Genomic DNA, 72,089 nt, shown 5'->3' on the forward strand with positions numbered 1-72,089 from the left:
TGGCTTCAAAGAGGCCTCTGGTTCTGAGTTGACCAACTCTACAGAGTCGAATGAGGATCCTTCCTCCGATTTTGGATAACAGGAAGCCCCTCTCTCGGATGTGCCTGCCTATCATGCCTCATTTGATGAGGCCCAGAGTTCGGAGTCTTCTTCGGCATCCCAGCATCAGGTCCCTACATCAGCCGCTGATAAGCCCAATCGGTGGTGCGTAGATTGTCAGTACCAGGTTTATAGGAAATCCAAGATGCTGAACGAAAAAGGGGAAATGACTCTATTACTCATAGTTAAGCGACGAGTTCTTACAGAGAGCCACCACACATTCCCTGCGGTACAGGATTTGTTTACCAGTCACCGACTTGAGTGGACAGCTAGGAGTATGGGGCCTTACAGTGAGGAGATGGTGCAAGATTTCTACGCCTCTTATGTGGAGGCTCTCTAAGGTCCTTTGTACAAGCGGTCTAACCCCGCCAAATAGGCACCCCGCTCACAGATATCCATGTTCGAGGCTGTCGGGTGGATATATCTTTTCCTGCAATCCGTTGTATCCTATATGGTAGGGAAACTAACGTCGCGAGGGTCCCCCTCACCCCTGTGTTCGACTACTGGTGGGATATGGTGAAGGGTTGTCATTTTCAGCGGAGTAGAGATTTGAAAGAGTCCACCAGGAGGTGGATTTCACAGCGGCTCTTCATTGACGGTGAGGGAGCAGATTGGGTTTTGGACACCAAAGGCCTTATCAAGAATACCAACCTCACATTCGCGGCCATGTTTTTCTGTCTTTTAGTCCATCACCGCCTATCCCCCACGGCTGCAGATAATATTCTCACTTGGGATAGGACGGTATTGGTAGCAGCTTTGGTAGACAGATTAGAGGTTGATTTCTCCAGGTTGCTGATCTCTATCATCCATGAGAGCTTTTAAGGCCTCTAACACTTACATGTTTCCGTGTATGATCTTCCAGTTGTGTAGGGATGCAAGAGTGCCCAATTGGCACACAGATGTCCTCCATACTCCTTCCAGGACAGTTGATATTATTCTCATTCAGGATGAGGCCAATGTGGCGGCATGACAATGTGGGCCTAGGATTGAGGTGCACCCGCTAGGTGAGAACTTGGCGGATATGGTTGAGCAGGCACAAGTTGCTGATCATGCCACTTTGGAGCCTACTGTTGCTACCCCAACCGAGTCTGCCCCTGGCACGAGTGTGGCGCCTAGTTCCTCCCGGTCTACCCCACCTTTAACAACATTGGTCCCGCTTGCTAGGGTACAGAATTTAGAGGCCCAAATGTCCACCTTGTTGCATCATATCCACCCTTGGATGTAGAAGTCCATTGTCGATGCTGAGGATAATATTGAGAAAAAGGTAGCCAAGCATATAGAGAGAAAGATTCAGGCGGTCCACCAGCGCCTCGATGCTTTTGAGTTGAGAGTCCTAGAACACCCAGCCCCCACCATTGATTTAACGACTCTTCAGGAGGCTGTGGAGAGTCTGCGGGTCAATTTTGATTCTATACTAGAGGTGAGAGTGCCCGAACTTAGTCGCACCTACGGAGCTTATGAAGGATACAGTGCTGGCTGCACTGTTAACACCACTACTGCACCGCCGCCCCCTCCACGTGCGCGTGCCAAGAGGAAACAGTCTATCCACACCAATGAGAGTGAGGAGGCTCGGGCAAGGAAGAAGGAGCGCACAAATTTGGAGGCTGCGGAAGAGCGTCGTTGCTGGATGAGAAGGCAGGTCAGATGAGGGCTAGAGAGTTAGCTATTGGGGTGTCTAGCTCCAAATTGGAGGATTTCGAGAGGAGCACCACAAAGGGTACAGATATTGTTGTTGGCACCACTGATGGTGGCCCTACTATAGAGGGAGAAGGTTCTGAGAAACCGGACCCTCCAACTTGTTTATCTTCGGTGCTATGCGCCTCAGGTTTGCTTCACCTACCACCTTTTCTTTATTTTCTTATGCAATGGGGACAATTGCATTTTTTTTTTGTTGGGAGTGGGGTAAACGAAAAGTTAGTGCTAGGGTGAAGTCTGAGTAATCTAATTTATGATTCTCTCTTGGTAGTTTTCTTGCCTATGTTCTTTTGCCCCAAGAGACTGACTATTTTTCTATTGAACCGGCATGTGTAGTATCTTGTACAAAGTATGAATGTGAAATAAGAAGCATAATGGCTAAATATGCATGATATCCCATTCTAAAGAGAATGCTTGCATGATTAGGTATAATGAATGTTGAATGTGTTGTCTGAGCATGACATAGAGATGCACCACTACATGAACCTCAATCTAACACTCGAACTAGGTATCCAACAATCTGATAGGGTAATGAGGTGTCAAGAGAGTGTGAGAAAAATTGATTGTTCTACTATTGGTACCTAGATAGAACTTGCCTGGTTAATCCTACAAAAAGAAATTTGTGTTAGACATTTAGGAAAGGATCATAGGCCCTTGTTCAAATTAGCCAATCTTTAGCCTAAATAAAAGAAAACCAAATTAAATTGATCCTTTTTTATCCAAATATTTTTGGCTTAAAATGTACCTTTCTTTTCTACCCCAACTCATCTTCCCTGGGTATAATGTATTGGCCCTGACCTAATCTTGGAAAATCGACACATGGAAAAGCCATAAGTTGTGGGTGGATATTTTGAATAATGTCCCTAAAAGTGGGGATGAAAGGATTAATGTGGAAAAAAACAGAAAGAGTGAGTGAGAGAAGTGGCTCAGTCAAAGCCATTATTAAAGGAAAAAAGAGAGAATATAAAAGAAGTAATTAAGAAAAAGAAGTAAGAGCCATTTCCATAAAATGAGAAATAAAGGAGAAAACAAGGCAAAAAGAAAAAGAAAAGGAAAAGTGGGGCATAATAGACAATGAAAGAGGTAGGGAGATTAGCCGTAATATCAACGAGGGCCACAAGTCACTAAAATGTACCCATATATATCAACCCTGACCTAGAGCCTACGTTACAAGCCAAGAAAGTCCTATCGTGATCCTGAGAGTCTAATATGGTGAACTTAAGCAGTGAAAATAAGGGCAATCATATGGCAACAAATATCAACTAGGTGTGACGTTGTTCTGAGCGTAAGTGTTGAATAATGATCCTTATACTCAAATTTAAATCACTGTGTAAAAAAAGGAGGATATCTTTTGAAGTGAGGGCACTAGTTGAAATATTGGAAATTTGGTACCTTGGTGAGAGATAAAAGAGTAGAGGTGTTGGTGTGTGGTGATTCTATGTCATGTCTGATCCACATGAATGAGCTTAGTGAGCGTAAGAGTAAAAGCATGCACTAAAGTAGTAAAAAAATCGTATTGATAGCCATATGATTGTTAATTCTTAAAAGAGGATACTTTTGTACAAGTTGTTGTGTTGAGTCATAATGCGTCGGTTGAAGACAAACAACGAATTTAAGTTGAGGGTGCTGATGTACCCTGGTTTCACGGTACTTCCAATGCTTTTTCCTTAAGTTTACTGTGTGTCTAGGTCCTTCTTGTAGTAATTTCAATGTATTTTTATCAGTATTTTCCTACAAATTTGTCCAAAGTGGAAATCCATAAATCAATAGAGAAATGACCTACGAAGCCATCGACAGCTCGTCGTCCCATCGACAGACCGTAGGTGGTGATCGTCGATTGGAGGTTCAAGCATCGCAACTCAGGAAATTCTGACTAAGTATGGGGCAACAGAAGGATTGACGGTTTGTCGACTGATAGATGGATTGTCCTGGAAAATCATTGATGAGATCAGATACTGATCAAGTACCCGATGTTGAAGAAAGGTTTAAGTATGGAAGAACAGAGGCATCGACAGATCGTAAGTGAATCGACGGACCTTGCTGCTCGTCCATCGATTGGATCAGAGAAGATGAATCTTGCAGGCTTTGAAAATATGCTAAGTATGGACTAAAGGATGCAGACGACAGTCCATCGTTTAATCGATGGACCATCAGTTGGGTCGTCGATTGAAGCCACGTTTTTTTGACAAACTTTCCTCACTTGCTTTCCCTTTATTTTAGGACAATGTTTTTATAAATAGGGTGTAAAACCTCGTTTTTGGTATTGGATGTTTTATTATTTTCATACTTTTCTTTTTGGATATTTGACTTTGCAACTTGGGCAATTAATTCAAGTTTCCGGAATCGATTCTCAAGTAAATTTTGTTGTTTCAATTATAATTTCTGGATTTTCTTTAAACTTGTCGAAGTATGTTCATGATTTATTATTTAACAAATATGAATTCTGTTCTTCTAAACATGGGTAACTAAATCCACAACTAGGGTTCTAAGAACCATGGGTGATTAACAAAATTTCCTAGCGAATTAACAATTCTCAACTAGGTTATTGCATGCATCGATAATTCTTTCAGCTAGAAGTCTTTCTGACAAGTGAACGCATTAGAACTCGCCATATTGCTATTTGCCTGACCAAGGGGATAGTTAATAGGAAAAGAATTATCGACATAGTTTAAGTACATACTATCTAATAGGCTAGTTTCGATCGGTGCGAGGTGATAACTAAGCCAAACATCGAATATGATGCTTAATATGAAGTAAAAAATAAGGGTTAGTACTTTAAACACACGTAGCTGGACCAAGGTAAGGAATGAAATTCTCTAAATGATAGACCAAGTATTAAGAGATACCTAACTTATCACTTTGCTTGCAAAACCTAAGGAAAGAATTGTTATGATCTAGGGTTATGGCGTTATGACCTATGGGGAACACTTACACCCTAGTTTCTCTCATAACTTGATAAACATCAACAATTTACTCTTGTTACTTGTTAGATTCCATAACATCACAACAAATATTTGTTTCACAAAAAAAACCTTTAATTATCAATTTTTGGAAAGGACTTGACTAAATCGAGGTAATGGTACATTAAAGTTAATTCTAAATCATTTTCCTCGTGCGATCGACCCCAACCTGATAGTTGGATTCTTTACTTGATGCAACCGCTTATACTTCTTTACAGGAGTATAATTTGATCATATCAATTATTGATAGACCTCGCTTTCAAGATTAGTGATCGTCATTAAAATCAAGGGTGAGTCAGTTTTTTGGGGCTTCTATGAGTTCTCTTTCGTTTATGTCCACATTTTGGACTTATTCTAGTGCATTGGGATTTCTTATGTTTAGTACAGGGTTGTACCCTTCTTGTTTAGACTTACTATTGAACTTTAGATGTTTTATACATTAAATTTCATGTTCTAGGTGGTTATTCCGCATTTGTTTTGGTTGTTAGACTTTTGTTTAGAGCTTATGGGAACTTGTTGTTTCTTTCCCTATCAGTTACACTTGCTCTGTAACCTTAAATGCCTTAGTATTTTGGTTAAGTTGGTTAGCTAATTATTACAAATGGTTCTCCCACTGGAGGGATTAGTATGGATGCCAATCATGAAAGGTTGTGTCTTGACAGTACGACTTAGCTACCTTAGACATATATAGCATACATGGCTTGAAGTGTGATCGTTAGTTAGGTGAAAAATTATCTCTTATAAACTTTCACCTATAATTTACCTTTGTAATACACTTGGACGTGTTCATTGGTGTTCTCAAGCTTTATTTTGTTGTTTGGGGTCGAGTCATGGATATGGAGATGGAGTGGGTCCTTGGCGTCTTTAGAGATTGTATTGCATTATGTTATGGACCGGTTGGGAGATAGTGGAAGATTTGGAGTATTTGGAGGTCTTTTATCATGATTGAAGGTTCATGTGCACTATTGTCATCCTAGGTTTGAGGCAATGGTATACCTTCTACTAGTTGGGATTGAGGCCTTAGTGTACTTTCTTGGTCATAGTTCTAGGCTAGGCCTCATCTTTAATTAGCCTTGGTTCGAGTTAGGGAAAACCTTATTAGTTAGGTTCAAATACGTACTTGGTGATTACATTGGGTTCTTCGGTGTCATTTACCGCGGTTTGAGTCTATTCATGATTATGGTTGTTCTGGAAGTATTCATAAACCATGCTAGTAGTTCCTTGGATCTTTTGTGCATCTTTAGGGCTTGTGAGATCCAATTGGGTTATTTTCTACAATTGAGAATTAGTGTACCATATAGGCTTATGGAGTTATATTAAATTTTTGTTAGCTATTAATTTTACTATTTCACCTTGACTTGACTCATGTGTTTCATAGTTAATTTTTCTATTACCATTTCATATTAGGACCTCTAATTATGTTTATTTCTGCTTTTTATTACTATCTTCACTTCCCAAGCTCAATAAACCCATGATTCCTATTAGGTACATGTTGAGATATCCAATTATGACTAATATTACTCATACTACACTCACATCTATTTTATTTATGCAAGTTTGATCACATGTTGCCAATATTGATATTGAGGCTGCAGCAAGGATACCTCTAGAGATAGGAAGAGGATTTATTGTTAAAATCTTGTAGAAATTAGAGGATTTATGTTGTAAACTTTTGGAGAGTACTTACCAAGATTTATTAGGGTTAAAGAGAAACTTTGGGGGTTGTGGGGATCGAACAAAGGGTGAAAAGTGTGAAAACAAACTCAATATATTCAATGAAATCTGGAATATTTGATATACAACTGAAACACATAATATACATGGTCTACGGGCACACTAAGAGTCTGTAAAATGATCCATGACTCATGGATTGGTTCCTGGAACTATAGGAAGATTAGAAGAAACGGTGAAGGCCAATGTGGAAAATTTTATGAGAGAATTTTATTGAACAAGAAGCAAATATTTATCCAAATAAAAAATGCAAAAAATTAAAATAATCTAAGAGGCTAACAAACTTTGCACACCTATATAATTTCTAGAAGAAGAATCTAAGAGAATAATATTATGATATGTACAAAAGATGATGAAATGTAATGGACCATGATTGTGTGGGCTTTCTTGATTGAGAACAATGATATGAATGATGGGTTTTGAACATTGGATCGAATTTACTTCAGGAACAGCTCATGCGACCTATTCTTCTTCATCGTATGAGACTAGAATTTAGGGACTGTGACCTGGGCCTGGTTTTCATGACTGACTTAGGCCTGATTTTCATCATCAGTCTAATATCCCCACCCCTCAAGTGGGTGGGAAGAGAAATGAGACCAAATTTGCCCTGAATTTTATTATATCAGGGACCAAACAAAGGTTTGGTGAGGAAATTTGCAAGCCGAGATGGAGCGGGTTCTTGGCGAAATGTATGGTGGCCTGGGCCTAATTTGAACAGAAATGGGGAGAGTTGGAGGAACTCCCAAATCATGAAGGAGACGATTCATCTAGGTTACCTCAACCACTATGGCCACATCGAATGATACTCAGCTTTGGCAGATGATAAAGAAATAGAGGTTTATTTCTTTGATTTCCAAGAGATGGGTGAACCACCAAAAATGACATAAAAAGTCAGATTTTTTCAACACTTAACCAAGAGTGATGGAGAGAAGAACAACCTGCAAAATTGAGTCATTGTAACTGCTTCAAATAGAACGACTGAATCGATAAGAAGACAGTTAAAAATGAAGTAATAAGAACTAAAGTAATGGTGCTTGAACTAGTGAAGAGAATATTGAATACCACATCACTTTTTCTCAAGAAGTTGGAATTACTTCATAATTGAGCCCCTACAACACAAGACATTGGAGGCATCCCAAATGCCAATTGATAACATGATTCCTCCAAGTGTAGAAGCACACAATTCTTTAGATACCCATATGGAAGTTGATGGGTGAAAAAGAGGATCAACAACAGTGAGGACCATAAAAATAAAAGAAGCAATGCAGAAATAAAGATAAATAGCCATGAAAAGCACTAAGCCAATGGGACCGATAAGTTCAGACTTCAAAGATCCTTGACGCAAGAGATCCCATTTGAATGAATAAAGAAGCTCTAGAGAGAGGTGGGAGAAGAAGAAGGAGCATTAATGAGGTTGTGAAAGGAAACAAATAGGTGAATATACCGAAGGAGCAACAGGTTGATGAACCAATTCCATTGATGAACTAGGAAAATCCACAACAGCAAGCTGGGGTTGAGGGAACAGAAGGTGAAATGGGTTTTGTTCCCATATCCAAGATACTTAGGTGATATAATATCATCACAAAGAGATTCATATATCTGAAGAGAGGAAAAAGAGGAAAATATAGAAGGACAAAAGAAAATGGATTTAAAGGGAATATAAATTCATGAAGATGATCATCCCTTGACAAAAAAATCATTTTAGAAATCAAAGATAAAAATTTGTACTCCTTTTGTCCAGGGGATACCCCAAGAAAACCAAAGGACAACTCTATGTGAAATATTGGATCTATTTTGAGTCAAAATACATGCATAACAAAGGCACCCCAAGTCCTTAAGAAAACTAGAAAAAAACATGAAGAAAATAGAAAATCAAATACTGAAAAAGCAATAGAAAATCGAGACAAACTCATCTCACTCTCTATTCAAAAAATTCAGATTTTGAGTGTAGATCTGAAGAGAAAAACAAAAATAGTGACAGCACAACCGTCAGCAACTGTACTTCAGATCTCAAGTGCAGATCTGAAGAGAAATACGAAAACGGTAACAGCACAACCGGCGGCAACTGACGAAGAGATAGATCCAGTAGAAGCAAGAACCGGTTGAAGATACGTTGAGAGCTACTGTAGCTCTAATGCGAAAACAAATAACAACAATTGTAGCAAGGACCTATGACGTTGCGTGTGAGACCACCATTTTTGTTGAGAAGTGAAAGTGAAAAGAGATCTGAGGAGAATGAAACATGGAGTTGAAAAAGATTTGGGTTGCTGGAAACAGGGGATTTACAACTTCCATTGGTGAATCAAAACTTGATTTGAGTTGAGAGAGTGATGAGCATGGATCTTCTCCATACTCCATAGCTTTTCCTTCTAATAAAAGAATGATGAAAAAAATAGGGACTGTGAACTTGACTTAGTGATGGAAGAGGTAATCATTGAAGAAATGAAGGATCTCCAATGGTGCTCTAATATTGTGTAGGAAGATTAGAATAAACAGTGAAGGAACATGTGGAAAATTTTCTGAGTGAATTTTATTGAACAACAAGCAGCTATCTATCCTAATAAAAAACGGCAGAAACTTAAAATAATCTAAAAGGCTAACAAACTCATAACAAACTTTGTTGTAATAACTCTAAAAATGGATATGCTAAGTAATGGTTAATGTGTCTAGAATGCCTACGATTAGACCGGGTTCACATGATTTGATGCGCATAGAACCAGTACTCTGAACCCTTGCGAAAGCCAAGCCAACTAACTTGGGGAGTTAGTTGAGCTAGGAAAGGTTGGGTTCAGCCATGTACGGCATCCGAATATGAAGATTTACCCAGATGAGTCTTTACCATACTTAAAAAGGGGATATCTTAAGTTTGGAGGGTTTAGGGGTAAAATGGTATTTTTCCAGGCTAAGGGTACTATCATAATTACCCTAAATATTTAATTAATTATTTAATTAATATGGTGGAGGGGCATTTTGCGTACAGATGGCCCAAGTCATCACCTTACAAGCTCAGGCTATGACAGCCTAGGCAGAGCAACGAGGTGTTCCCAGGAAGAACCCACCTGCCAGCACCATGGCTAGCAGGTTAAGGGATTTCACGAGGGTGAATCCTCCCGTTTACACTGGATCTAAGATTGTTGAGAATCTCGAGGAGGAGTGTAGGGCATCTATGCTGCATGATAGCATGAACCTTTCCAGGCTTATTGTCCATGTCTAACGAGTGGAGGAAGGCAGGAAGAGGAAGCATACTAGGGCAGGGAACAGGTCATAGACCTTTCCAGGCTTATGTTCCTCAGCCGCTTGATCTGTCTGTCTAAAATCTCAATAGGTACCTCCTCATAGGACAAGTCTTCATCGACCCCCAAACCTTCAACAGGTAGAATCGATGTTGGATCACCTAGGCACTTCTTTAACGTAGAAACATGAAAGATTGGATGAATAGAAGCTAGCTCCGCAGGCAACGCCAACTCATAGGCCACCTAGCCAACACGTTGTAGAATCTCATATGTCCCAACATACCTCAAACTCAACTTCCCCTTCCTGCCAAACCCCATCACCCCCTTCATAGGTAATCTCTTCAAATAAACCTGGTCACCAATACCAAACTTTAAGGGTCATTTTCTGTTGTCTGCATAAGACTTTTACCGACTATAAGCAGTAGTCAACCTGTCCTAAATCACCCTGACCTTATCTAAGGCCTCATGAATGATCTCTGGACCCAAAATGGATGAATCTCCAACCTCCAAACACCCAACTGGAGACCTACACCATCTACCATACAGCGCCTCAAACGGTGTCATCCCAATGATGGAAAGATAGCTATTATTATAAAAGAATTCTATAAAAGGCAGATGGCCGTCCCAGCTACCCCTGAAGTCAATCACACACACCCTCAACATATCCTCCAATGCCTGAATACAATTTCTAGAAGAAGCATCAAGAGAATAATCTTATTTTATGTACAAAAGATGATGAAATGTAATGGATCACGAGTGTGTGGGCTTTCTTGATTGAGAACACTGATCTGAATGATGGGTCTTGAACATTGGGTCAAATTTGACTATAGGAACAGCTCCTGCGACCCGTTTCTCTTCATTCTTCAAATGAGACTAGAATTTAGGGACTCTGACCTAGGCCTAGTTTTCATGACTGCAACCTAAGCCTGATTTTCATCATCATTCCAATAGGAACTCTAGAAATAATTTTAAGCCTCTTATCCCATTCCACAAGCATGAGTTATGACCCACAAATTCTTCCACAACCCGTAGTTTCTGGTTATTGTTTTTAAAACAAAATTACAAACTGGAGTATCTTTTGTCAAAAAATTATAACTTTTTTCTCCTAACTCTAACTAATGAAAATTTGGGGGAGTTGTAAATAATATTAATAGAACTTTAATTATTTAGGTCATGCTCCATCTAAATCCTCATATTATATTAGATGCAGTTGTTTGGAGTTGACTCTTGCAAGAGTTTATGGGAAAACTCAACGAGCGAAAAAACATTGAGCTCGGCTTAGTGCTATAGATCCCTAATGACCCTAAATCACTTGTAAGACACTTCCTACACTTTAAAAAATGAACCTTATAACACATGAGAAACTAGGAATCATCTAGTACGATCCCATACATATACAAAGTGTGATTCAGACCTTATATTATAAATTTCTTTTGGGGTGTTACAACAGTTTGGATATTGTTCAATATAAGTATAATAAAATATATAAGGGATTTGGTGTCATGACTCGGATTCTAGGATCTGGATCGCAACCGGCGTCGTTGACCTCTTAGAGATCGCAGACAAGCCTCATCTTGCATTCATTGCATTCATCTAGTTAAATTTGCGGAAAATTGAAAACTTTTTATATGTATGAAGTATACATAGACTTCATATAATTATTAACTAGATACATCATATACTAAGCTCAACATAACAGAACAACCATCCAACACAAAAAAATCAATTCGAAACTGAAGATGAATATATCATAAATAGTTGCCAAACACGGCCTTATTACAAAGCTTCGAAATGAAAGTACGAAAGAAACGCTAGGGACAACATCCACTAGATTTATCTACCACTAAGGCTAGACTAAAACCGTAGCATCCTCGAAATTAAGAGGACCTACCAAATGATCTGGAGAAATGTTGGTGTCCAAACCGTTGCAAGAGTCGTCAATGTGTCCTTTAACCTGCATCTATAAAATAGTAAATAGTAGGGGTTAGTACACCACTTGTACTAAGTATGGGTGTATGCACACATACACATAAGGCTATGCATGATCAAGAAAGCTCTTCTTAAACAACATGTTATTTTTGGAAAGCCTAGTGACTAGACTTTCCTAATCGTTAGATGTGAATTGTGGAATGAATATGATGTAATTTAATGCATTAAAAGAACACAACTCATTTTCTGTATGATTACAAAACATTAGTATCATCCACATAATTTTAGAACAACTCGAGCAAAGATGTGAAAAATTGATAGTCCAAACCCGAGAACCCTATTTTTGACACTTAGATTATTTTTCACTCTGTTTCTCCTTCTTTTTATGTAGTTCAATGATCTCCTTTAATCTTATGTTTCACTTATAAGTGCAATGATTCATTTAGTCCCATACCTACAATGAGTCGAGTAAGCAATTCACATGACGAAGGAGAAGATTTGGCTACTCTACTTTAGATTCTTCATTCTTATTTCCTTTGGGTATTATTATATATATATGCCAACATTTATTGGCTATTCCCATTTTTTAGTTGATTTATAATACATGATCCATTATTGTCTACCTTACTTTCAAGCTAATTATTTCATTCTTTAATTGGGTATGAATATATTTATAAGCCAGTTTTTATTGGCTATGCCCATTAATTGGTTATTAACCCTGTTTATATACCTTGAGGCATCTATTCATACTCCAATATTGGCACAAGCCTTAGTTTATTTTTCAGTCTTTTTCTTCTTCTTGTTGAGTAGTTCAATAATTATTTTGATCCTATGTTTTACCTACAAGTGCAATGATTCATTATAGTTTCATACTCACAATGAATCGATGTAAGTAATCCAAGGACTAAGGAATGATTTCCCTACCTTATAGTGAGTCATTCTTTACACTATATATTCATTACCTTTCATAAGCAATTCTCGATTGATCATGCCATTGATTTCATTACTTTCATGTTTTATATATTATACATTTCATATAGATAAGACATGTCAAATGAGGGCCCAACATATGGGACCTCAACCCGAGGGTCTTCTTTAGCAAACACAGAGTCTGCTTCATTCATTCATTCGTACTTCACATTATTCATTTCATTCATTCGTAGGCTGATGTAAACACCAGCTATACCTAGGATGAAGTTTAAGACTCTCGTCGGGATCATGAAGTGCAATGACCAAGAATGACCTAATGCCATTACTTGAATCTGACTTCACCTCCTGATTGTCTTGCACAAACACCTTCGGTATCGTTCATTTCATTATCTTTCATACTTTGAGGAACTCTAACCTTAACCGACATTGATCATGTGAGCATCATGAAATCCAGTATCTACCCCACACCGAAAAGAGGTGGAATCACCGGCCAAAGTGACCCAAAACATGCTAGCGTACATAGGAATTGAACACCGCCAGATCCTTATATTGGTTGTATAGGTTCGAAGACTAGGAGATATAAGAAGACCCATACCCGGCATGCTGGACAGTCTCATCTCATGAGAGATACGTGAACCTCCGCCATTCCCGAAAGAAGGCATCACCGCTCATAGCTAGCCTATCGGTGCTCAGTATAAAGTTCCATTACATTCAACTCATATGTCATGGAAGTCGGCTTCTAGTATGAGGAAATCATAGCTCAATAGATAATTTCTCATCTCATCATTAGTATTAATTATACATTAATCTCAATACTTTCGTTAGAGTGTTCATAGAGACTGGTCTCTTCTTTAGCTTTACACTCTCATAGGTGAGTACGTTTTGGTAACATTTACTTAGGCTCATTTGATATTGCTCTCGTCTTTCACATTATCCTCTTATCATGTTGTCACCACATTCATTGACATTAGCACATTTGCTTTTCATAGTTACTCACCCCTTTACGTGAATTTTCATTTCTTCATTATCTACTAGTATTGACTCAAGCATTATGGGGGTTTGCTTCTAGAATGAGATTTACTTACTCTATTGATGACGGACATCCTTACTTTACATTGATGAAAAGTGAATTTCCCTTACATATCATCCTTTCTTGTTAATGAGACTGGCTCACACCTTCTAACACCTTCATAGGCGAGTTTTCTTTTAACATAGTAGCTTAGGTGTAAGTGAGGCTTGTCTCACTTCCTTTAACACCCCATTCTGGTCACTTACATAGTTTAGACCCCTTTAATTATGTTATAACTCATGTTACTTTACTTAATTTAGTGTAGTAGATTCATACCATCGTTTATGGACAATGAACACTTCATTCAATGAGTTTCATGAGTTCATATGTCATTCTTTTAGAGCATGTTGGGAGTTGTCCCAATGAGTGGCATGCCCTTGATTATGGGTTCATTGAATTAGTTTAGAAGTGCTTATATTATCATTTGATACTTTAACTACACAAGGTTGGCATATGATTATTATTGGCCTCAACCTTTGAATATTTAAACTACATAACCATTTTTGTTGGCATGTGTCAATCCTACGTATGTTCATATTTAAATTTAATATGTACGAACCATTAGCCAATCTTTTAATTATTTAACATAATATTATAGTCATTTACATATATCACTTTTTGACAATGTATTGTTAGCCATTTTATTGGCATACGATTAATATTGGCATAAACAATTGGGCATAAAATTTATAACCATATTTGTTGGCATAAGCCAATTTTCATGTGCAACATGCTTAAGTTTTTATGTATTATACATTATCCAATCTTTTAATTATTTAACATAATATTATAGCCATTTACATACATCACTTTTAGACAATGTATTGTTAGCAATTTTATTGGCATACGATTAGTATTGGCATAAACAATTGGGCATAGATTTCATAACCATATTTATTGGCATAAACCAATTTCCATGTGCAACATGCTTAAGTTTTTATATATTATACATTAGCCAATCTTTTAATTATTTAACATAATATTATAGCCATTTACATACATCACTTTTAGACAATGTATTGTTAGCAATTTTATTGGCATACGATTAGTATTGGCATAAACAATTGGGCATAGATTTCATAACCATATTTGTTGGCATAAGCCAATTTCCATGTGCAACATGCTTAAGTTTTTATACGTTATACATTATTTCAGCAAAAAACCATACACATTAAGATCATCCAGCAACACATACCAACAACATGATTGCTAACCTATTCAATATTGAAATGGTAACAAGGATACTAGGGAAAGGAGTTCGACAACAACGACGAAAGACAGCCCTAGTTTTCAAGATCTTTAAATCATTCGAAAGAAAGTTCTCTTGGAGAAAGAAGTCCAGGAGGAAAAATTCATACCTTATTTAGAAATTGATCTACGAATACCACCTTGAACAAAACCTTGGAGAAACCTTGAAATCGCCCTAGAGAACTCAATAAATTTTTCTGTTTTTCTTTCGTTCGTTGCTTGTTGTTTTTGCGTTGCCTTTTCTATGAGTTTGAACGTGATTTTTTAGTTTAAAAACTAATATTGAATTATAAAACTTAGGTTTAATAAGTTTATTTTAATAAACTAATTAACCAATTACCAAAAAGCCCCTCGTAAGTTGATTAGACATAGGAGAACATAACACTTAGTCAAATCTGGAAATTGGTGTTGACTACGGTTTTGGTCAACATTTTGACTTTATATTAATTAATTAAATCCTTAATTTAATAAATTTAGGTACCTATGGTAAGTACTAAAGTACCCCTAAGTCATTGGAACCAAAATTAAGCTTTTTGGACCATCCTAGGTTAAGTACTAGGATGTTTCTTGAGTTGTACTAGGTTAGTGTAAGAATTTAGTTTTGATCATTTAAACTAATTAATTAAATTACTAATTTAATTAATTAGGTGACCTAAGGTAATTACTAAAATACCCTTAAGTCATTAGGACCATAACCAATCCTTTGAACCATCCTAGGTTTGGTACTAGATTGTCTTTTTCTTGTTTTAATCGAAATCTGGATATTGCTTGGTGATTTCGGTTTTGCCCCTTTAAATTAATTAATCCAGATGCTAAATTAATTAATTAAGTAGCCTAGGGTAATTACTAAAGTACCCTTAAGTCGTTAGGTCCATAACTAACCTTTTGGACCATCTTATGTTAGGTACTAGGTTGTCTCTTTAAATAGTACTAGGTTAGTGTCAACCCGATTTTGGTCCCAGGTTGTCGGGTGCACTAATGGGTCCTATTCGGTTAGTCCTAGGTTATTTAGTTATTTAGGGCAGTAGGTTAGAGTCTAGAATTTGTAGGGAGGTTAGGCCCCACATGGAGTGGTCCCTTGTGCACGTTTTCCCTTTCACTACCCTAACCGAATTCGGTTAGGGTGGTCCCCTCTCCACATGTCTTGCACATGTGCTTGCACATGGGTTGGTTGCACTGTCCTAACTAACTATTATTTATGGATCATTTGGGAATGTTTACTTATTGTCCCAAGGATCCTCGTTATGTCCTTGGGCACTACTTACTCTACATGATCATTTTAATTGATCATGTGACATGGTATCTAGGCTTGACAATTGGATGCATCATACCTTTTTTTGTGAGTTAAGGAAAAAACATTTTAATTCAAGAGATTCTTTCCAGGTACATTTCTAAACAAGCTTGGACTATATTTTGCTTATTTGGGTATATATAGAAATTGGCTAACACCCCTTAGCCATTTTTCTATACTATGCCCAATATTTTTCAATATTGGGAATTGAAATGCCTATGTATCCCCAATACGTATTTTAACGGACTTATTGGCTCTTCACTACACATGATTTTCCAAAATGTTACATTTGGTACTTACGATACTTGGTTTGTATAAGATTTGTGTTATGCGTCTGTGAAATTTGTTGTAATCTCGTGAGATGTAATTTGCCAAAATAATTAAATGAGCTTTTAATTTATCTTTATATTTTACAGTATTTTTCTGATAGTTTATTTTTCATAATATATACGATTGTCTAAGCCTTTAATTTCCTCAAGTTTAATTACAGTAGAATGAGAATTTTCTGATAGTTTATTTTTCTTAATGTGATTGTCTAAGCCTTTACTTTTCTCAAGTTTAATTATAGTATGTTTGATTAAACTTGCTAAAGTTAGTTTAATTATCATAAAAGGAATTTTCTCTCAGTATACGTTAAGTAACGATTGCTAACGTGCACTTGGAGAAGATGGAAAGACAAAGGAAGGGTCCTAGATCGCCACAGAAGAAGGCTGAGAACCAACGAGGAAGAAGAATAACACCTGATTCCGGAATTCCACACATGTTAGCTACGATGAAACCTGGAAGCTGGATACTGGGTGAAAGCAGCCATCCAACTATAGCAGAAGAAGAAAATGTGTCGACGTCTAAATCGGATGAGGAGGAATCACATGCAGCTAGGAATATCACCTTCTCAAGTGGGTCTTATAGCACCATAAAACCTCAAATTGATCAGACTGAAGTAGTACAAGAAAATCGAAAAGTGTAAAATAATATGGGCTCTCAGATTTTATCCTCCGATTCTAAAAAAATGGGCGGAAAATAGTGACGGTTAGTCCTATTGAGGTAGAAACAGAATGCAATCAGTGGGAAAATTACCTTATAGGATACGTTATTGGGGATTCCCCTGCTTTCAAAGATATGCTGAAAATTGTACATGGCGTATGGAATTTTTTAATTGTTCCACGAGTGTACCTGCACGATGAGGGATATTCACTTTCTTGTTCGAAACACCAGAGGATAGGGACGATGTGCTAGCAGAGGGACCTTATACTTACAATAGTCGACCTATGGGGCTGAAAATTTTGGTGAAGGATTTTCAATTTTAGCTAGAGATGATGTGAATCATTCCAATATGGGTGCTATATCCAAGAATCGCACTACACTGCTGGGCTGAAGAATATCTAGGTCGTATCGCGAGTAATATTGGGAAACATGTATGTGCTGATAGAATGACGACAGAAATTGAGAGGGTCTCATTTGCTCGAGTGTTGATAGAGAGGGATATTACCTAATAGCCTTCACATGAATTACATATTGAAAAACCGGATAGAACTGATATCACTTAAGCTATCAAGTATGAGTCGGAACCACAGTTGTGTCATGCTTGTATGAAGTGGGGACATAAACATGGTGAATGTCTATAGGTCAAGCCTGTTCCAAAGCATCCAAGGAGAAGAAGACTTCCACCGCCTGTATGGAAAGTCAGGCACGATAAACAACACGAGCAGCCAGTGAAAGAGAAGGAAAAGGAAGTCAATACACATGAGAATGCCACTGAAGAAAGAGATGCTCCTTTTCAGGTAGTTAAGTCTAAGACGAGAGGTCCTAATAAGGAAGATAATGTTGAATAATTCAACAGGTTCTCTCCATTAGCAGACCATCAGAAAGGCCTAGGTGAAAACACAAAAATGTCTAAAATGCCTGCACATCCCAACATAACATGATAATCAGTTCCTGAAACAATAGAGGGCTGAACTAGCCCTAAAAGCTCAAAGAGTTGAATGCTTTTCTGGTAAAGAATAAAGTGGACTTGATGGGGTGTATACGAACAAAGATTCAGGCTGCCAAAGGTGAAAGAATTAAGAATAAAATGGAACAAGGTTGGAGGGTGTATGCAAATTACCCTATTTAATGGCAGAATATGGATCATATGGAAGCACAGTAAAGTAGAAGTAACTATATTGAACAACACTGATCAAATGGTGTCTGTAAGGTACAAGACAAAGAAACTGATGACTAACTATAGTGTATGGATTTAATACTCTAAATTCCAGAATGAGGCTGTGGAATTCTCTTAGGGATATTACTATAAATAGTGATGAACCTTGGCAGATAATGGGAGGCTTCAATGCGATTTTGTCTCAGGAGGATAAAAGAAATGGAGGACCAGTGAGACCCCAGGAAGTGGCAAACTTACAAGCTTGTATAGATGACTTAGGGATGGGTCAACTACCCTGGCGAGGAAGACATTTCACCTGGTGTAATAAGAGGGATGTGGATGCTAGAATATATACTCACATTGACTGGGCGTTTGGGAATACTACTTGGATGCTTCAGTATGGAAACATAGTAGATGAATATGTCGAACCATGGTGTTCTGATCATACACCAATGGTAGTAAATACGGGTGCTTCTCAAATCAGGGTTAAAAGGTCATTTAGATGGTTAAATGTGGTGATGAAGCTTCAAGTTTTTAAGGATCTTGTGGTCTCTGTATAGAATCAGCAAGTGAATGGATATAGTATGTTTAGTATATGGATATTCTATGTTTAATATATGGACCAAACTACAGAGAATAGCACAGCAGGCAAAACACATCCATAAAGAGTACTCATCAGTTGAAACAAAGCTCATACAGTTAAGAGAGAAACTACAAAATATTCAGGAGAAAATGATTTGTGACCTATTCAATCAGCATTTGATTGAAGAAGAAAGAGAGATACTGAAATTGATTGAAAAATGGGAAGAGGTGCATGAGAAGATATTACGGCAACAATCAAGGATTGTGTGGATACAGCAAGGAGACAGAAACTCTAAATATTTTTATACAGTTTTAAAAGCCAGAAAAGCCAGGAACCAAATAGCCTTGATATATAATTAGCAGGGGTAGGAAGTTGAGTGATCCTAAATTGATACAAGAGGGGTTTGTGACATTCTTCAAGACATTGTTGGGACAAGATGGTAACGTACTTCCAAGTATAGATGTCGATATTGCTAGAGATGACCCTTTTATCATTGAAACAACAACAACAACAACTTATGCAACCTATTAAACCTAAGGATATTGTGACTGCACAGAAAGAGTTACCAGTAGATAATGCACCTGGTATTGATGAATTCAATGTTGAATTATTTAAAACTCATTTGGACCTCATTGGAGATGAGGTCATTAAAGGGATTATGCAATTCTTACGACCGTGAAGCTGTTGAAGTGCACAAATGCAACAATACACTAGTGCCTAAAGTATCTGCTCCTACATCAGTGAATGAATATAGACCAATAGCCTGCTACACAACCATCTATAACCTGATTTCAAAGATACTAACTCAAAATTGAAAAGGGTAGTCGACTACATTGTCAGTTCATCACAATCTACATTTATTGAAGGAAGGAATATCTTAAATAATGTGATCATTGCCCATGAGTTAGTGAAAGGATACTCAAAATAGGGATTTCTCTTAGATGCACAGTAAAAGTTGACATTAGAAAAGATTATGATTCTGTGGAGTGAAACAAAGATGGTGCTACTGGAATATGGCTTGCCTACTCAAATGGTGAATCTTATTATGGAATGTGTGATAACTATGCAATATAACATATTTATCAATGGGGTCTAACAACTATGTTCAAGGAAAAAAAAGGATTGAGACAAGGTGACCCCATGTCATCTTACCTATTTGTGCTGGTCATGGAATATATGCATAGAACAGTCCAACAACTTTGGCATGAGCCTCAATTTAATTATCATCCTAGATTTGACAAGCTTGGTGTATTTCATATATGTTTTGTAGATGACTTGGTCATGTGTTGTCGAGTAGATATGCAGTCAATACAAAATGCTAATCTAGAACTTTCAACACTTCTCTGCAGTATCAAGATTGAATGCAAACCTGGATAAGAGCTATATATATATATTGCAGGTGTGTATGATCATACTAAGAGTCATATCTTATGTAAATTGCAGATGCAACAAGGTGAACTACCTTTTAAATATCTGGGAATACCACCATCAACCAGGAAGTGATCAGTCAACCAATGCCTACCCTTAGATAAGAGAATGATAGCTAGGGTGGAATGCTGGACATCGAAGTCCCTATCATATAGTGGCAGACTTCAACTCATCAAGGGTGTTTTATTTGAGATGCAGACTTATTGGGCACAAATCTTTTTATTACCAGAGAAGATTATCACAATGTTGACAACTATATATGCCCAAGGTTGCAGGAGGACGAAGTGTGATTGATGGACATTTGTGGAATAAAGCAGCCCTATCCAAACTTTTGTGTGCACTAGGACAGAAAAAGTACAATTTGTGGATAGTGTGCATCAATACTTTCTACATCAAAAGAAAATGTCTATATACAATGACCACCCCAAAGAAGGCATGTTGGATTATAAGAAAGATTTGTTATGCAAGGACATGGTATAAAAATGATGCTGGACCAACTGGAGGAAACGAGAAGCCTAAAGCTAGCATCAAGAACAACTATGTGAAACGTAGACCTCAATACCCTCAAGTTGAGTGGAAACACTTGGTTCAGGTTAAGGGTATGATGCCAAGGCACAAGTTCATACTATAGATGACATTATAGAGGAAGCTTTCCACTGTAGATGGAGTCTTGAAATAGGGTATACTAGTGGATGCAAATTGTGTTGTATGCAACACTAGTCATATAGAGAACTTTGATTACCTATTTTATGCTTGTCCTTACTCCTCATATGTCTGGAAAGCAATCTGAACTGGTTAGGCTAACACAAACAAGTAGGCAACGTGGAATATGAAGTCAATGGATGATCAACAGGATCAAGAATAGTAAACCAAGAGCTGGAATTTTGGGTTTTCTATTTTGCAGCAATTATATACAACATTTGGATTGAAAAAAAAAATAATCAGAGGTTTAATGCCAAAAAGGGAAACACAACACAGAGACAGAAGGAAACAGCCATATAGGTGCATCTTGAAGGACAAAGGCACAACAACTGGAAGCCTCATTTAGATCAACTAATAGGATATCCTAGTTAGATGTTTGTTATCATTGTAGTTGGTAGCTTACTTTTTGAGTTATCTTAATTAATTGTATAACAATTGTCTATGAGTGTTAGATCGAAGTCCATAAAGAGTTAGTTGGTTTGTATGGAAAATTTTGGTTGAATGGAAAATGTTACCGATTGACCCAAAAAATTATAGTATGATGAGAATTTTGATGTTAAGAATTTTTTTGGTGGAAAATTCATTGTCAGATTCTTGGAACACTTCATTGAATTGTTATGTGATAATATTGGTTACCCAATCATAGTTCATTTTTTGTGATCTATTGCTCTATCTCTTGCGAGTGGAGTATCAAGAAAGAGGAAGAACGTGTTAATTCTACTGACAAACTCCTGTTGCTAGATGTTGAAATTTCTCATATTTATCAAGATCTCGAGTTTTATTATGTTATTGATATCTTGTCATCATCAACATGAAATTGATAAACTTCAAGACATAATAGAATAAAAAGAATTAACATCAGAAAACATGAATAAAAATATTTCGACAAATGAACATGTGTGTGCAATTTTTCACCCCGTGCTTACAAATTTGAGAAAATTCAATTTTTAAAATAAAGAGTTTAGCAATCGGTAAAAATGAAATTAAAAGGAACTGAAAATCGGTAAAAAAAGATTATATAATCTAAGTGTAATCTAAGTTATATCATTTCTTGCAAATCTACCTTCCATCTATCCATCAATCCAAATCGATCTTCGGTCCACAGTCATAACGATACGTAGATCTACTTCAAGAGTTAATCCTCTTGCAATTAATTATTTAATTAGTCTTTTTATTTAGGTAAGTTGTTTTGTAAGGTGTTCTTTATTTTCCTTTTTAATTTCAATTTGACTACATTCATATCGTGGGATTTATTATTCCTGATGATTTTTTTACACTAATTTTATATTAATAATGATATAAATTGTTTTTTAATTTTAAATTTTTTATGTAGAAGTTTTATGAAATTTCATTTGATGAATGTTTTTGAATTCTCCGGTTGATATTGTTTAAGCCATTTATTAAGTATTAGTCTGAGTAGTCGTATTTTGATGGACTGCGTGAAGACTCCATATATGTTTGTTCGACTTTTATTCTTTAGTTTAGGTATAAAATAACTTGCATACCCTTTCTTCTTCGAAAACCATCTTTATAAGTTTAGAATTTTTCTATATATAACATAGAATAAGAAACTTGTTTTTTCACTCACCAATCTTGTATAGGTCTTGAAAATTTATGAAGTAAGTTATTGTGATAGTCTGAGTTTTATCAATAAAGTATGATAAACCTTATTACATATAGTGTTAATGCCACTTCTATTATGATACCTCTATCTACTCTTGAATTCACACAAGATTTTTCAAAATTGAAACTTAACTTATTGCAAAGGGAATGCATATCATGTCATGATTCGGACGAACATTTTTGGAAAGTTTCATTAATTTATAATTTTCCCTCTTGATATTGACCGCGAGTCTTCTATGATTGAGTTTTGAAAAGTTGGTTTTGAACTTTGAATTAAAGTTGAGAATTTAGGTAAGTTTTGAGTTTGAAAAGCTAAGCTGTTAAAGAAAGTGATTTTTGGTGAAGTTTGAAGTTTCGAGTGTTGGAGTGGAATTCTATTGATTTCATCAGTCCCCTAATGTGAAATATGATTTGTGAGAGTCAGTTTCTTATTCCAAGTATTTTTGAGGATTTAAGGTCCTAAATTGTGAATTTGTGGAATTTTAGCCTTTGGTCACCATTAGGTATTCGGATGCTCAGATTGGAATTTCGAAAGTTCCATTGGATTTAGAGGATTTTAGACCTAGGTCAGGCCTTAGTTGATTTTTGAGAGGTCCAGAATTTGTCTTAACCTTAGGTGTGAGCTAGTTTCTCACGTTCTTCACAGATGTTGGATCAACGATACCTCATAGTATTTTGACAGTCCCATTGAGTCCAGAATGTCAAGTATAATTGAATTGCATATGTGGTTTGTATGCACGGAGTTCCCAACGAAACATGAGGGTTCGTTCATTGTTTTGAGAGTTGGTTGATATTTCTGGTGCGTGATTTTTGTAACCTTCACTTTTGCGATAGGCATTCCACGCCTAAGAGAGCCACGCTTAAGTAAAGTTGTGATTGTTTAAGCACAAGCCGGACTTTTTGAAGGGTTCGCTTAAGCGAACCAAGGCTCGCTTTAGAGATAGTCACTTAAGAAAAACCTGGTTAAGTAAAATTGATACCCCAAGTTTTTACGAGTTTCGCTTGAGTAACATTAGAGAGGGTTTTGACCTGCAAATTTTGGGGTTAAGCCCCATTTAACCATATTTGAGTTTTTGAGCTTTGGGTGGTTATTTGGAAAAGATTTTCGATGGGAATCTTTAATGTAACAATTATTAACTCTAACCTTCAATTACTCATTGTTAGTTATGAATTATGTGTTCAAAACAAGCTTTTGAAATGAGAAATTTCAGGTTTTCTTCAAGAACACAAGAAATTAGTAAAATTGTGATTTTGAAGTGGTTTTTATCCCTTTTTCGAAAAGCTTATCTCTATTGAGTTCCTATTGACTTGACTAATGTTTTCAAGTATTGTTTTCTATATTCAGACCTCCACTTTGAAATTGGTTTTCGTGAAGTAGTTTTTCATTAAATAAAAAGCAAGTGACCTCCTAAACCTCGATATCTAGGAGAATTCATGTACTTCCTTAGTTGCTTGTATGTTGGTAGCAATGGGGATGATTTGAAGGGTTTATATTGTTCACTTGATACATCTAAACAAATAAAAAGGGGTTAAAATGAAAAGGGCTACGTGATGAAGTCGATACTAGCTCAAGCCAATAGATCAAGTCGGTAAATGCCAAGCCAGTCAATACTATCTTAAGATTTTATCAAGTTGATTGCAGGTGTCCCTATCATTCCAATAGTGTTGGGCATGATACTGAAGACTGTATTAATTTGAAGCATATGATCCAGGAATTGATTGACCAGAAAATAGTCAGGACCGTTGTACCCAACATCAATAGTAATTTGTTGCCAACGTCAATAGTAATTTGTTCCCACACTATGGAAATGTCACTATCAATATGATAGAGACAGAAGATGAGTTGCACTTGGTAAAAGCAATAGTTTTGGCTGGCCCTGACATCCTTGAAAAAGTTGTAGCTTCTCCAAGAATAAGTGAGAAACTCAATTTTACGAGCATGATACCCAATATATATTTTGCTTCAGTGTCAAGAGAGGGTCGAAACAAGAAGGGGATGAATCATGTTCGACCAAAGTCTTTGCCTCATTTGCACCAATTCTTTCTGGTAGAGGAATATGCCAAAGATGACAGTCTTGGAGAAGGAATTGGAAATCTTTTTAAAGAAGGTGATGTTGCGCCGAAGAAGATGATCGAGACATAAGCATACGAGACGCCGAGCCAATAGGGCAAGATCGTAATTTGACTTCCACTCCGCTCTTTATCTCTCCCTCAACTTGATAGACAAAGATGAATCTTATGTTATTTTCAAATAGATGGTAGTTCGGATGAGGCTTGGAACCCACCTTTTATGTCGTTTTACCCAATTATATTTTAATTTCACTCGTAATGTTTTGAAAAAGTCAAAATGGCCCATGGTCATGGCCAAAGATCGTATTTCCTTTACTTTCATTGAAAGTCTCTCCTATTGCAAAAATTTATTTTACTTGCGCTTTAATTATGTTATCTAATTGTCTTTATTTTTGTTTCAGTAAAAAGAATATATAATTTTTGTAAACCTATCAATATCATTTTATGTCGCAAGCTGAATGAATAAATGAGGTAGATGAAGATAGTTTTAAGAGTATGACGATGAGGTCATGATATTCGAATACCTTGTCAAAGATTTGGAACAGTTTGAGACTCATGTAAGTAGAATTTGGATGATATAGAAATCATAAGTCTAGAAAAGGATGAATTTGTCAAAGAAGTCAGATCAAGGTCCATATGAGAGAATCCCGGAAAAGAGGACTCAACAGTTTACTGAGAAATACTTTGAATGCATTTATTTGATTTTAAGTTGTGGTGGAACATATACATTCATCTTAAGTTGTTAATCCACTAAGATACTATCAAGAATTGCTATTTGAAGATTTAGAGTGTTGTTTATTTCTTTCCATGTAATCGTATCATTTTGTTTTTGAAATACCTTCGACCTGAATTTTCAAAAATGAGATACATAGGTGGCCTGTGTAAGCCTCAGTCATTTTCTTATCATAATTTCTAATATCTCTATTAATTCTTGAGAGGATAACTACGTTTGACTTGAATCCTGCCTCAACGGGAATGTAAGCGTCAGAATGGTTGGATCATATCTCCCTTAAGATTTCTATTTTTACAATAGAAACAGGGACCAAAATTTTTAGAGGGACTCAAAAGCTCATAAAAAGATCTCTCCAACAAGTCAAGACTGAAGTTACATTGTAAATTATAATTGCGACAAAATTTTTGAGAAGATCTAAAAAATTTCATGATTCATTCATCAATAATTCAAGATACCAGGACATCTAACTGGGACAGAAATTTTTGATGATGACATCAAAAATTTCTTCAAGCATCACTAGAAGTTTGTTGTAAATTTCAAACATTTCAAGCATGATTTGAAGTTTAAGGTAAGTTCAAATAATCTATAAAGTTTACAAACAACTTCAACAATCTCCAGCACCGTTGAAGATCAAAGTCAACTGCAGAAAATTTCAAGCATCATAGATTTCAGTAGAACCACGTCAGAAATTTTCAAAACTTTAATGATTTTTGAATTCCTTGGAACAAGATATAGGACACCCCAAAGTTTCGAACCAAGAGCATTCATTAAGCTTAACGTGACATGATACTTGGCATTGACCTTTTTCAATTACAACTTTTTGAAACCTTTAAAAAAAATTTATCTATATATTTCAAATATTTTTGCATAAAATTTTTTGTCATGTCTATCAAGAAGCAAGAGATAGGAGCGATCAACTGAAAATAGCAAGACAAAGATCAAGCGCTGGAATAAGTCAACACACATCAGTTTGTTTCAAAAACTAACAATTTTTCTGTGGATGCACGTCATTAAGATCGCCTCAATTTCGTCATATTCCTCCGTTCAACGAAGATGGAGAAGTTAAAAGGGTGAGTATCTCCCCAAAATTGAAAACTTTTCTATGGATGCAGGAAAGTCATTGAATTTTTCAGAAAAAAAAATAATTCAGAATGCGAGCAACAATATCTCGTTCAAATTTACATCAAAACATGAGTCACAATGAGTATAAATCTTCAATTATGAACAAGTGAAAGCATCATTCTCAACATGTACAAGCATCTACAATGACATCAAATTACATTTTTCAGCATCAAGAACATCAGAAGAAAATTCACAAATCGCGTCGATATCAGAGTCGGTAATGTGAGACCCTCATAGAGGGACATTTCTATAATATTATTAAATGAGATAGTACGACCACCCAGAAGGACATTTCTGCAGTTTTATCAAATGACATAGTACCACCATCCAGAAGAACATCACCATCATTTTATCGATGGAATATCATCATTCTGTCAATGAATCATCATCATCCTATCAATGGATCTTCAATGAACAATCACCACCCTATCAATGGAGCATCAACATCACTCCGCCAATGGATCATCAATGAAGCATCATCACCCTATCAATGGATCATCAATGAAGAATAATCATCCTATCAATGGATCATGAACATCATCCTGTCAATCGATCAACATCATCCTATCAATGGAGCATCAACATCATCAAGTCGATGGAGCATCAATCATTATCCTATTGATGAAGCATCAACATCATAGATTTATCATATAGCAGCATTATTCTACCAATGGATCATCATCATCTTATCAATGAAGAATCGTCATCCCCTTCATATCAAGTCATCATCTACTGTGTAAAACTCGATGAAGGTTGACATTAAAACATTTATTTAAAAGAACATGTGTCGAATACGGTAAGCTATATCACTTATCTATTTAATTTACAGTTTGTGCTAACAAGTTTGTTTCATTCTTTGTCGAGAGCATCCAAGAGAATGAATCCTCAAGTCAAAAAGCAGGTGCATGCGATATCAAAAAAGATGCAGCACAACGTGGAACTTTTTTTTAGAAGCAAATATTATCGAGTCATCCACCTCGTTACAGTTAAATAATCATCGAGTCATCCATCTCATTACAGTTGGAATATTATCGATTTATCCACCTCATCACAGTTGGAATGTTACCTAGCAATCCATCTCATTACAGTTGGATTTTCATCAAGTCATCTACCTTGTTACAGTTGGATAACCATCGAGCCATCCACCTTGTTGCAGTTGAAACATTATCGAGTCATCCACTTTGTTACAGTTGGAAAATTATTGAGTCATCCACCTTGTTACAATTGGATAATCATTGAGTCATCTAGCTCGTTGTAGAGATCACTAGAGTTTGCTATGTAGAAAACAAGCAATGACATCTCCAAATCCTTATCAAATCATGAGTTGTAATGGATATAATGTGTTCGAAAGCGGTATCCATTATTTTTTTTATTTTCAATACTTCTTTATTTTCTCATTTAAATGAAAAATATGTTTATGCTTATTCGTTAAGATAATAATTTGTTATATGAATGATCTTTCATTATTTTTTCACTCAAATCGCTAGATAAAGCAGCACTATGTCTACTAATTATTTACTTTGAGTATGAAGACATATATATACTTAACATACTTATGTGGCATCTTTCACAACAAGAGTAACTGAGAAGTATCATAAGAGATGCTATCAATTTTTCCAATTACAGTTTCTACTAACAAGTTTATTTCAGTCTTTGTCGAGAGCATCGAAGAGGAGAAATTCTCATATCAAACCACAGGGGCGGACGACATCAAAAAGGATACAACACGACGCGGAACTTTTTCATAACAGCAAATTAGGACATAGTCTTAAGATGAGTGTCAAACTCGTAGGATGCGAGTTGAGCAGCGACTTCCACCACGATCAAACTACACTCCTATCAGAAGGCATGTGAGTTCTATTTGAGTTTATCGGTTTCAGTTTCGCATCCGGAGGATTACGTCCACCAGAGGCATCTTTCTAATTTGAGTGGCAATATACTAAGATCTTTGAAAATTATGTGCATGCAAGCTCTTTATTATGGGTGTGAAGCATGCCACATTGATGGCTGAGAGGTAGCATGCTTCTTTTTCATACTCGCCTTAATTTATCACTTTTGCAGAACCAAAGGTTATCTTGCATAGGAGATTTCCTTTTCAATCGATCGAGTCGAACTACAAGCATCCTGATTCCTTGAGTTAATGGGTATGTAGGCGGATTAGCGTTGAGAACTCGATTGTATTCCAACATTCTCTTTTAAAACTTATTCCCAAGCTTTCCTGTCTCTTCATAATTCGATACAGAGATAGATTTTAAATTCTTTCATAATTGTGCTTAAATCAAGCGTATTGAACTACAAGTGGTCTGAATTCTCATGTAGTCTAAGAAAGAATGTCTGACAGGATAACAACGGAAGAATACCCAAGTCTATACTTTCCCTTCTCGATTTGAACCAAGAGAAGAAAAACAACCACAAGCAATATGATAGTAAGGCAGCAAGTAATTCAACCAAACAAATATAATAAGGCAATAATAAACTAATCACACAAGACACCAAGATTTACGTGGAAAACCCTTCGATGTGAAGAGTAAAAAACCACAGGACCAAAAACTCCACTATAATCACCAAGAGTTACAATGTTGTTCTCAAAAATTGGCCACAAAACAAGTGACAAACAACGAGCAACAACAAAATAAGATTGCACCAAATCTAGACAATTAAAGGAGCAAAATCACCAATTTCGCAACTACTGTTCACGACAGCAAAACTAAATCTGCAGGCCACCAAATCCAACTCTGTTAGTTCCTAATCAAATATTGAGATGAAGATAATATGCTGTCCAAAAATCAGCTCAATCGGACAAGAAACGAAGCGGGAATCGCAATTTGAAGTTGATTGTTAGGGCTGAATTTTGACTGCGAAAACTGCTCTCTTTCTCTCTTTTTGGCTGCTGAAAAAACTCTATGTGTATATGAAAATAAGACCTAAATAGGCTTATATTTGCCTCATAATAATGGACCTATGGGCAAAAATGGGTTGGTCCAAATTGGGCTTTTATTTATCCACATAGGAAGGGAAAAGGGCCCATAACCCAACAATTCTCCCCCTCACGACTATGTGGAGGAGACCGCCATCCCGGCGACCATGCAACAATCTTCAAACTTTCCTCTTGGAAAATCTTTAGTCATCATATCGGAACCATTGTCATTTGTATGAATCTTTTCAAGCTCAAGCAACTTAGAATCCAACACATCTCGAATCCAATGGTATCTCACATCAATGTGTTTAGACCGACCATGTAACGTAGAATTCTTGCCAAGATGTATAGCACTTTGACTGTCACAATAAAGTACATACCTCTCTTGAGCACAACCAAGTTTCCCCAAGAATCTCTTCATCCAAAGCAATTCTTTACAAGCTTCAACGACAGCAATAAGCTCGGCTTCTGTAGTATATAGAGCAACACATTTTTGCAACCTAGATTGCCAAGACACAGCTCCCCCTGCAAAAGTAACCAAGTACCTTGAAGTAGACTTGCGAGTATCAACATCACCAGCCATGTCTGAATCAGTATAACCACAAAGAATAGGCTTCCCTGTGCCAAAACACAAACTCAAACTAGAAGTGCCACAGAGATATCTCATAACCCACTTCACAGCATTCACAATGTAGTCTTAAGGGCTTTGAGAGTTTTGGTTAGGGGGAGAATTTATGGGTCACAAGCTTGATACGTTATCGCTTTTGTGAACCTCCCATGTATTCCAAGTGAATTGGTTGAGGTTGTTTCCCTCTGTATTTTGTACTCTCATATTTATAGTGGATTGCTCATCTCTTTTGTGGACGTAGGTCGATTGACAGAACCACGTTAAATCTTTGAGTCTTTTGGTATATTTCTTGTTGTTTTCTTACTCGTAATCTTTTGAGGTTTGCTCAGCTTCTATAGTAGATAGAGCAACACATTTTTGCAACCTAGATTGCCAAGACACAGCTCCCCCTGCAAAAGTAACCAAGTACCCTAAAGTAGACTTGCGAGTATCAACATGATCAGCCATGTCTGAATCAGTATAACAACAAAGAATAGGCTTCCCTGTACCAAAACACAAACTCAGACTAGAAATGCCACAGAGATATCTCATAACCCACTTCACAGCATTCCAATGTTCTCTTCTCGGATTAGAAAGAAAATGGCTAACAACTCCAACAGCGTGAGCAATATCCGGTCTTGTACAAACCATCGCATACATCAAACTACCAACAGCTGAAGCATAAGGAACTTTCTTCATATCTTCCTTCTCATCATCACTAGAAGGACACTGTTTAGTGCTAAATTTGAAGTGCATAGCTAAAGGTGTACTGACAACCTTAGCTTTGTCCATGCTGAATCGGCGAAGTTCTTTCTGAATGTACTTTTGTTGTGATAATACCAATTTCTTGGCCTTTCTATCACGGACAATCTGCATGCCAAGAATCTGCCTTGCTGGTCCTAAGTCTTTCATAGCAAAAGACTTACTCAACTCTTGCTTCAACTTTTGAATCCTGCAAGTATTATGACCAACAACAAGCATGTCATCAACATAAAGCAACACAATAATAAAGTCACCATCAGAGAACTTTTGCACAAAAACACAATGGTTTGAAGAAGTCTTCTTGAAGCCCTGCTGACTCATAAAAGAACCAAACTTCTTGTACCACTGCCTGGGAGCTTGTTTCAAACCATACAATCTCTTCTTAAATTTGCAAACATAATTCTCTTTACCCTTGACTTCAAAACCTTCCGGTTGCTCCATATAAATTTCTTCATCTAAGTCACCATGGAGGAAAGCAGTTTTAACATTCATTTGCTCAACCTCTAAATCTAGACTTGCAGCCAAGCCTAGAACCACACGAATGGATGACATCTTCACAACTGGAGAGAATATCTCATCAAAATCAACTCCCCTTTTCTGATTAAATCCCTTGACAACTTATCTAGCTTTGTATTGTGGAATTGGATTACCATCTTCATGTTTCACCCGAAAAACCCACCTGTTTTTCAAAGCTTTTCTGTCTTTAGGTAACTTAACCAAATCAAAGGTATGATTATCATGCAAGGATTTAATCTCATCTTCCATAGCATCAAACCACCTTTATTTTACTTCACTTTCCATGGCCTCATCAAGACTCTCAGGTTCTCCCCCGTCAGTCAAGAGTACATACTCATTGGGAGAATAATGAGATGAAGGAATTCTCTCTCTACTAGATCGTCTGAGAGAACTCTCTGGAGCATCTATAATTGGTTGTTGGACAACCACATCATCTTGCACTGGAGCATCAACAACATCATGCCGGTCATTCTGAACATGATCACCATCTTCATTATCAAATTGATTTTCATCATTATGAAGATTTTCTTCCGGTGCAATAGTCAAAGGAACTGGATCAACATCAACTAAGCTCTCACTACTCTGAAAATCAGCCTTGTCAGCTTTGTCAAAATCTTCAATTGTTTGATCTTCAATTGTTTGGTCTTCAAAGAACACAACATCACGGCTTCTAACAAGTTTCTTCTCAACAGGATCATAGAAACGATAGCCAAATTCATCTTGACCATAACCAATGAAGATACACTGCCTAGTTTTAACATCCAACTTTGACCTTTGATCCTTAGGAACATGTACAAAGGCTTTACACCCAAAGACTCTAAGATGATCATAAGAAACATTCTTACCAGTCCAAACTTTGTCAGGGACATCACCATCTAAAGCAACAGCAGGAGATAAATTGATAACATAAGCAGCAGTATTAAGTGCTTCTGCCCAAAAGGAATCTGGCAGCTTAGCATCTGAAAGCATACATCTAACCCTCTCAATTAGAGTTTTGTTCATCCTCTCTGCTAAACCATTTAACTGCGGAGTCTTTGGAGGAGTTTTCTGATGCCTAATACCCTACTCTCTGCAATATCTATCAAAAGGACCAATATACTCACCACCATTATCTGAGCGGATGCATTTCAATGTCTTCCCTGTTTGTCTTTCAACCAAGGCCTGAAAACTCTTGAACACATCAAGTACTTGATCCTTGGACTTCAAAGGAAATACCCAGAGTTTGCGAGAATGATCATCAATAAAAGTCACAAAGTAAAGTGCACCACCATGAGATCTTACCTTAAAAGGACCACATAAATCAGAATGTACCAACTCCAGCAAATCAAGCTTTCTTGAAGGCGGGTGACTCTGAAAAGAAACTCTTTTCTGTTTACCGGCTAAGCAATGAACACATTTCTTCAACTTTGCTTGTTTCACTCCAGAAAGCAACTTTTTCTTAGCCAAACTATCAATCTTCTTCTCGCTCATATGACTCATCCTTCTATGCCATAACTCTGATGAAGTATCATTCTCCAACAAATTTACGGAGTCTCTGGACATGGAGCCCTGAAATACATACAAGTTAGACAACTTGTCACCACGGGCCACAACCATCAAACCTCTAGAAAGCTTCAACTGGACAACACCAAGTGTATTAACATAACCCTCATCATCAAGATATCCCACATAAATCAAAATCAAGCGAACATCTGAAGCATGCTTGACATTATTAAGAACTAGTTTGGAACCATTGTTACTTTCCAGACAAACTGTCCCAATGCCAATAACTTTAACTTTATGATTATTGCCCATTTTCAACGTTCCAAAATTACTTGGAGTATAAGAAGAAAATAATTCCTTCTTTGGTGTGACATGAGAAGTAGCACCAGAATCCACAAACCAGCTAGACTCATCATGAACAAGATTAATGGCATTTGCATCACAAGAAAAGAGAATATCATCATTAGCAACAACAGCAACACGATTTTCATTATCGCCTTCTCTCTTTTGTTGTCTCATATCTCTCTTGTGCTTGTAACAATATTTCATGATATGCCCATTCTTGTGGCAATAGTCACATGTAATATTCTTGTATTTAGACTTTGACTTGCTTCTACTTTTACCTCTATCATTCTGACCTCTGGACTTGTTTCTCCCCCTATCTTTAGTAACCAAAACATCGGAGTGTGAAGCTGAAGAAGATGAGGCTTGAGATCTTCTTCTCATTTCTTCATTCAAGACATCACTCTTAGTATATTCCATGGTTACAACACCACTGGGAGCAGAATTAGTCAAAGAAACTCGAAGAGTTTCCTAAGAGTCTAGCAGAGTATTAAGGAGCCAAAGTCCCTGTATCTCATCATCAAACTTTACACCCATTTCGGATAGCTGATCAAGAACACCCTGAAAATCATTAATATGATGAGAAATAGGATTTCCCTCTTTATACCTGATATTCATTAATTGTTTTAATAGGAACAACTTGTTGTTGCCAGTCTTCGAAGCATAAAGTGTCTCGAGCTTGTCCCACAAACTTTTGGCATGTGTCTCATTCACAATATGATTTCTAACATTATCTTCAACCTATTGTCTAATATAGCCACAAACCTGCAGATGCTCAAATTCCCATTCTTCATCATTCAAAGACTGAGGCTTATTAGAAGAAAACACAGGTAAATGCATCTTCTTGACAAATAGAAGATCTTTCATCTTGCCTTTCCAAATATGATAGTTACTACCATTTAAACACACCATTTTGCTCATATTTGCCTCCATCATTCAAAACGACAATCAACAATAACCAATGCTCTGATACCACTTTATTGGGAAAGACGAGGCACTAACAAAGAATGCCTGACAGGATAACAACGGAAGAATACCCAAGTCTATACTTTCCCTTCTCGATTTGAACCAAGAGAAGACAAACAACCACAAGCAATATGATAGTAAGGCAGCAAGTAATTCAACCAAACAAATATAACAAGGCAATAATAAACCAATTACACAAGACACCAAGATTTACGAGGAAAACCCTTCGATGTGAAGAGTAAAAAACCACGGGACCAAAAGCTCCACTATAATCACCAAGAGTTACAATATTGTTCTCCAAAATTGGCCACAAAACAAGTGCCAGACAATGAGCAACAACAAAATAAGATTGCACCAAATCTAGAGAATTAAAGGAGCAAAATCACCAATTTCGCAGCTACTGTTCACGACAGCAAAACTGAAGCTGCAGGCCACCAAATCCAACTTTGTCAGTTCCTAATCAAATATTGAGATGAAGATAATATGCTGTCCAAAAATCAGCTTAATCAGACAAGAAACAAAGCGGGAATTGTAATTTAAAGTTGGCTGTTAGGGCTGAATTTTGACTGCAAAAATTGCTCTCTTTCTCTCTTTTTGGCTGCTGAAAAAACTCTGTGTATATGAAAATAAGACCTAAATAGGCTTATATTTGCCTCATAAGAATGGTCCTATGGAAAAAAATGGGTTGGTCCAATTAGGCTTTTATTTATCCACATAGGAAGGGAAAAAGGCCCATAACCCAATAGTTCAGCCATAATTCGAAAGTTTGTACCAAAAAATCCTTTTCTAAAAAATAAAGATGTGGTCGGTCAAAATTGAATTCATCAATATCATTTTTCTCGAATTTCTTTCATCAATTCAAGTAAAACGAGGGACATTCACCTTGATAATTGAGGTTTTGTAAATTAGATGAGATAGAGCTTCATGATTGTCAAGGCCCAAAACTATGACCTAGTCGTGACATGATGCTTATCTCAATAAATGACCAAAATATAACCTAAGTATGTCATGACACTAAGATTTATATACATAATAACAGTAGATAATTGAATGCGGAAGTTATACTGAATTTTATGATAAGTTTGAATACTTAAGAATGTATACTTGAAGATGAGTTCATCAAACATAGTAAGCAGAAACAAAAATTTGACTAACTGTCTGGAAGCCTCTACTATGATGAGTTGCTAGGATAAGCCCCAGCTAACTCTAACTATTTAAAAACTACAAATAAATACTAAAAGAGAAGCATGAAGGTCATCCCTAAAATATGAGACTTTCCAACTCTGTTGTTGCTGATAAGAAACCGTACTAATTGTGAGCTACATGTTAAATGGCTAAAACTATACAGTGCAAATGTATATGGTCAATACATAGACTATAATAAGTACGTAGGGCATGTTTGTTACAACTAATAACTGAACATGCTGAGTTTGAAATATTGAACTAAAATGACATTAAGTAATATGATGACCTAGTAGTAAAACATGTAGCTCATAATTACATAAAGTGAAATAACTTAATACAAGGCCAAGCAATTACTGAGACTAAATTAGCGAGCTACTAAACGACATATAATTATATGATACACAGAGTTTGATGTATAATCCCCATCAAAAGGGGACCAATATACTTTTCTAGAGTATGTAGGCTAACTTGAGCTAATGTGTACCACAAAGCTAATGTCCATAAAGGACTAAGGTGGCAGTCTTGTTCTAGTAGGTGACCCTTACATACATATGGTGGAACAAGGTTTTGAGACTTAGGAATTGTTACTAAATTTCTTGGTCCTCAAATAACGGGTGAGCATTCAAATGTAGGTCCACTCAATGCCAAGTAAGATTTCCAACGGAAACACGCAAATAAACTACAAAATGTAGTCTTATAATACTTAATAATGTGATAAATTGACAATAACTAAGTAGCTCATGAATATACTAATAATCTGGTGATAGTTGAGGGGCAATTTATTTAAAAGGATCTTTAACCATGAAAAATTGATAATCTGAGACATCCAACTAAAATAGCATAGTTTGAGATATGAAAAAATCAACATTCTGGGAGTTCATGAAAATATTATTTAGAAACATTTAATTATAGTTTGAAAACACATAATTAAACTATTCATGAAGAATGTTGTGAAAGATAATGAAAAGTCAACTTTACAAAAGAACTCTAATTGTATAGAAATCATTAACTGAAAAGGACTCAATGAGTGAAAGGATACCCATTGATGAAATTTCACATACCTGAAATTAAATTCCTAGCTTGAATTCATGAATCGAGAGGAACCCTAGTACTTGCTTGAGAAGAGTTTGACGTCACTAGATAATAGATTCTAAGTGGTGCATATGGAAGGGTTACGCCGTATAGGAAGGGAAACTCCTGAATATGGCATTTCTGAGAGGAGGAAAAGACTAGTTTTGAAACTAAATAAATTAAAAGAAAATTCTTATTTGTGATAGTGCCACGTAGGCAAGCCTAAGTATAATATATATATATATATATATATATATATATATATATATATATATATATATATATATATATATATATATATATATATATATTGTATCAACACCCCTAACAACAAAACATATAGTGATTTCACTGATAGAATTAAGGACTACATGATCCGATTTTCAATTTAACATTTTTCATTTTTTATATTTCTTGACATTTTAGTAGTTATAAATTATAGCATAATTCTTTTACTTTTAATTTTTTCGAGAGTTTCACTCCAAACATTATAGTAAGTAATTGATATGTTTATGTTATTTGAAAAGACTAACATAACATGATCATATAAAAATAATGATCCCCTCAACATTTCAATTCATGAATCCGCCTTGGACATTAACGATGTGTGACATATTCTACTAACAAATGTTTTAGGCTTAAGTCTTCAACAACCACTTAAAGTTGTTCGTGTATTTCATTTAAACGCTTCTACTAGAGAATATACCTACTGAACAATTATACTATTCAAATAAGTACCTATTAAACAATTTCGCTGATGAGGCATTGAAAGTGCATTACACAGTTATTGAGCGTGTGAGAGACTATTTTTTGTTGTTTTTTAAAATCTTTTTTTCTTCCTTCTTCCTCAATCAAACCTAATTTCTTCCACCACCATTTTAACCGGTCCCATCGCTACCGCCGCCACCATCCACCCTTCTAATTTCTCTCGTATCATCAGTCATCCCACTTTGTGCTTCACCACTGTTGTATTTCAATCTGAAATTGATCAATTTCCTTTCGTACAAAACACACCGACGAGATAAAAAGAAGAAAATGGAGATAAGTTTAGCTACAAACAACCAATTTCAAAATCATTTTCCCCAAAAATAAGTATTTTTTCTGAAGTCATTAACAATTTTCTCAGCAACAGAAATGAGAAAAAGGATGAAAATGAAGAAATTTAAAAAGTGTTGATTTCAAACAAACTGTTATAGAAGTCCTTTTCTAGAGTAAAAATTTCTTCACTAAAATAACTCGATTTCACCTTAAAATTTCTTTTAACTTTCTTAGAATTGAGACGATAAAAAAGATGAAATTGAAGAAATTGCAAAAAGACATGTAGTTTGCTATTTTAATTTAATTTTCTTTAAAATCAAATTGAAAAAGGACATGGACAGTGACAATGGTGGCTCAAAGGAGGTTGAAACCTCGAAGGTCATGGTAGAGCAGACAAAGTTTTTTTTTCTCTTCTTTATAATTTTTTACTCTTTTCGTTTCACAAAAAGTGACCTGATTTAACTTGCACAAAGTTTTAGAAAATAAAGAAAACTTTTAAATTTTGTGGTCCTAAATTAAAGTTATGTTAAATATACTAAATTACCCTTCAATCCTATGACTTTAAACATGGCACATGCAAAACTAAAATTAAAATGTTATCAAAAAGAAAAGAGATCATTCTTTTTGGAACAAACTAAAAAAAAATCATTCTTTTTTAAATAGAGAGAGTAATAAATATTTTGGCTCAAAATGCCACATATATGTTAGTCATTTGTCATATCAACAAAAGTGTATTGCATATATGTTATATTTTTAGTTGATTGTCAAAAAAATAGCAAGTATAAATATTTAATAGATATAAAGTTAAATTGATGTGTTTAACTTAAATATGTTTGTGTCAATATTTTTAATGTTAAAAAGTATTATTTCAAAATGTACAAAATCGTGTGAAGATAATTAGAACAGTTTTTAGAGTGTTATTGCGCTTCCTTTTACCCTTCCAAAATCCAAAGCTTGACAGACAGACATCTGGTGAAAAGATTAGTTTAAAGAAAAACAAAGTCCACTTTGCGCATCGGAGACTTCGCCGGAACTCCGATCTGCCACCCCTCCAATCCCAATGGATTACCAACTGAATTCCCAAATCTCCGGCGACTCTCCTTCTTCCTCCGCATCCTCCACCATCCAAACACCCTCCACTTCCAACCACCACCACCAAAACGGCGGCGCTCCCATCAACAACAACGACCCCATGCATTCTTGGTGGGAATCCATCTCTAAAGCTCGTTCTCGCATCCACCTTCTTTCCTCCCTCCTCCCCTCCTCTAACGACTCCACCACTGACGCTTCTCTCTCCGCCCTTGCTGACTCTGACCGCCCTGCCCGGTCCCTTCTCCTCTCTCCGGGGGCATACTTTTCTATTTCTTCCTCTCTCTCTTCCCCTTCCTCCGGCGCCGGTGATGACCCACTTTGTAACTGGCTCTACGACACTTTCCTTTCCTCTGATACTGATCTTCGTCTTGTGGTACTCTCTTTTATCCCCCTTTTATCCTCCATCTATCTCTCGCGAATCCATTCTTCTATTTCTACTTCTCTATCTGGTTTTGAAGCTGTTCTTCTTGCCCTTTACGGCGCTGAAACCAAATCCCGCGGAGGAAAACCCATACTTATTTCTATTCCCGATCTCTCTCAGCCTTCTCTGTATCATAGTCCTAGAAACCCCACACAGGCAAAATCAAACTCCAGGTCGTCTAATGCCCAGAATCGTCCTTTGGTGGGAGTTTTATCGCCTCCTCTTGAGCATGAAATTGCTGTGAAGTCAACTAAACGTGCTTGCATTGTTGGGGTAGCTCTAGATTGTTACTATAAACAGATTTCCCATATGCCAAGTTGGTCTAAGTTGGATTTTTGTAAATTTGCTGCTGATTGGGCTGGGCAAGATTGTCCTTGCGTGTCAGAATTTGATGAAACTGATGGAAATTCTGAGAATTCTGTTGAATTTAGTAATGGGGATCTGGAGGGTGTTTCTGAAGCGATGCAGAATTTGAGAATTGAAAATGGATATGATGAATTAAGGCCAAAGGGTGCAAGAATTCCACTTCCGTGGGAAATATTGCAGCCTGTGATAAGGATCTTGGGGCATTGTTTGTTGGGTCCTTTGAATGCTGAGGATGTGAAGGATGCTGCTTCAGTGGCAGTGAAACGGATGTATGCAAGGGCTTCACATGAGTTGAATCCGCAGGCAATTTTGGCAACTAGGAGTTTGATTCAGCTTGACAAGAAAGGTCGTGAGACAGCTAAGATAGCTGCTGCAGTAACCGTTATGTCAAATGTTAACACACCTAGTAAAGCTAAAAAGCCGGAGATCCTTTTGGTTTCCAAATGATTGCAGTGTACCTGATGGTTTGACTGGTTTTCACTTACTATTTTTTTCACATGGTCTTTCTTCCTTTATTAATGACAAGTTTGTGTATGTTAGAATTATTATAAGTATATCGTTACTATTATTTTTTAATTAGACCTTGTTAGATTTTATATGTAGTAAATGTCTAATGCCAAAGAAGGTTTGTGTGATTTTGAATTTGATGTGGCAACTTGCCTGTGTGCTCTGTAACTTGATTTTTATCTCAATATTTTGGAGAGGGAAAAGTACTTGTTCTGTGAGGTTTACTGCCTTTCTCTTACGGATTGCATATTACTCATCAGCTTTTTAATCTCTTTTGTGTCTATCCATGTCTTGTCCTTTTAGCTTTGAGACTTTTAGCATCTAAAACCCAAGTGGGCTGTCTTTCTTAGGATCTATATATTTTTCCCTGTTTATGTCACTGCCATTTCATATACTTGCCAACTTACCAAAGTCATTAGTTGAATGTTCAGTTTTGTACCCGGTTGTCTCATATGATTTATATTAGTAGATGAATCATGTTACAAATATGATTGAATGGGTTAATAATGTTTTGTTTGGAACATTATTTTTTGTTTTTGCTTTTGTGCTTCTCAGTATGTAGAATACACTGAAGCTCTTCTTAAACCTCCAATGTTCTGTACCCCCTTTTAATATCAAATTAAAGAAATGAAAAGTAATAAGTACTTGTGTAAATTTAAGCCAGATACCTTGTCCACTATCTGCGACATAGTATCTGTGTATATGGGGGTCATCAAGAATATTGGATTGTAGTGTTCTAGAGATGATGAACACTAAGTATTCAGAGCTATGAATACACACTTCGAACACTAATTAAAAGGGTTGAGGGCTAACTCACTTGGTGAGCTCTCTGCCTTTGATAGTTAAGGTGGAGGGTTCAAACCCTATCAGTGGCATACACTCCCTTCCCCTTTCTCCCTCGATAATGGTATTGTTTCCCTTTATATATGGAGAACAATAACTGAAGAAATTTCTGCTTCCACCCTGTGATATGAACTTGACAAGCATGTTTTCTCGGTCTCTCAACTTAATCAAATTTAATTTCAAGAAGTTATTTGATATGTGGATGTTAAGTTAGGAAAAACTTTAATAAATAGTTGGAACTCTTATTATTTAGTGAAAATGCAGCACTTGGTGGAAGGAGGGAAAATATACTCCATGATTGGCTTCTCTGACTTTGTGTGTAAGATAGATTATGAACTTGATATATATAGGGCCTTTTTGCGACTTAAATGTTGGGGGCCGTAGATAGGAAGGTATGGAGGTCGAGGATTAGGGACAGGGTAAAAGGTTAGTAGCTAGTTGGATGTTGTTGCACTTTATGTGGGAGAGGTAGGGGGCTAGCCTTTTCCTTTCCCCTTCTCATTATTGGTAGTATTACTTAGCAACTGTGTAGTTTCTTATTCTTCTCTGTGTGGTACTATTTGTTGCTTCATTTGTTTTGTACCTTGCTATTCAGTTGTTATATTTTTCTTGCAGTCCTACTCTGATAACGTTCCTTTAAGCCGAGGGTCTGTCAGAAACAACCTCTTTAGCCCACAAAGGTAGGTTAAGGTCTATGTACATACTACCCTCTGCAGACCCCACTTGCAGGATCACACCAAATATATAGTTAGTTTCATGTTGGAGTAAGCATTGTGTTTACAAATTACAAACCTGTGAATAAGTGACTGAAGTGTGGCCAAATTCTTGTTCTGTAGTTTGGATAATAGAACTCCTGGTCCTGTTTGAATCTTGCACTAAATTTGTTAGAAGGTGCAGGTGGTATTCCGGGCATAACCCAATTTGTTTTTCATATATATGCATTGTAAGTAGGTGATTTCTTCTAAAGTGTGATATTCCTATTTGGTACGTTATTTATTTGTTGTTTCACACTGGAAGATTCTGCTATTTACTATATTGTCATTAGGGTCTGATGTGAAACGGAACTAGTTATGAATTTGATTATAGATAAGTTTAAAGATCAGCAGAGTTATTTCACAGTTGCTCGAGTTCATCTTTGTATGTTTCTGATGTGTGGTAAGTTCACTGTTTGAATGTCATATAAATTAACTCATCTGGATTTACTTTTCAAGCATCTTACTTCCGAGTTTCATTGCTCCCTGGTTTATATCCATAGGGGAAGAATTTTGTGATCCTCCCTTCCATGAGATGTGTATTCCTGAAGTTGGAATTCTTGTAACGTCTATTTCATGTATATGGTTTAAGCTCCCTTTTGTTCTCAACATTTCCGTGAGATACTTTGATGTTCATTTCACATGAATTTGTTGGAATAATGTTGTGTTCTTTGATTGAATAATTTCTTTACACTTCCTTAGCCAGGGAATACTTGAAGAGACGGTCTTTGAAGTACTGCACGTCAATTTTCTTTCTGTTACCAATGGAGTTGGTTGATGTTAATTTTATGTTGTGGTATAAGCAATTGGAGCAAAAATTTATATGTCAAAAGGAAATATGAAACTGGGAATAGGTGTTTGCAAATGTTATTTATGTGTATTCGCTATAACTGCAACATGTTTTTGTTTTGTAGATCATTTGATATTCCTCTTTATCCTCTTCTTTTACTGACTTGCAAATTGACTAGTTATCTTTCAACCTGCTCTACTTGTTTTACTGCATTTGTTTTCTTGCTCTTGTTCTGAGTTAATAGTGTTGGGAGGTCAGCAGATAGTCAGAGAAGAGACTACTTTTCTATTGAAGTTGTTGTTTTGTGATGTTGAAGTTTGTCCCCGGTTTTGGGTTTGTTTGAAATAGTGGCTTGCAGATGCTTTTCAAGTGAAGTTTCTCAGATTTTAGACTTCAACACCCTGTTTGGGTGGTGGTTATGTATCATATTGTTTGAATGAATATAAAGTTTTGATAGATTGTATTGTTCTCTATTACATAAAATGTCACGTATTAAGGAAAGAGAAAAGGATTTGAAAAATACCAAGACCTTTTGTTCCCGTGCACTTTTTAAATGTATGTTTTAAAGTATATCTTTGTTCACGTGGATATATTACTATTTAAAATGATACAATATATATATATATATATATATATATATATATATATATATATATTAAAAATACACTATTAAATAGTGCAGGGGTAAAAGGTTTTCTATAAAGTTTGGTGTAGCAATTTCAATCAAAGTTTGAATATATTTCAGACCTTTTTTCTTAATACTTTGAATGAAAAATCTACAATGAATTTAAGAGTATAGGTTGAAGCTATTATGAAAAGGTAGAATAAATGATAAATAAAATTATTAAATAATAAGTAAAGACAAATGAGAAGGAAATGGTAAGGTATCGATGTGATTGCACCAAATCAATCGTTACATAAAATAAGATTTTTCGTCGTTATCCAACAATGAATTTAAATAATACGATATAATAAAATTTAAGTGACAATCAAAGTAAATATTATTTAGACTAATAATACAATACAACAAATAATAACAATCTAAACAAAAGTTTAAGAAACTTATTGCTTTTGGTATCGGTGTCCCTTTCACTACTTGTGCAAGTATGCCACATTTGTTTTCATTCCCTAGTGGGTAGAGCAAGAGTAAGCTACTTCACTTGAGAAAGAATGTTGAGTGAGTGATCCGGCCTCTAGTCTTTTAATGATGGATTTATTTTCAAAAAATTCGGACCTTGAAAATTTATTCGATAAGCCTTTTACAAGCTCGAGTCTTTCAAATCCTCTTAATAATAATTGATCATTCACTCATGCTTTCATGGGAACAAGGAACTGGAAGTTTGTTGTCGATGATCTGATTTTTTTTTTTGGATGTAGACGAGACAAAGATTAATATTAAGACGTCTGGTTATGAATATATGTCTGAATGATTAAGAAGTATGTAGACTTAAACATTGAATGATTAAGATTGCTTTTTAGTAGCTGAATATATATAATTCATTATTATGTAACATGTCTAACTTCTTATTCACTAGAACTAATTCTTAGTTTTATTGCTAAGAATATTACTTTGTGAAGTTAAATGCTTAGTGTTTTTAAAAATATATACACTAAAAGCAAGTATGTAAGAATAAGAAAAATAATTCTAAATCAATAATATTTTTGTACATGTGTAAATATATTATAATTTGATATTAGATTACTAATTTTATTAAGATTTTGACATAGATTCAAGATATTTTCTTCTTTTTTTTTAAAAAAAAAAAAGAACATAATACCCAAGTTTTTCTAGAGCAACCAAGTCAACAAGTTCTTTTCTACCTCAACAATAAACTTGAACCAATAAAAGTAACAAGAGTTATTGTTGAACCTAATCTAGCAAAACAAAATTCAACAAACAAACATAGGTCAAGAGTGGAAAAAAATAAGAGCATGACATGTCTCTCTAAAATGCCAACACATGCATTAATAAGAATATAATTAATTTTCTTGATATTGTTGTTTATTCATTGCATATTTTAGTGATATGTACATGAGGTAAAATATCCAATCAGACTAAGCAATCCAACATTTTTATCGAAATAAAATATAAAATTGCAATTAAAATTTCAGAGTTCATGAGAAGAAACTGATAATACCAAGAATAATATACAAAAAAGTATTTATAATTTTTAAAAATTTACCAGTTCAAGAGGAAAAAATTTAACACCCATTTAAAAGAAAGGAGGAAGATGTTGATAATGTAGAGAGGGGGAAAGAGAGGAGCAACACATGTAGAGAAAAAATACAACGATGTATGCTGGGGGAAAGGCACAATGTATATAGAGAGGAAAAAATAACAATGTTTGAGCTTTACAAGGAAATCAAGTAACATTATAAAATGAGTCTGAAGAAAAATAAGACTCCCTTAAAAATCTGAACGAATCAGATGATCCCATTAAGTGTTTATTTTTTAAAAATAAATAAATGTACTTAATGGCCCAAAGCAATCTTTAACGCATTAGTAGCTAAAATTTAATTAGGAGGTGATTTCATTTGATTTCATCATGATCAATGAAGATTAGTACATCTATGTGAAAAAATCAATGAAAAGTTTGTAATTTTTTGGAATAATGTACAAGTACCTTTTCAATCTATGTCGAAATTGCAGAGACAGACCTATATTATATTAAGGTCCTATTACTCCCTAAACTTATTTTATTAATAATTTTCTACCCCTTTTCGGCCTACGTGACATTATCCTGTGGGCCCAACGTTGGTTGACTTTTTTTTCAAGTTAGTGCCACGTAGACCGAAAAGAGGTAGAAAATTACTTATAAAATAAGTTCAGGGGGTAATAACCCTTAGTATAAGTGTGTCTCTGATTTTTTTTCTTTACATAGATGATATTGTATTAATTGAAACTCATTTGAAATATGTGTAAACTATCAAGTCATGGCTTTAGAAGTTTTTGATATGAAAGACATGGGTGAATGAGACTATATATTGGGTATTAAGTTCCAAAGAAAAAGTTTAATAAACTTTTGAGTTTATTTCAAGAAACATACACAAAGAAAATATTGGAATGATTTTAAATGAATTGTTACAAATCCATGTATACTCTTGTAATAAGAGGTGAAACTTTAAACCTTGAAATATGTTCAAAGATCGAAAAACAAAAGGAAGACATGTTTTGAGTTTCACATTCTAGCGTTGTCTGGAGTTTGATACATGCTATGATGTGTACTCGTCCAGAAATTTGTTATACTATGAGCGTGATTGACAAGTATCAGTTCAATCTTGAAAGAGATCATTGGAAAGTAATAAAGAGAATATTCTAATACCTGAAAGGAATTGGAGATTATTCACTCTATTATAGAAAATGTGATTTATTCGTAAGAGGTTATACAAATACAAATTGAGCTAGTGAGCAGTATGATGTGGAAAATCAACTTTCGATTATGATGTTTTACTTTATGGTGATATTGTTTCATGCAATAATAAAAAACAAACTTGCACAACTTTTTTAACCGTGGAAACTTAATTCGTGAATTGTGCGGTACAAGAAGCTTATTGGTTACCAAAACTCTTTAAGCATTTGAATATTTCAAAGATTCTAAGGGTTCCATGAGTTTATATTGTGTAAGTTAAGTGGTTATCACATACAGGAAACACATTGACATCAAAATTAACTTTGTGAGAGACATAGTAGAAAGCGGAGAAACAAATTCACAATACATTCCTTTATACATGAGATGATAGCTAATCTTTTTACAAAGTCAATATCTGAAGACTTGTACGAGAAATATGTTAATGCTTTAGGTTTGAGCATGATATGATAATAGTTTCTCGTATTGTAAAATAACTTGAATGTTTTATTATTCTCATCAATATATGACTATTTTGAATTTATATCTCATGCACATGTGGATATGTTATAAAAATAAATAATATCGCACAAGTCGCGAGATTGACTCTCTCATACGAGCAATTGTTTTTTACGTCGGAGAACGCAAAGAGATAATTTCCACTATCAAAGAATGACTTGTTTTTATAAGTCAAATAAGAGTTTCTTTAAGAAGATGATTTTGAGGATCATTAATGAGAGAAATTTGAGTAAAGAATCTAGACGTGTTTAAATCAAGTTATGTATGATGTTGGATAATCAACCGAATGAGACACATGTACCAGTTTAAGGTGAAAATATTATAGCATGTGTTTCATACCATGTGTGTTATGCAATCAATGAATTAATTAAAGAATGTCTCTCTACTTTTTCATTATGTAATATCCCAAAAATAAGTTAAATTTTTATTGGAATACCCTTAGACATTTTATTGTTTCTTGAAGTTTCGATCGATTTTGCTATTTTAGCATGTTACTAATAGTCATAAGTGATTCGACAATACATTGCATGTCTAGAAAAAATAGAGTATTTAAAACAGATTGATTTGAGTAGAAAGGGAAGATTATTAAAAAGGTATAATTTAACTTGTATACATAAGTCGACTCTTAGGCTTCACTATAATTGTGTATATAAAATTAAATATGAACTCAAATTCATCTCTTTAAGAAGATGAGAGATCGAATAAGTAACTACTGAAGTTAGTGGAATCTCATGTTAGTAATAGTATTCTCAGATAAATAGTGAATTTCTTCCATTTGTGATTGGATTTATACGTGAGGCTTGTAAAACCTTAACGATAACCTTTTGATGTTGACATGTTGCACAAACTATTTTTCGTATAAATTGCGTGTCTAGTTGATGTTGCATTGACTTGGATCTTATCCACTATATGCGAAGTCAGATATGTAAATTTTGAATTGTGGGTTATCCATGTGAATTGATCCGTTCTGATTAACCGAACCCATTAATTTATTCAGAGAAAAAATTAGATTGAGATTATCCCTTATCTCTATTTTGTAAAGAAGAGGGAATGTTTACTAGGTAACTGCCCAATCTCTCTTTAAAGAAAGGCGAGAATCTCAAATCAAAATAAGAATAGAAAAAAGAGGGTGAAAAAGAAAAATGAAAACTATATCTTCTGACACCAACAAAACAAAAACAGACATTTAGTTTGTGGAAACATGTCTTTGATTTCTTGAGACTCAAAATCGAACTTAGAGAAATACCTTAACAAGATTGAATTAATATTTCCCAGTTGTTAATAAGTACACAACCTTGTTCCTGTTAAGTAAATCTTACTTTATATATATATATATATATATATATATATATATATATATATATATATATATATATATATATATATATATATAAAATTTCTTTGAAAATCAAAATTCTATGTCATTAACATTAAGTATATTATTTCAAATTATTTGCGCTTTTTTGTATATTTTAGTTTCTATTTTATATCTCAAAGAAAATATTAGAATATGAATATATCATCTAAAATTGTCATGTTGCATTATGTTTTTCTAATTGAGTATTTGAAATAAATGCCTAATCCATCGGTGCTCCCCTAAAGTTTACACTAATTTTCACTTAGACACTCCAACTAGATTTTATTCATTTTAGACACTTCATATCATGTCTCGCTGTGTCATGTTAACACTTTTTGATGACATGACATAGTGAGTGTGATAAACTCCTTACCAGAGCGTGGAGAGCTTATATTTGACTTTTTTCATTTAATTTTTTCTTGTTCTTTCCAATTTTAGCCACCATTTTTTCAAAAGTTAAACTCCTTCCATAGAGAAATAGATCTAATAGTGCTATAACATCAAGAAATTTCAAGCGTAAACAACTTTTTTTATTTTGTTGTCAATCTAATAGTACTATAACATCAAGAAATTTCAAGCTTAAAGAAAATCTGGAAAATTCTTTTAGGGAACTCTTTATTTAAATTTGAAGAATTTGATTTTATTTGAAGTTATAAGTAAGAGGAATCAATTTTTGCAAAGAATGATGCTTTTGTAAACAATTCCTTTCAAATAGTTAAATTATTATAAAAATATATGGAAGAAAATTAAAACAATGTAGGGTAGGGAGTTATGGAATGTGGAGAAGATAATATGGTGGGAGGGAGGTTGAGGATCAGGGATGGACGTGGTGGAGAAGACAATATAAGGCTTGTAAATTATTTGAAAAAAAATTGACACGTGTGATTAAGTCATTGACCCTTTTTTAAAAAAAAAAACTCAAAATTCATTATTTAAAAATTATTTCAATATATTTGTCACATGTCTTTGTTTGATTCGTCATTTTGACACATCATCAACAAATGAGTTACACATATATTACATATTTGGCTGATTATAAAAAATGTATCAAAATGACACATTAAAATATTAAATATAATATCTAAAATGGATAAAATCTAATTAAAATGTTTAAGTAAAAGTTAATGCTAACTCAAAGAGGCCAGCGGGTTAAGCCTCAAATAAATTTGCAATATGCATTTTCATACATTAGTAATTTAGTATCATAATGAAGGGGTAATAAAGGAGAAGGGGCAGTGGATGAGGTGGTCTGTTTTCTTCTTCTCACAATTTGATAATGAAATTAAAAATATACTATCTTTTTTTCTTCTTCACAATTTATGTTTTAGATAATTTTTTATATTTATATCTCAAATATTGTTATTTAATTCATTATATGTTATAAATCCATTGAATTGTGTGGATTGTCCTTTAGATTTACTCAAGACTTAATTGTATTCATGTATACATGTTCCCAAGGTGATAAGAATCATTTGGATAACTATGTACCTACTAATTGGACATTTATCATGGGGGTTTTTGGGGTGATATCTCAACTCTATAAATAGAGATATCATTCACCTTTTGTAATACATACTTGAATAAGAAAATTATCTCCTCTATCTTATACTTCTTGTCTTTTTCTTCTTATATTCTGAGCTTTCTTTACAATACGTTATCAGCATGAAGTTGCTACTTGCAAAGGTATTATATAAATATTTTTATTTGATTCACATATTCTCTCATAATTTCATTATGTCGAATTTATCCAAACTTGAGTTTGTGGCATTAGATATTTCTGGAAAGAATTATCTTTCATGGGTACTCGATGCTGAGATTCACTTGGCTGCTAAAGGTCTTGATGCCACTATTACTCAGGGAAATGAAGCATCGAGTCAAGATAAGGCGAAAGCTATGATTTTCCTTCGTCATCATCTTGATGAGGGCCTGAAGATTGAATATCTGACGGTGAAAGATCCACTTGAATTGTGGACTGACTTAAAGGGGAGATATGACCACCTAAAGGCAACAGTGTTGCCAAGAGCCCGTTATGAGTGGATGCATTTATGGTTTCAAGATTTTAAGACCGTAATTGAATACAACTCTGTTGTATTCAGGATAACCTCCCAGTTAAAATTATGTGGGGAGACTATAAAAGATGAGGACATGTTGGAAAAGACACTTACTACTTTCCATGCCTCAAATGTGATATTGCAGCAACAATATCGTGAAAAGGGTTTTCAGAAATATTCTGAACTAATTTCATGTCTTTTGGTGGCTGAGCAACATAATGCTCTTTTAATGAAAAATCATGAAGCTCGTCCCACTGGAGCTGCTCCATTACCGGAGGTAAATGTGGTGGAAGCACGTGATCAATCTGAAGTAAAAAGAGATGATCATCGGGGCTATAATAATGCACGGAGACGTGGCAAAGATAAAAGACGATACACTAATCGTCAAGGTGGTGGTCATAATAAAAGGGAGAACAACATGAGTTCTCAAAATAACCCCTCAAAAAGTAATTGTCGTCGTTGTGGCATGAAAGGCCATTGGAAGAATGAATGTCGCACACATGAACATTTTGTAAGGCTCTATCAAAATTCCTTTAAAAAGAAAGGAAATAAAAGTGGTGCTTCCTCTTCCAATGCTCGAGCTGAGTCACATATGACTCTTAAAGATGATGATAAGCCGGGAACATCTCAAAAATATGATAAAGATATTGAAGCAAATTTGGCTTTAAAGGATGATGTTTTTGATGGCCTTGGTGACATTACTCATATGGAAGTTGATGACTTCTTTGGAGATCGAAACTGATTTTGATCTTTTAGCTGGGGAATGAAGTCTGTTAATATTTTACTTATGTATTTTTAATTATCATGTTATTTATGTTGAAGTATTTAAATTTCCGTTGTTAATTTTGTTTCTTCCTTCTTTTGATGTATTTTATTTTAATGACAATTAATAGAAATCCCCAGTTGTCAGTTGGATTCAAGATGAGTAATGGAGATGTATGCCTTCTTGATAGTGCTACAACGCATACAATATTAAAAGAAAAGAAATACTTTTCTAATTTGGTTATGAAAATGGCATATGTCAATACAATATCAGGTAGTACAAAATTAATTGAGGGCTATGGAAGAGCGACCTTATTACTACCTGGAGGGAAAATATTAAGCATTGATAATGCATTATATTGTAGTAAGTCTCAAAGAAACTTATTAAGTTTCAAAGTTATTCGCCAAAATGGCTATCATGTTGAGACGGCTAATGAAGGAAAGGTTGAATACCTTTACATTACTACAATTAATGTTGAAAAGAAAATTGTGCATGAAAAATTACCTGCATTTTCTTCTGGGTTGTACTATACAAGTATAAGTACAGTTGAATCACATGCCGTAGTAAACAAAAGGTTTACTAATTTTAATGATTTTATCATTTGGCATGACCGGTTGGGCCATCCTGGATTTAATATGATGCGCAAAATCATTGAGTATTCACATGGACACACCTTAAAGAGCCCAAATATCCTTCAATCAAAGGAATTCTCTTGTGCTGCTTGTTCTCAAGGAAAGTTGATCATTAAACCATCAACAGTTAAGGTTGGAATTGAATCCCCTGCGTTTCTGGAACGTATACAGGGTGATATATGTGGACCAATTCAACCTGCATGTGGACCCTTTAAATATTATATGGTCTTGATAGATGCTTCTACAAGATGGTCACATGTGTGTTTATTATCAACTCGCAACATGGCTTTTGCGAGATTGCTGGCTCAAATAATAAGATTGAAAGCACAATTTCCAGACTATACAATAAAGACAATCCGTCTAGATAATGCTGGTGAGTTTACATCTCAGGCATTTAATGATTATTGTATGTCTACTAGTATAACTGTTGAACATCCAGTTGCGCATGTTCACACTCAAAATGGTCTAGCAGAATCATTGATTAAACGTCTGCAATTGATAGCTAGACCATTACTAATGAGAACAAAGTTATTTGTGTCTATGTGGGGGCATGCTATTTTGCATGCAGCAACACTTGTGCGCATAAGGCCAACCAATTATCATGAATTCTCCCCATTACAATTGACTTTTGGTCAAGAGCCAAACATTTCCCATCTTAGAGTTTTTGGATGTGCGGTGTATGTCCCAATTGCTCCACCACAACGCACAAAGATGGGGCCGCAAAGAAGGTTGGGGATATATGTTGGGTATGAATCTCCTTCAATCATAAAATATTTGGAGCCTATGACTGGAGAATTATTTAAGGCAAGATTTGCTGATTGTCATTTTGATGAATCAGTATACCCAACATTAGGGGGAAAACATAAGTCATTGGGAAAAGAGATAGATTGGAATTCATCATCTCTATCTCATCTGGATCCTCGAACAAACCAATGTGAGCAAGAAGTTCAAAGAATAATTTATTTGCAGAACATTGCAAATCAGCTACCAGATGCATTTACGAATCTTCCAAAGATTACTAAATCGCACATTCCAGCTGTTAATGCTCCAGTTCGAGTTGATATCCTGACGGGACAAATTGTTAAGGCAAATGAGTCTAGACCACATTTGAAGCGTGGTAGACCAATTGGTTCCAAGGATAAAAATCCTCGAAAGAGAAAAGGAATAAATGATCAAGATGATCATGGGTTGAAAGAAATTTCTCAAGATGAGACCCAAGTCATAACACATGATGATGAGGAGGTTCGAACTTCTGAAAATAATGAAATTTCAATGAATTATGTCTCGACGAGAAAGTTGTGGAACCGAAATAATGTTGTGATTGACAACATATTTGCCTATAATGTTGCTATTGAAATAATGCAACAAGATGAAGATTTTGAGCCAAAATCTGTTCACAAATGTAGACAGAGAAATGATTGGCCAAAATGGAAGGATGCAATTCAAGCTGAATTGGCTTCACTAGAAAAACGTGAAGTTTTTGGACCAATAATCCGAACACCTGAAGGTATCAAGCCAGTGGGGTACAAATGGGTTTTTGTACGAAAAAAAAATGAGAAAGGTGAAGTCATGAGATATAAGGCCCGACTCATTGCTCAAGGTTTTTCTCAAAGACCTGGCATTGATTAATGGAGACATATTCTCCAGTGGTAGATGCAATCACCTTTAGATATCTCATAAATCTGGCAGTTCATGAAAAACTTGAAATGCGTCTAATGGACGTTGTCACAGCCTATTTATATGGCTCATTGGACCACAACATTTTCATGAAAATTCCTGAAGCATTTAAAGTGCCTGAAACATACAAAGATTCAAGAGAAACTTGTTCAATAAAGCTTCAGAAATCTCTGTATGGACTGAAACAATCAGGAAGGATGTGGTACAATCGTTTGAGTGAATATTTGTTAAAGAAAGGGTACAAAAATGACCCGATTTGTCCCTGCATTTTCATTAAACGGTTGGGGTCTGAATTTGTAATAATAGCTGTGTATGTTGATGATTTGAACATCATTGGAACTCGTAAAGAGCTTTTAGAAGCTGTTGAGTGTCTGAAAAGAGAATTTGAAATGAAAGATCTCGGCAAGACAAAATTTTGTCTTGGTCAACAGATTGAGAATTTGTCAAATGGAATACTTGTTCATCAATCAACGTACACAGAAAAGATACTAAAGCGTTTTTACATGGATAACTCACATCCATTGAGTACTCCAATGGTGGTAAGATCTCTTGACATCAATACAGATCCATTTCGACCTCAAGAGAATGATGAAGAGCTTCTTGGTGATGAAACTCCTTATCTTAGTGCGATCGGGGCACTAATGTACCTTGCTAACAATACTCGACCAGATATCTGTTTTGCAGTAAGTCTACTGGCAAGATTCAGTTCCTCCCCAACAAAAAGACATTGGAATGGTGTTAAACACATACTTCGATATCTTCGAGGGACCATGGACATGAGTTTATTTTATTCCAATGAATCCAAATCAGAACTGATTGGTTACGCAGATGCAGGGTATTTATCAGATCCGCATAAAGCTCGATCACAAACAGGCTATTTGTTTACATGTGGAGACACGGCAATATCTTGGCGATCAATGAAGCAAACATTGGTAGCTACTTCTTCAAATCATGCAGAAATAATAGCCATCCATGAAGCAAGTCGAGAGTGCGTCTGGTTGAGATCAATGAACCATCATATTCAGAAAATGTGTGGTTTTTCTTTGAAAAAGAATATACCAACCACAATGTACGAAGATAATGCTGCATGTATAGCTCAATTGAAAGGAGGATACATCAAAGGAGACCGGACAAAGCATATTTCACCAAAGTTCTTTTTCACGCATGATCTTCAACAAAATGGTGAGATAGAAGTTCAACAAATTCGTTCAAGTGATAATCTTGCTGATTTATTCACTAAGGCATTGCCAACATCAACATTTGAGAAGTTGAGATACAAGATTGGAATGCGCCGTCTCCGAGATATCAAGTAAAGTTTTCATCAGGGGGAGCGAAATACGCGTTGTACTCTTTTCCTTAACTATGGTTTTGTCCCAAGTTGGGTTTTCCTGGTAAGGTTTTTAATGAGGCAACATTCAAAGCGTATTATGAGATATGTGTACTCTTTTTCCTTCACTAGGCTTTTTTCCACTGGGTTTTTCCTAGTAAGGTTTTAACGAGGCATATAATCTATGGACATCCAAGGGGGAGTGTTATAAATCCATTGAATTGTGTGGATTGTCCTTTAGATTTACTCAAGACTTAATTGTATTCATGTATTCATGTTCCCAAGGTGATAAGAATCATTTGGATAACTATGTACCTACTAATTGGACATTTATCATGGGGGCTTTTGGGGTGATATCTCAACTCTATAAATAGAGATATCATTCACCTTTTGTAATACATACTTGAATAAGAAAATTATCTCCTCTATCTTATACTTCTTGTCTTTTTCTTCTTATATTCTTAGCTTTCTTTACAACATTATAGTATTATTAATTAATTGTCGAAAAATATTTATAAGACAAATTTATAATGATGAAAATGTTAAACTAAACAATCCAAATAAATATACAAACAACTTGTAGTAAAATTTATATATCATGATTGGTACATAAATTTAGAATTATAGACTTTTGACTAGATCGAAAAATTGAATATAGGTAAGCAAACGTTGCAACTATGCAATTTTAAGTACGACTTGCTGCGGGACTATAAACTCGAAGTTCTTTTTCGAATCGTGCCCGCCGGTGACGATGAGTTTGTCACTCATACAAAGTTACTCCTCATCGGAGGAAGAAGAAGAACAAGAAGAAGAACTTCACTACGACAACTCCGACGACGACCAAAAAGATGACGTTCCACAGAATCGTTACAAACCTTTTTTTAACCCTAATCCTTCTTCATCTTCATTGCTCCCTTCCGCTCTTGATGCCTTCTCCGAAGTAAATTAATTTCCTTAATTATTTACCTATAAGAAAGCTGTATCCTTTTTTTCATGTTATTAAATTTATGTTTGAAATTATTGGAGATTTCAGGGCCGCCGGAGTTTTTGAACAACAGTGTTGAAGAAGCGGGAAAGGACGTTAATGAACAGAGACACGGTCGCCGTAAGTACAGCAGAAACAAGAATGATTTACCAGCTGGTACTTTTCTAACTCCTTTGCTTCCCTTCAAATATATGACTTTATTGTCTTGTAATTGTACAATTTGGGCATAATTTTCTTGAAAGAGTGTTTGGGGATTAAACAATTCATCAATTTTCAGATTAATACTTCTAGTGTAATTTTTGTTACAAAATTAATGATTTCGTCTCAGAAACACTTATAAGGCAGCTGTTATACAACTTACTCTAGCAAAACCAAAAGCGTGAAAGTTCTTACTTCTTAGGCCAAGTCTTCTGGCAAAGCTAATGTTATTACCAAAGTATGTTCATTACCTCTGACAAGAAAGGTGAATCCAGGATTTTAAGATTGTGGGTTCCAATAGGGTGCTTATTCGGTTGAATATTACCTCGAAAATCATTTTTTTTGTAAGTTTATACACATTTTAGCTTACGTGGCACACTCCGTGACTCTACATAGATGAAACGCATGCGAGACGTTTGGATGCCATGTAAGCCGAAAAGTTGTACAAAATTACAGAAAAATGGATTTGGGGTAATAGGAGCTTAGTTTAGTTAAGGTGTGTCTCTTGGATTTCGGTCATAAACCAGTCAAGAATTGTACTTTTGTATGATAATATATGACGGGAGGCATGAAGTTGAAGCATATGAAGTTGAGCGAACTGAACCCCAATAAGCATCCCTTGGAGGCTTGTAAAAAGAAGCCAAGAGAAATTGGAAAACACTCCATAGGAATTGTACCTGTGTCACAGGTCACAAGAGCACCTCAACAGGTTCCTACCTTGCCACTAAACCAACAGATTGTTTTAGTTATGGGTTTCCAACTAGAATTTTCTTATATTTCTAACAAATTCTAAATTTAAAGTATATGGTCCGGGTTAAAGTTATTGGTTTCCTGTGAATCCTCACCAATTACACTGGATCCGCTCCTGACCTCTGAGGTTTAGAAAAAAAAATTGATCCAACTATCTTCATACATTTCAGTTTTTTGTCTAGATTCATTAAGTTGGTATATTTAAGCATCAATTGAGAAGGAAAACCCTATTAATATAGAGTTAATACTTAATAGGGAGAGTGGAGAACCGAAGACAGACTTTTTCGGCAACTTGCCTTGTGAAAGGGCTTAGTGTGGTTATTTAACCTTGTAGCCATAGCATAGGAATTCAAAGAGAATGCAACTTAAATATCTTATAAGTAGAGCATTCGTAGATCTGGTTGAACCGTTGAAGCCTGTTTGCAATCCAATGTTTTTACTTTGCGCACTTCAACATTTATGTCCTCTAAGGTAGAGAGAGAAGTAAATCCAAGAAAAAAAGATATTCCTCCAACGGTTATATGCCGAGAAGTCTTTTCTTCAAAGTGGGGCATGCCAAATTTTTGCACTAGGAAGCATCGTTAAGTGTATAATTTTATCAACTATGATAAAGATATTTACTCTTCTTTATCTAGTCATTTCTTGACAATATAGAAGAATCTTTAATGGTCATGGTTGTATATTTTCCTTTTTTTTGGAACAAAATATCTTTCATCTTTATAGGTGCTGTAGTGGAGTCAAAGGCTCAATTAGTAGGACTTCATGAGAGGGTGAGAAGCGATGTCGGTGGGGGCATCCCAAAAGCAGCCACTGGTCAAGGAAATGCTTTTGTTGGCACTGTACAAGGAGGCAAATCTGTGGCAACTGCGAGCTATCCTGGTGCAGAAGATGCAGCAGAGCTTCTGAGGTATGGATTATCATTTCAACGGAGGGTCCTTTTTTATCAGAATTTCAAGTTTGAAAGTTGGATGAATATCTTAATTGTTGTAAATTGATTCCTTGAGTTAAGTATTTAATTGGAATTTGATTGTTCATTTATTTTTGGTATCTTAAATTTTCGTAACTTGGCCCCTAATGGTGTGGTCTAGGGGTCAGTGAAGTGGTTTGGAAGCCATGAGATCTTAAGTTTAAATCCTAGCAGAGGTGAAAGCACTAGGTAATTTCTTCTCGTCTGTCCTAGCCTTGGTGGACACTGTTACCTGATACTTGTTGCTAGTAGAAAGTTGCAAGTATCCCATGGAACTATTTCGAGGTGTGCATAAATTAATGCAGACACCAGGGCTAAAAAAAAATTTATACCATGTGGTTGCTTACTTTAGTAAATGTGTGCTTCACCTCTCGCTTTGGCTTCAAGCCCCTTGGACCTGGTCCCTTTAATGCATTCACTTTTAAAAACATTGGATAGGACAATTTTTATTTTAGAATATAGTAAAAGATTTGATATACTTGGCACCCAACGGTGTAGCCTAGTGTCAATGAAATAGATTGAGAACCACATGTTCAAATCACAATGAAGAAAAAAACCAAGTGATTTTTCCCATCTGTCCAAAGTCTTAGGGGTCGTTTGATTACGGTACCTTTAATTCATGTATAAAACAATGTATTAAGTTATACTATGGTAGAAATTTTTGTTTAGGTAGAAAAATCAACACAACTTCACCATGTTTGGTTGCTTTTGTGTAGTCCTATATAATTAATATCAACATAACCTATGAGGGAATCTAAGTATAAAGTTATGCAGGGTAGAAGGTGGAATAAGTTGTGTGGGTATTAGTTATACGTATATTAAAGTGATAAATTACATATTTACCCTATTAATTTATTTTATTGTTTTTAATGGAAACTTTATTGTTTTCCTATATATAAGTTTGTTGTTTTTATTTCTTTTTTATATTTAGACCATTTTATTTCTTTTAATTTTTTTTAATTGGAAACTTTATTGTTTCCTATCAACATGTGTTGTTTTTATTTATTATTATATATAGATTATTTTCATTTCTTTTTATATACTTATCGTTTTGATTGATTTATGCAAAGAAATATTTTTTTAATATTAGAAATTGATTTTATATTTTTTAACAGTACATATGCTAATCAATATTAGCATTATATATTATTCAATATATTTCACATTTTATTAGCATGTATTATTATTTTGTAAATGATATTTATTAATAATTTACAACAAGTTTAATATTCAATTGTTAATAATTCATATATTGTAATATCTAAACCCTGCATAACTAATATCTGCATAACTAAAACCCTGCATAACTCTAACCTGTAACCAAACAACCCCTTAGAGGATAGAGCTACTCTGTTCATGTCTTGGTGAGAGATCTGAGGTAGTAGGTATCCAGTGGTATTAATCGAGGTTTGCTCAAGCTTGCCTATATATTGCAAGATCTGTCTTTGTTTTCGACACTTGTCTATCTTTTACTTTCTAACAGGTAATAAATTTTAGTGTTTTAAGTGGCTATTCTTATATGTGGTACCTGCAGCTCAAACGCCATGAGCTTATACCTAGCATATTAGCTATGGTTCATTGATGCTTATGCTTCCCTAAATAAAAAAGGAATGATGTAGAATCTATATCAAGAAGTGGACAGACTACTCCATCCTGGTTCACCCCTTTTGGGATTGCTAGTGATGAATTTGGCCATTGACCATCATGCATTAACTTGAATTTTTTGCCATGGCAACACTTGAATCTTTTCTTGCCCTCCAGATAGTATAGTCCCTGCATTTTGAAAGAACCGTACCTCGATTTATGATAATCTACCTAGCATATATTAGTCCATTTCTATAGACAGTTGAATGAACTATTCTTTTTCCTTCCCATTAGGATGTGGTGGATCATCATTTTTTGACAATGATATTATGGTATGCTAGTGAAAAGTTCTTTTTATGAAAGTTCTGATTGCAATTTATTCACTATGCATCTTGTATTAGGATGTGCTTGAGATGTGGAATTCCCAAAACATACACACACACAAAAGGGATGGTGTGCCCAGCGTGCAGTGATCACCCTGTAAACTCTGACGAAGAGCCAGTCAAGAAAAAGGGGTCTACCGTCAAAGACAAGGAGAAGAATAAGAGGATGAAGGGGCAGTCATCCCATGCAACATGGAAAAGTGAGACGGAAATGCATCTCCGCCAACAATTTGATTAGTCAAGTCTAAAACAAGTTGGTCCAAAATATAGTTAGGTCCTCCAGTAACATAATCGATCAACTATGTACTTATAGCAGCTCTACTCAGCTGAAGTGATACTCGGAATTATGAGGTAATCTTGCAGCTATCTGTTTAAAGTGCATAACCTGTGTGATGTAGATTCTGGTCTGGCTTTAAAGCTAAGGTGCCACCACTTTGTTTGTTTTTCTCAAGTTGTTGCAGCATAAATTTAGTTTTTGATACTTCTTGTTTGGAAGAAGCCGTGTAGTAAACATGTATCATGCTCTTTCATCATTGTCAACTTGGGACTTGATTATACATTATGTAGGGATAAATTTCTTCACTTGATGAATTTGTTTCATAAATTACACGTTTTATCTTTCAAATAGTCGAATCTGCATTTGTTACCATTTAACAATCAAATCTATGCCTAATGGGGCATAAGTTCTAATAGCTTAAATAATGTCCAGACAGAGCTTGTGGGGTATGATAAATGGTATGCAATCTTTCACATGTATGACGTGAAATGCAAATTTATTGAACAAGTTTTGTCTTATAAATGATATTTCCTAGATAAAATAGTTTACATATCACATAGGTTCTCTTACATAAATATTACAACACTGCTTCCCTTGTGATGATGTGATAGCCACAAACAAAACAGAAAAATAAAAATTGTGTAAGCTGTCACGTATTAATCACTTCTTTATACACATTAGAACAACATATCTGTCATAAGCCAGTTGTAACCTCCAAGAACCCCAACACTTGATATGCTCTTCAACTGTGTGTGTGTGTGAGAGAGAGAGAGAGAGAGAGAACTAAGGCCAATAGTAACATCGCATTCTAGCCCTCACAAGCTTGACTGAGTGAATTTCTGAGTCTCGGTTGCCAAATATATTAACCCTTCATTTCTCTACCTCAATCTTACCCCAAAAGAAAAAACATAGAACTGTTGTTTAGGTTGACTCCGCTATGCTGTCACTCTTAGACATGTTGGCAACTGCCCCTACATATCCACTCTTATTCACTTCAGAGAACGACTTCATTTTTAGGACAATAAAGCACTCAGAACCGATAAGGCATACATTATCGTCTTCCTGAAAATTGATATAAGCGCACAAATAGGTGTTAGAAAAGTTAGAAGAGGAAGGCAAAAACTAACAGCCTTGGATTTGGCTTGCAGTTGCTGAAGAAGAGGCAACAAATGGATGGGAAACATCTCTAATAAAATATTTAAAAAACACTCATAAAATACCTTGTAACATGATGATTAGTGTAGACACCATTCAGTCTCAAGGCTTTTTTAACCATTTATGCTCAGTTATCATAAACTTCTCTCATTTAGCAGCAATTTCTCCAAGACAAATGAAGTACTAAGCCATCATCAGCTGGCAACTCAGAGACGATGAATCTCTTCATTGATTTGACAGGATGTGGCGTGGTTCACCAGAACGCCAAACATGAATGTAGTTAACATTAACAAAAGCTTACCGTGGAAAGGGACCTCAAGCCAATGGATCATGGTCAGGTGTTGCATATGAGCCTGAAGACCTTAGGAAGAGCAAATGTGCAATTGATCAGTCTATAGGGGTTTGTGTCTCTTTCCATGTCCATATACCCCTTCATCCTGCAATAAAAGCCATTAGACATTCCTGATCTAGGAATAATGTGATCACTGACTAATGAAACTATGCAAGTAGAATATGTCACCTACGACCAAGATTTAAATGTTGTAGTTCAAGGATATTCTAGTATTCCTGCTTATTTCACAAAAATAAAGAGTCTGTGGGATGAGTTAGATGTACTCAAAACACTTTTTCTGCTTGTAGTTGTGAGTGTTTGTGGAGTAAAACAAAGTATAAAAGTTCATCACGATGAAACGTTGCTTTAGTTTCTTATGGGTCTAAATGAAACTTACATAGGGCTTAGGAGTAATATTTTGTTATCTTCTCGTCTTCCTATTATTGGTTAGACTTATTCTCCTGTTATTCAAGATGAAAAACAAAGGAAAATTCATGCTACTCCCGCTTATCTAGGAAAATCAACATCCTATCTGGTTGGTAAAGCAGGAGAAAGAAGGTTCAATGATTACAAAACTCAACAAGGAAATCCCATTAAGAAAACTTTTGTGTGCAACTATTGTAAGAATATAGGACATACTATTGATCATTGCTATAAAATTCATGGTTTTCCTTCGGATTTCAAGTTCACTAAATCTAAGAAGTATCAAAAGGGTATTATTGCCAGCAATGTTTTCAGTACACCAGAAGGTACTCATCAGGAAAATGATTCAGATGTGAATTCTCTCACTAAAGATAATGTTTATTTTACAACATATTTTTTCATCCCTTTTTGCTACACTGCCCAATTCCGATTGTCTATTGGCATTTTGTTAGCATCCCTTTTCGTCTATCAGTTTACACATGGAAGATTTAAGGAAATTAAGTTTTTTATTTCTGTTTGCAGTAGATTACGACAACTTTAGTTACTTGCTTTTCCTATTTTTGTGAGCAATTGTTGCAGTAAGGAGGTTATTTCTCCACTTTCTCATTTCAGTTGTTGTATGAAGTTACTTGTTTTCAGATGGGTGGTTTATCCACTAGGTTGTATTCAAAGTTATTTGTATTTAGTGAAATGACAAGCAGAAAATTGTCAAGTTTTTGAGTACTTCAAACTCAAGAGATCACCGGTTCTCTCTAAACGAACTGGCGCCATTGGTAGAAAAAAGAAAACTTTAGATTTTATCTTGAAGCGTCTCATAACTAGATCCATAACAGGAGACCATAACAACATTGTATCAGAGCCGAATGTTATGCGGGGATCAAATTCAACATCAACTAGCACAATTGGTGAACTTGTTTCAAGAAGAATGTGCAACCAATATAGCGATATAGGAAGCAATAAATGCTCCCTTAGATGCACTCACAAAGGATTTAGCAAATTCGAAGGTCGATTTTCGATTCAACTGAACATATTGGTCAGAATCATGGTTGGAAGGTTAACAATAAAGTGGCAGAAGCGTCAGGATCAGAAGTGGGAGGAAGTTTCATCATTCTACGACATACAAAGTTAAATTTTCATGATTTAATAGTCAAGAGGACCCTTTGGGATGATTGAACACATGTGAACACTTCTTTCGACACTAACGAACTCTTGGAAGAAGAAAGATTGGACTTGCTTCTTTTCATTTGAAGGGCAATGCATAACTTTGATTTCTTCAACTAGAGACAAATCTGCCTCAACTATCTTGGGATGACTTCAAACGTCATTGTAACCTTCGTTTTGGGCCACGAACCAGAAGTCAAAAATTGAGAGAATTGGCTAAGCTATGCCTAATCGGGTCTATGACATATTACCAAGAAGCATTTGAGCAGTTAATTTCACAGGCTGGTACAATCACACGTGCACAAAAAATTAATTGAACTTTCAACGGTCTTATCGATTATATACCAATTGAGGTTGAGTTACATAATCCTCCAGATTTGGCTATGTGATGAGTTTATCCCGACTTTATGAACGCAAGGAACAACCCATTTAGACACAATTCTTAGATGCTTGCAAATCAAAGACATCAGATTTTTCACCTCAACAACATGTCAAATTTGTGAAGAAACTGACCAAATCTGAAATGGAGGAAAAGCGACTTAAAGGACTTCATTTCAACAGTGATGAACCATTCACTCGAGGTTATCGGTGCAAGAAATTGTTTTGGATTGACTCTATATACGATAAAGAAGAATTTGTTAAAAAAAGGGGAAATACTAATAATTTTCGCTTGAGGGCAAGCGCGATTTGAAGATGGGAGTAATGTTAGCACCCCTTTTATTAATCTACCAATGTTTTACACATGAAATATTTAAGGATATTAAGTTATTTATTTTATTTCTATTTGCAGTAGATTACTACAGGTTCAGTTACTTGCTTTTCCTATTTTTGTGTACCAGTTGTTGCAGTAAGGAGGTACATTGTACTAGGAAGTTACTTTCTTGTTTTCAGATGGGTGGTTTATCCAACATGTTGTATTTAAAGTTATTTGTATTTAGTGGAATAATAAGCAGAAAAGTAGTCATGTTTTTGAGTACTTCAAACTCAAGAGGTCGTAGGTTCTCTCTTAACAAACCAACACCATAAGTACAAAAAGAAAACATTAGATTTTATCTTGCAGTGTCCCATAAGTAGATCCATAACAAGGGATCATTACACATTTCTTCGAAAAAAATAAATAAGAAAATTGGGTAATAAATAAATTAATCTTTAATCAAAATTTTCAAACATAAATTTGCCTCCTGTTGTCGCCACTGAAGCTTTGGTTTGAAACTTTGACCATTGCAGATTCTCAAATACTGAATAATTCTTGTACTTTTAAAAAGAAAAACATTTTATCCTATTGGTAATGATTTTTTTTATGGCAAAATATTTTTAAAAAATGAAACCTTGTTGAGTAAATATCTAAATGAGTATAAACAAATTAACAAGGTTGAGTCACATACACGATACATCGCATGGCGAGTCTGTAGGACCCTCAAATCAATGGTGTTCTCTCATACACTATAACAAAAAAAGCTTTTGCGACAATCAATATGCATATTTAACAAAGAGGCTAATTTTTATTTATATGAGTTAATTTCTACTTGATCTAATGTCTTTATAGACTTTTGACATTTACAAAGACGGCTAAAATGTAATTGTCACTAGTAATTGCCTCTCAAAAAAACATATTTAGGGTTAATTAAGCTATTATCGTTAATTAATTGCAATTAAAGACCATTTTTGGTGTAGTGATACCTTCCTTTCGCTCCTTATATATGCAACTTCATATGACACTTTTACAAGGTCACCAAGTACTCCATGGGCTTAACAACACATTAAACAACTCCTCAACATCCTCATACAATAAGTAAAATTTGAACTCATCACTCTTAATCACACCCATGTGTTCTTACCAGAATCATGCTTAGAATGCTCATATGAGCTCATAGATGATGAAGAAGGAAAAGACTACTTTGTCCATACCAAATTTTGGCACCTCAAGCTCGACTCAATCCAAAACTCGAAAGTTGACTCTCGATTTGAGGTCAAGAGTCGGGTCTCGAATCAATAATCAGGAGCCAGATCCAAGATTAGTATCGGTAATCATACTCAAGACTTAAGCTATGAAAAGTTAGGTGTGAAAAATTGAATTTGGAAAAAATGTTTTCCTTATTTTTTTCCTTTTTTATGGAAAGTCGTTTTTCTTTAAATTTGAGAAAAATAAGTTAATTTAGAACACATCTTTCTTTGTACCAAACATACCTGATTTCAGATGGTGGAGGTGGAAAATGAAATAAAAATCAGTTTGCAAACTTGTTTAGGCAGCCAACGCGCCTTCCACCGGCGGTACCACATGCAGGACTGCATGTTGGTCCGTATGTGGTGGATGGAATTTCCAGAATCTGCCTACATAGGAGCTTCAACATATGGTGGACATACCATCCGTATCTCACTTATACGTCCGTATGCCAATTGTCATGCATCTCACAGTCGTACAACACGATCGTATGTGCAACTTTAAGTTTTGCTATGGTTCCAAGGCTCTTTAACCTTAGCTTCAAGCTTAGTGTAAACTGGAAACTTATCTGAACTCATCCTCCCAAATTTGGAAAGATTTGTCGACATCGAATTAATCTTACACCTTTAACAAGAATACAATTTGATATATCACACATAAAGTCAGGTTAAATGTGTGAATAACTTAGATAATTTCCAATTAAAATTGCAATATAGTTAAGTAACATGAATGTTGAAAGAGAATTAGACTACACACAAATGGTTGGGAAAACAACAACGAGTAGAATTCACACAATATCTGAGACACACCTCAACGATAAACGTTTTTTTTTTAATTCAAGAGACACTCACACACACACCTCAGCTCGTTGGCCATATCGATCGATTTACTTTTTGTTTCCTAAGAGAGTGAGAAGGAAATTCATGTAATCCCCAGAAGTGTGCTTCGAGATAGCATGATCAAGACTCACACTGTTCCTCTTGTAGTAAAGCTCTTTGATCACTCCCAAGTCATTCTCTGCCCTGCTCACTATTACCCTTGTCACAGACGCCTCATCTGTCCCTGACTTCATTAGGGCACGTCGAATTACCTGCACCACATCACCATTCGTTTAACAAGGAAATAAGTATGTAATAATATTATAGCTACGATTTTTGGTTACCTTTTCATAGTATGCCTGAGGGTCATAAGTAATGCATCGGATTATCGTTCTCAATGCTCCTAAGAAAGCATTAGCTGTCTTTTCTCCATCATCCCTCAAGTACTAAAAAGGAAAACTGAGTTAAGTCCTTATAAAATGTAGCAAAATTTTTACACAACATTATATACCTTGGTGAGTGAAGAGGCATAATCATCCTTGTAACGGTTTAGAGTTGCTCTGAGTTGAGTCTTGCTCCTTGTGGTAATAATTCTAACAATTTCTTCATGATTAAACTCCTTGCTTTTTATCGCATTGTAAATAACGTCCGCCTCAGATTTTGCTAGCTTTACATCGATTTCATCGCCTGCATATCTATATGTGCCAACTACAGAAAGCAAAAGCTGAAAAAAAAAAACAAACAGAATTATACATCACATGAACCAAACAATAGAATACAACAACAACAAAAAAAAGAAGAAATAGTTACATGCCTTGCGAAGTTCACCGGTGCAATGTTGAGCTAAGTCTTCCTCGAGGGAGCGTTTGTAGCGAGCTTGATAGGTACACTTAACAGACAAAAAGTCATGAGGAGAATATATACATGACAACTCGATGATAGATGTGTAATCTAAGATTGGTTTTTCTTTTATCGCAACGTGCAATATAACTGCATCCCTCTCTTGTGGATCAAGCATCCATCTGTACACTGCTTTCTCGAAGTGTCCAGATAACTCAGATTCAAGACGCTTCATCAGATCTTCATTATACATCTCCTCATATGTTTTCCTTATTATCTTCCTCTGACTTGCATTTCTATGCCCGAGTATCGATATTAACGCCTTCTCATCCGTCCCCCATCCTGAATCCAATTAGTACATTAGGAGTCATTTGGTTTGAATAAGTTATGATGAGAGTTATGCTTGGACCATTTCTTACTCGTGTTTAATTTGTTGTATTTAAACAAATACGCACTTGCATAAATAAGAACAAGTTATTCTTCTACATAAATATCATTAATGAAGGTGAAAAGTGAGGTCTAATCCCGAAATAAGTCATCCTGGAATTACTCTACCACAACCAAGAGGAGGCATAACTTATGTTGATACTAATTATTAATTTCGGGATAAGTTACCTAGAATTTGCCAATCAAACAACAAATTAAGTGACACTACAATTTAATGAGTAATAATAGCAAGATTATGATGAGATAATTACTAGAGAAAAGAACTAGTAAATAACCTTTACAGGCCTTCCTAATAGCCTCTGCATCAGTAACAGGAGAATACTCTTCAGGGCAAATCAGAGTAGCCATTGCTAATTAATTAATTTAATTATATATATTAAGAACTCTCTTCTAAATTATTGATATATATATATATTGTCTACTTCCTAGCACTTATTTATACTACTAAAAAGTGTTTTTAATTAATCTTGAAAGTAACGACATTACTTATCAATGAAGTACTATGCCAACTTTTGAATAACAAATTGACAAAATACTTTCACATCTTTTTCATTTTTTAAATTCCACATGGGGCGGAGTTTTCCAGATTACCTTATATGGTTGTATTATAGTTACATTTTCCTCTTTTATATATCTTGATCTTGAGATACTACTAGAATAATATATAGCATACTACTCCCTTCCCGTACTTTTCGAATTTTGAGATTTAAGTTTATCTTTGATAATAAGTTTTTCATAAATCTTCTAAATATTTTGAATTATCAATTATTGTGACTTAATAATACTTTTTACGTAGTTTACAAATATATAAATTTCATTTAGAAAAACATTGAAGATCCTAAGCGCAGATTTCTAGTCAAGCTTGAACTATTTTACTCTCAAAAAATGAAATTGGCATATAAACTGAATAGAGAAAGTATTTTTTTTTAGCTATGCGTTTTTCCTACACCAAACGAAATCATGTCTTTTTAGTGTACTTTCATTTATAATGATTTAAGGTTTATTATGTTCCAATAGGCAACAATATTGACGTGAAAAATAGTTCAAAATTTTGAAATGGAATCCTCCTTAATTCTTTATATTATATTAATAATATATCAAATTTATCTTTACCAAAGCATTTTATTCTTTTCTTATGTGCTTTAGTAGCTGCCAAAGCATTTTAGAAAGAAAAGAATGTTGTTTGCTTAAGTAAATGGTTCTCCACTTATTCTTGCTGTTTTGCATATAACATTTTATTATTCACACACATTTACACAATATTTATATGTAAGAAAAAAAATTAAAGCAACACTTACTTTACTTTATTTGCTTAATTAAAATTAAAATTGGAAAAATAACTTAAATACACAACTATAATTTTTATATTCTCCAATTTTCCCTACTTTTTTTAAATATTACATAATTCCCTATTTTTTTTATTTTAGAGTAAGTTTTTAGATACATTACACTCTCTCCTATAATACACATTTACCAATTTTAATGCCTATTTTTTCTCCATTAAAACACTCAACCTCTTAAATCAGTTTTTGAATTTTAAATTTTTTCCATTTAAACACTCAACCTTTTAATCAGCTTTTTAATTTTGAATTATTAAATTTAATTAAATTTAAATAAAAGAACAAATTTTGAAATTTTGAATTTCAAAATTCAAAAAATATGGAAGCAGGGTAACTTCCACTGCATTCTATCGTTTTGTTCTTACCAAAGTCACCTTTCACTTCTTTTTTTTCCTTAATCGTCTTCATCCCACTATTTCTTCATAACTTTGAATCTTCTCAACCCAGCAGATTTTTCTATTTTCTTCTTTTTATTCTTAATCCATATTCGACTATTTCTTCCTAATATTGAATCGTAAGAACCCAGACCCTTTTTATAGTTAATCCATCATCAGTTCGTATATTCTTCTCTTTTTCGTTTTTGTTAATTGTTCTATTACTTCATAGTAATATAAGTGTAGTAAAGTATAATCTGTGCTTGATGATACATGTTGAATCTGTGTGTACATTGTTTAGTCAATGTAATGATACATGTAGTAGCTATGTATCACATGTTCTGCATGTAGTATGAATTCCTGTATGATATCATGTATCAGTAAGGTATTAGTTGTTTAGTTGATTTACTCATACATGTTTTGAAACTTGTTATAATGTATCATTCATTAAGTTTAATAAATGCTTCATCAGATATAGTTGATGATACATATAGATTCTTTGTGTATGTTGTTTAGTCGCTGTTTATGATACATGTATTAGACATGTATCACATGTTATAATGTTTTATTTAATTCAATGATACATGTTATAGACATGTATCACATGTTTTTCATATAGTATGAAATTCTGAAAACTGAAACCATGTATCATTAAGCTATTTTCAACTATTGCCAAAGCCTGTGTATCATTTGTTGTGCCTTCTACACACGTTATTTCTCCACTTCTTCCATCAAAGTTATGTATAGTACCACTATTCTTCTCAATTGTGTCAATACATAATGGATATATTGAAAATTCAGGCTCATTTTTTTTCAGTTCAAAATATAGTTTAACACTCATATCGTTCTTAAGTTTCATCGGACAGGAGTTACCTTCTACAATGTATCGAATTTCAATTTCTTTCCTTGATACATCAATGTCCAACTCGGCCGCAATTGCTGCTTTGAGATTAGAAAACGAAATTGAATCACCAACAACGATTCCATCAATTTTGTAATTTTCATACTGCAATTCGTTCACCCAAATTCCGGAATATCTCATCAAAATCGAAGTATTCATCTTCAAAAACCCACTGCAACAACAAAAAAATTTCGGTAGCTCCAATTGTTTTCTAAATAACTGATACAATCTTTGATTTTCAAATTATGAAATTAATATCCAATTAAGTGCTGATTTAATGCTGATTAATGATCTGTTACCACAAATTAAGCTGTTTTAGTAACAACTTTAAATTTACCGTTTTTATCCCCTATTTTTTCTTAACAGTTTTAAGTTACTATGTATCATTTACCATGTATCATAACTTTCTAAAGTATCACGGCTCAGCAATTTTAAGGGATTTTTTGTAATTATTAAACTTATCGGGACAGGATGTAATTATTGAATTACACTATGGGATTCCTTAAATTTATACATTAAAATTTCCCTACTTTTCCGAGGCCTAACATTAATAATGATAAATGTGGATCCTCTTTCACTGGGAAAGTTTCATGTACGTGCAATTCCTAATATTTATATATTTACACACTATTATCAAGTATTTATATACTTGGCTAGAGTTGTTCATAGTTATGGTTAAAAAATTAAATCGAACTGCAATTTAAATAAACCAATTAAAGAAATTGTCATTTAGTTTGGTTTGATTTTAGATTTTGAAAATCGATATTATTTGATTTAGCTTTGACTTTATCAAAAAAATTGCAAAAATAACCAAACTGAACTGAAAAATTATTTATAAATTTTTATAATCAATTATATAATATTCATAAATAAAATATAAATGTTTTGTTAAATATAAACTAACTTAAGTTTTTAACTGCTATTTTCTCAATCTATCAATCAAAATTTGGCCCAACTATTACAACTCGAATGAAAAATACTTTTGAATAAATATCTTTTATTTTTACTAGAGAATAAAAAATAAGTTTCGAACGAAATTGAAAATATTTTTTAAAGATAAACTTTTTTTTTTGGAGGAGGGGGGGGGGGGGAGGAGGGGGGAAGGGGAGAGGGGGACTGGGAGTGTGGGTGGGAGGGGTGAGAAGGGGTAAAATAAAATTTTAAAATTGAAATTATTTTTTAAAAAGAAACTTAAATTATTTTTTCGAGGGAGTTGGGAGTCTGGCAGGGACTGGTGGGATGAGGAGGTTAAAAAAATGAAGTTCAAAATATTTTTTATAAGATTTAAATTTGTTTTATATCGGGGGTTGGGGGTTGGGTAGGGGAATTGGGGTGTGTGGGGGTAGATGGAAACAAAAATTTTAAAATTTTAAAAAAAATTATAAAATTAACTTTTAGTAATTTTTGTAGGGGGAGGGGGGGACTCAGGGGTTGGGTGGGGTTAAAAAAAAAAAAGTTTAAATTCTAAAATTTGAACTAATTTTCAAAAATAAAATTTGAGGTTGTGATTTTTTTTTGGTTTGGGGGTGGGGGTGGGGGGGTTTAGGGGTTGGAACAACAAAAAATTGATTTTTTTCAACATAAAAAATTTATAATTTGAAGTTGGAGGACAGTTTTGAAAAATGTTTTCTTTCATACCAAACGTACCCTAAGTCTAAGTCCATCAAAATTCATTTATTCAGTCTTTATCTACCTACCTCACATAACATAGTCACATTTTCTCTTAATTGAATTACTTTGTTCATATAATCATAACTCTAATATTGTTAAAATGATTAGTTAGCTTTCTCATGGATTGTTCAAGTACTAGCTAGGTGTATGTCTCTATTGAGATACGTTTGTCCTAAAAAATTATTATTTTCAAATCGAATAAAATAAAAAAGTCGGACTAAATCGACAACAACTAAACCGATGGTTTTTTCATTTGATTTGATTTGGTTTTAAAAATTTAAAACCGACTAAATTGGTTTGGTTTTGATTTTTATTTTAAGTAATAACTAATCCAAACTAAACCATGAACACCTTACTTAGGGTCGTTTGATTTGAAATCAATTTATGTTGGGATACATTATGATGAAATTAGTTATCGCCAAATTATTTCTAATTGATTATTCGGAGAAGGGCTTAAAACACTCGTCAAGTATAGAAAATGAAACAAAAACACCCTTGTTCCATCTCTAGGCTAAAAGATATCCTTTCATCCACTTATATGGACTTATATTACCCTTTGCACTTAACATATTCTTTAAGAGTAATAATTAGTCATTTCAATAATGACGTGACAACCTTTTATTGACCAGAATTTATATTAACCGAAAATATTTTTCACCATTTGAGTTGGTTTCCACTACTTCATATTCTCAAGCTCAACTTCTTCTCAATGGAAAAAACTCAAAAATCCCAAAAATGTATGGGTGTGTGTAATTTGAATTCGACATTGGCATGACGGTGATTTTTGAAGAGTCCGACTAGTAAAACATTTACAGAATAAATATTTTAAATGAAAGGAAAAAAATGACGTGTAATATTTATTTTCTTTAAAGTTCCATATCAAAGTTGTAGCAATTAGTAAATCATTACTCAATTCACTCCATGGCTTCCATAAAATCACTAAAACATACAAAAAAAAGAACTAAAAAAATTCTATGTTATAATCGAAATATGCTTTTGTTAGTTATATAAACAAAGAATATAGCAAAAAATAACTAAATCATGCTCGTGTTATGGTAAATAAGTCATCAATTTTATGCTAGCATTTGCTTTTGCAATTTATCTTTCTTGAGAGAAAAGAATGTAGCTTCTATTTCGCTATTTCGTCGTAGTTTTGTAGCATAGGATGGACATGTCTATTTCCAGGTTCTTGCGGGAAGGAACTTGACCGAAGAAAGTTTTCCATGAGGCTATCTTTAAGCCCTCAATTAAGGGGTTGATTTTCGTCTCTTTCCCTTTGATATATCAATGTTGATGTTGATTACATTGTTGAATTATAAGTGACTTGGCTCTTCGATACCTCCTTATGTCACGTTTGACAGAATGTTCCCTCATTGATTCAACATTTTGATTTTGATTGATATTATCTAAATTGAGCTTCTCCATCAGAAGAAGCTGGGCTTGGGGCTTGGGGCTTGGGGCTTGGAGAGTATGAAGCTGAGGAAACCAACTTTATTGTTGGAGAATATTTTGGTTAATTTATATTTTCAACCAATTAAAGGTTGTCACATCAATAATGAAATAATTAATAATTAATTATTAATCTTATAGAATTAGTTAAGTGAAAGGGTAATATAGGTTCATACA

The 72,089-nt window shown here is 34.8% G+C and overlaps 4 protein-coding genes and 1 long non-coding RNA gene across 5 annotated transcripts; 3 read left to right on the plus strand and 2 right to left on the minus strand.

The window, feature by feature from the left end:
* Nucleotides 1–11,442: 11,442 nt before the first annotated feature.
* Nucleotides 11,443–21,658, minus strand: LOC138339068 (uncharacterized). Its single transcript, XR_011212099.1, has 2 exons — nucleotides 17,263–21,658; nucleotides 11,443–11,678 (listed from the first exon to the last, which is right to left on the minus strand). It is a non-coding gene; the product is annotated as an uncharacterized lncRNA (long non-coding RNA).
* A 16,633-nt stretch (nucleotides 21,659–38,291) lies between these two features.
* LOC101245808 (uncharacterized) lies at nucleotides 38,292–40,061 on the plus strand. The gene has a single exon (XM_004248756.4). The coding sequence runs from the start codon at nucleotides 38,533–38,535 to the stop codon at nucleotides 39,796–39,798; it is 1,266 nt and encodes a 421-aa protein (XP_004248804.1). The 5' UTR covers nucleotides 38,292–38,532; the 3' UTR covers nucleotides 39,799–40,061.
* A 9,139-nt stretch (nucleotides 40,062–49,200) lies between these two features.
* Nucleotides 49,201–50,259, plus strand: LOC138338826 (uncharacterized). Its single transcript, XM_069289910.1, has one exon. It carries the CDS (start codon nucleotides 49,201–49,203, stop codon nucleotides 50,257–50,259), a length of 1,059 nt encoding a protein of 352 aa, XP_069146011.1.
* A 4,247-nt stretch (nucleotides 50,260–54,506) lies between these two features.
* Nucleotides 54,507–59,370, plus strand: LOC101245507 (uncharacterized). Its single transcript, XM_004248755.5, has 4 exons — nucleotides 54,507–54,856; nucleotides 54,943–55,057; nucleotides 56,573–56,756; nucleotides 58,802–59,370. Exons 1-4 carry the CDS (start codon nucleotides 54,668–54,670, stop codon nucleotides 59,019–59,021), a joined length of 708 nt encoding a protein of 235 aa, XP_004248803.1. The 5' UTR covers nucleotides 54,507–54,667; the 3' UTR covers nucleotides 59,022–59,370.
* A 5,376-nt stretch (nucleotides 59,371–64,746) lies between these two features.
* Nucleotides 64,747–66,608, minus strand: LOC101244912 (annexin-like protein RJ4). Its single transcript, XM_004248754.5, has 5 exons — nucleotides 66,453–66,608; nucleotides 65,705–66,072; nucleotides 65,402–65,614; nucleotides 65,235–65,336; nucleotides 64,747–65,162 (listed from the first exon to the last, which is right to left on the minus strand). Exons 1-5 carry the CDS (start codon nucleotides 66,523–66,525, stop codon nucleotides 64,959–64,961), a joined length of 960 nt encoding a protein of 319 aa, XP_004248802.1. The 5' UTR covers nucleotides 66,526–66,608; the 3' UTR covers nucleotides 64,747–64,958.
* Nucleotides 66,609–72,089: the final 5,481 nt, after the last annotated feature.

This window comes from Solanum lycopersicum, chromosome 10, assembly GCF_036512215.1.
Source record: "Solanum lycopersicum chromosome 10, SLM_r2.1".
NCBI classification, from domain to species: domain Eukaryota; kingdom Viridiplantae; phylum Streptophyta; class Magnoliopsida; order Solanales; family Solanaceae; genus Solanum; species Solanum lycopersicum.

What these genes read in the sequence shown, in the direction of transcription:
- LOC101245808 (XM_004248756.4), top strand. Translation starts at nt 38,533, where the DNA reads ATGGATTACCAACTGAATTCCCAAATCTCCGGCGACTCTCCTTCTTCC.
- LOC138338826 (XM_069289910.1), top strand. Translation starts at nt 49,201, where the DNA reads ATGTCGAATTTATCCAAACTTGAGTTTGTGGCATTAGATATTTCTGGA.
- LOC101245507 (XM_004248755.5), top strand. Translation starts at nt 54,668, where the DNA reads ATGAGTTTGTCACTCATACAAAGTTACTCCTCATCGGAGGAAGAAGAA. An exon ending in CTCTTGATGCCTTCTCCGAA is followed by an intron (nt 54,857 to 54,942) that starts GTAAATTAATTT and finishes AAATTATTGGAG; the next exon opens with ATTTCAGGGCCGCCGGAGTT. An exon ending in CAAGAATGATTTACCAGCTG is followed by an intron (nt 55,058 to 56,572) that starts GTACTTTTCTAA and finishes TCATCTTTATAG; the next exon opens with GTGCTGTAGTGGAGTCAAAG.
- LOC101244912 (XM_004248754.5), bottom strand. Translation starts at nt 66,525, where the DNA reads ATGGCTACTCTGATTTGCCCTGAAGAGTATTCTCCTGTTACTGATGCA. An exon ending in TATTAGGAAGGCCTGTAAAG is followed by an intron (nt 66,073 to 66,452) that starts GTTATTTACTAG and finishes AATTGGATTCAG; the next exon opens with GATGGGGGACGGATGAGAAG. An exon ending in CTCAGGCATACTATGAAAAG is followed by an intron (nt 65,163 to 65,234) that starts GTAACCAAAAAT and finishes GATGTGGTGCAG; the next exon opens with GTAATTCGACGTGCCCTAAT.